Source organism: Ruditapes philippinarum, unplaced genomic scaffold, assembly GCF_026571515.1.
Source record: "Ruditapes philippinarum isolate M1 unplaced genomic scaffold, ASM2657151v2 ctg3918_1_1_1_1, whole genome shotgun sequence".
Classification (NCBI taxonomy): Eukaryota; Metazoa; Mollusca; class Bivalvia; order Venerida; family Veneridae; genus Ruditapes; species Ruditapes philippinarum.
The window spans coordinates 23,677-95,765 of NW_026856404.1; the positions used below are offsets into that span (position 1 = coordinate 23,677).

General features: G+C 31.2%; 2 long non-coding RNA genes across 2 annotated transcripts; both read left to right on the top strand.

Annotated features, from left to right (window-relative positions):
• The first annotated feature begins 2,041 nt into the window (after positions 1 to 2,041).
• Positions 2,042 to 18,113, top strand: LOC132746415 (uncharacterized). The gene is made up of 6 exons (XR_009627980.1): positions 2,042 to 2,170; positions 2,420 to 2,471; positions 5,036 to 5,218; positions 15,002 to 15,793; positions 16,115 to 16,250; positions 16,403 to 18,113. It is a non-coding gene; the product is annotated as an uncharacterized LOC132746415 (long non-coding RNA).
• A 9,268-nt stretch (positions 18,114 to 27,381) lies between these two features.
• On the top strand, positions 27,382 to 41,619 carry LOC132746416 (uncharacterized). The gene is made up of 3 exons (XR_009627981.1): positions 27,382 to 28,009; positions 28,253 to 28,326; positions 41,256 to 41,619. It is a non-coding gene; the product is annotated as an uncharacterized LOC132746416 (long non-coding RNA).
• The last annotated feature ends 30,470 nt before the right edge of the window (positions 41,620 to 72,089 follow it).

Genomic DNA, 72,089 nt, shown 5'->3' on the forward strand with positions numbered 1-72,089 from the left:
TTTTAAATATCTTTAACATATCTATTTTAGACAGCGAGGCTCGTCTGTCTGTATGTGATTTTATTAAAGTGTTTAAAAGCTGAAGTAACGTAAAATTAATATTCTAACGGGTAAAAGCTAAGAGACTAAATGTTCTTACTTCATTCATACAGCAATATGCAATTCTTATTTTTTGCGCTGAAACTAGTTAAGTCTAATAATAATATAACACTTTTCACTCTTTCATTTATAAAATTTAAAGATGTATGAGACTGCGTCCAGCAAATTAGAAAGGTATTTAAAATGACATGGTCAGATTATATACTGTAACTGTGCTCATGTAGAACATGCATTTCAATGAGAAAATAATCAACAATTTAAAAAAATGTATTTGATCAAGTCTCTGTGTTGTTTATACTTACTTTCGTAATGTTTGACGAAAGAAAATTGTTTTTTGTATCATCCTTTGAACTCCATCGTTTATTAACGTCACCAAAATCATTACGTTTCACTCACCTTTTATTTTATTTTAAAACAGTAATAGCAAAATATCTTACGCGTTGACCCTATATTGTTATTGCATAATTATTTTCCTTCACGATTGCAGTACATGTTAAAGAAATTATAGTAAAATTCAACGCGCTGAATTGTTGTTATTTCACAAATAATTATTGCGATATCGCGCGATATTTGCATCATATATGGACGTCAAATCGTGGGGAAAAATAACGTAGAAAGGCAGAGTATTAAGCAAATGTTAAAGATAGACATCCTTACAAAGACAATCATTTTCTGAACAATACGAAATAAAACGAAGGAAATCGGATGAAAATTGATAAGAACAGACCGGTTTACTGAAAAAAAGACGCAATTTCGCCGCCACTGACAGAAGGCGATTTGACGTCATAGTACCGCTATTAATTTTAAAAATAATGCTGTAGAAGTAAAGTTTACATATCTACATGTTTGTATACCAAAAATCATTAAGATCTGAGATGTTGTCAAATTTCGGTCGGAAAGAAGCGATCTACCTTAAATTATTTAAAACAATAACGTTTTGTGTCTCTGCAACTTAGTAGAACATCTGAGTTTTGAGTGGTTGCAAAGACTCTTAAGATAGATAAAACATAACTGTTTTTAAAATTACAATTGAAAACCCGAATGTATTGTGACATTTGCAAAAATGGTAAAAACATTATAAAAGAAAAGAAAATAGAAGCGATGTTCATTTAAGTGTGTAATCGCATGTACTACTTTGAAATGTAGAATAAGTAACAAAGATGCAAACTGCTTAATCAAATTTTCTAAACTGATAGTAAAGATTCATGCTATTAGGAAAATGAATAACACGAAGTATGTTGTGTCATTGTTGTATATTGTATGTTTTATGTGTATGGCACGTTAGGATTTTTTGTATTTGTTTATTTTTTTAATATTAGAATATGAAGCAACTACTTTAATAATTGAAAGTCTTTGTACAGAAAACACTTTTATGTTGAAGTTGATCATTCGTCAGTGTTTATTTTATTCAATGTATTATATCATAGTTATGTTTTAGACTTTTTTCTTATTTTGGTTAAAATGCTGTTTTTTATATTTGTTTCTTTTTTCAGACTTAAATGTGTTGTTCTTATGACATGTTTTTCAATTATTGTGATGTGTCTTACATATTTGAATATAACAAGCTTACAGCTCGATACAGCTCGGCTCAACAATAGTATCGCAAGGTAAACACTTACGAATCATACAAATTATAAAATCGTGATTAGCTGTAATTTTATCGTTTAATTATCGGAACTCGACATGAATTTCGTAATATTTTGTATTTAATATAGAACAAAAAATAGCATTTTCACATGTTAAGAAAAATACATTGATATGTTAGGTACACTCAAATTTACATTTAAGGTTATTGCATCTGTAGTCTGCATGCTAATTTGCCGTGTTTAATTAAATCAAATGAACCACTTTGGCTTCTATAATGTTTCAATATATATTCGGTATTCAATTAAAGATTATATAAAACATGCATGCTATTTTTAACTGTTAAAGGCTGCTGTTGCAATCCAAAGAAAACCAGCATAGTTTGTGTCATAATCAGAAAAAAGGAAACAAATATGATACTACAAGGGATATTATTGAACTTAAAAAGTTGAGAGACCTTGTACAACGCAGATTGTTTTACATCCAGGTAAGCTTATTTCGTTGAATGATTGTTCTCCTTTAAATTTCTATACTGTGTTGTTCTCGCTTGCTGGTTGACATATTTAAATATCATGTATACATTATACAACTTAAAATTGGAATTAGCTTGTGAAATAAACATTTGACTAGAATCAGATATCAATGTCATAGGATTAACATTCACGGTGCAATAGTATGTGTCTACGGAAGCAAATAATTAATCAATTATTAATTAGTCAACTGATGTCGATTTTAGAATCCGAAGAACTGTAAAGCAGCGAAAAAGATAATTTGTGAACCCAATAAAGGTAAGCCAACTATCTCCAATTTATAACAATTAAGTTTGTGTGCATGGTCTTGTTATGAATGAAGCTAATTACAATAAAATGGGATTTTTTTACCAGCAGAAAACTGTATTTAATTCCTTCAATCATAAATATTTCGCTATTTTATGTAAACAAGACATAGAACAGATACATCTTAGGTATATGCTAGAGAAATCGGAACTTTGAAACATTACAAATATTAAATAATGCAGATCCTATCATCGTTCCAATAATTTCAAAAATATGAATATAAAGCTGAAAGTGAAGATCAAGACAAAAATGATGGTAAGGATGTAATTTATAATTTCATAACACAAACACGAAACTGTAAAGCGTGCATTCAGAACGGAAGTTTCTGTTGTAATTTATTCCACAGGTCAGGTTGCAGAATATTTTTTTTTATTTTCGGAAAGACAGTGAAAAGAAATGAAGATACTTCCCATAACAAATGAGAAAAAATTAATGAGACATAATCACATTTGTTTAGGATAATTTCTACAAGACTATGAAAACTGAAACGCAGAAAACATGATTATATCGCCGCAACAAAAGATACAATAATACGCTGTTATCAAGATCATATAATTGGTTAAAAATTTTAAATGTTCTTAAAAAAATATTTCTAGACAAAGCAACAAGAAAACATAAAACTACATAAAAATACAATCTAAAATTTCTAACTCACATTTTATTTTAGGCAAAGGCAATTTAATGTCCAGCAAAAACCTTTATCAACAATATTCCCCCCATACTCACCGAAAAGTAACAGCATGGCGTAATCATAAACTAGACGCGTAAATATCTTGTACAAATTCATACTGTTCAAACATAATCAAAGAAAATGAAAACAAGGAGACGTTATAAGTATCATTTTAAATCAGATAACTATTTTTCGTTATTAGTCCAAAGATTATCTTGTTACAATATATTCATTAATAAACGAAGTAGACAAATGTTGCGTTCTGGTTTTGTAATGATATTTTAATAAAGAAAAAACTCAATGGGCATCCAGCAGTATTTCTTTTTTTTTTTTTCAAAATAATACAAATCGAAACTGTTTACAAGTCTTAACAGTAATTTTAATTTTCCAAAGAAGGAATTCGTAATATTATTTGATAACACAGCAAGCTCTTATTAGGCTTAGCCGCTATAACATTATTTAAAATGTATCGAAATTTTTAATCCAGCAGATATATACAACAGCGGCCTTTTGTTGCTAAAAATATGGAGTATTTTTAAAAATGAAAACAAAAATTGAATAACACACATATTACAGTGTAATCTACAGCTCCCTAATTTAAACATTTAATATAAACCATGAATGACCTATTTGATAGTTATAAAATTTTCGGTAACTCATTATTTAGAATTCAAAACAGAATATTCCATACTAAAGAAGACATTGATTGTACAATAAAACGTTTGTCTGTATTAAGATAAGAGGATACATATTAAACTGAGAGACCGGATAACAGCTCATAAACAAGCTAATAAAAAACATTCATCTAGAAGACAAATTCCTAAAAGTTCAAATTTAAATGTTTGATGTAACTATATTTTCAGCATTTTCGTTATTGATAAATTCTATAAAAGTGATGTATTAGCTAAGTTTTCAAAACAGTAGTTTCGTATTGATGCGTTTCAACATAAAATAAATACCAATTGATGACGTAAGATTTCGTTACGTTACATTCACATTCGCACGCAAATAACGTCAATGGACGTTATAAACATTTTATAATATTTATTTGCCCCGATGATTAAGAACCGGCTGAGAACAACAAACGCCAGCAAATGTCAATAAATATTTGAAATGTGTTATTATTTTTTGTTTTACGCAGTACAACTTAATTTAACTTGAACTTAATAGCCAAATAAAAAAACTGTATGCAACAATACAAGGCTTTATATATATGACATAATACTTTAGAAAATACCATTAAAGGGTAATTAATTATTAAATTAATTAAATTTCCAAAGAAGGAATTCGTAATATTATTTGATAACACAGCAAGCTCTTATTAGGCTTAGCCGCTATAACATTATTTAAAATGTATCGAAATTTTTAATCCAGCAGATATATACAACAGCGGCCTTTTGTTGCTAAAAATATGGAGTATTTTTAAAAATGAAAACAAAAATTGAATAACACACATATTACAGTGTAATCTACAGCTCCCTAATTTAAACATTTAATATAAACCATGAATGACCTATTTGATAGTTATAAAATTTTCGGTAAAATAAGGGTTATAAATGTGTTATTATTTTTTGTTTTACGCAGTACAACTTAATTTAACTTGAACTTAATAGCCAAATAAATCAGTCAATTTTCGGTAACTCATTATTTAGAATTCAAAACAGAATATTAAATGTTTTAATTAAGGTAATTTAATTAATTTGGCTATTTTTGTTTTGCGCAGTACAACTTAATTTAACTTGAACCCCTTTAATGGTATTTTCTAAAGTATTATGTCATATATATAAAGCCTTGTATTGTTGCATACAGTTTTTTTATTTGGCTATTAATTTGTTTCTGCTCCAAGCCGGTTTTGGAAGTACAATACACCAGCTGACATTTTGTTTGATTGCGGCATATGCTACTGAAAGAACACTCATAATCAGGTCAAAAGGGTGGATTTATGCAAGAAAGGGTTGGGAAACTGCATTCCTTCCAGTCAGCAGTAATTGCACATCTGTATTGAACAATACAGTAACAAAAACTAAAAGTACGTATACAACTGATTAACAGTAGTGGTATTTTGGTCGGTTTGGCATCACGCACTACGAACACGCGGCGGTCTTTATAGTTGCTACCTATAATTTTTTCATTAACATGTAATCAATCTTTGTTAAAAGCATATACTTACGATTATTTTTATGACCTTATCGTTCTTTGTTTAATATTACATAAGTATACAGAGCTGACCTCTTAACACGATCTAGAGTTTGAACCTCGCCCATTTAACCAGCTTAAAAATAAACACATCATAGACTAACCATGGAAAAATAGAATACGTAGTCGGAAATGTAGTTTTTAAATAAATAAAAGCGCTTACCCGACGTTTCATTTTTCACGTCTTTTCCTCCAATGATGAATACATGCTACGCTCAATTTTTTGTAAATGCGCCAGCTAGAACTAATATTTTGAATAAATGATCAAATAAAGGTCACCCCAGTGCCTGATATTTATTGATTAATGGCTAGCTACTATTATAAACAAATATAAATATTTCTATAGCTATCAGCCACCGGACAAAACAGTTTCAACATATTTTGTTTTTTTAATTTTGCCATCCAATCAGGTTGTGATAATCTAACCAATGAGAACTTTCCAGTGTGTATATTTACAACTTTTCTTACAAAAAGTATTCCCAATTTACCGTATGTAAAGTAATCACAGTTTACTCTGTAGGAAAAACACCTGATTAAAATAATACGAAATACTTAGTTACTTTTATTTATTTATTTGAGCACGTGCACACAAACACACACCCACACAACGCCCCAAAACGCACAAAAGCACGCACACACATGTTTGTACAGGTACTGATGCGAGGACTATGGTTTTTGAAATGCTTTTGAGGACCACTACTTAACAGTAGAGGAGAAGAATGGCATCAAAATGGAATAATATATATATTATATATATATATATATATACATGTATTCCTACTGGAATAAAAATTTAGTTTATAAATTAATGAGAAAACTAAATGAGGGCCTATCATATTTATATTTTTTTTAAGGACTACATTTGCATATTTATGCACAGTTTCTGAAAACATATTATACAACAACTGTGAGGACTGTAAAATATCTTACACATTTTTTAACAATTCACTGTGAGGACTTACACTCTCATTTTTTTTAGAATATGTCATTCCAAATCTGCAGAATACGGCTTCAATGTCTATACGTATAATATATATTAATCATATGTTGCATCATTTCACAATTCAATAATTGGTATATGCCATCAAAGGTATCTATTTTTTCTACCGGAGAAAATGTGTCAGTGGATCCTCTGTGTTAGTCCTAAATCATTAAATCTACAGGTTATTATGTTTGAAATGACATTTTGTAAAAACGCCCCAAGAGATAATAAATGTTGTTATTTCAGAATGAAAAATATCAATCGAATGCAAAATCCCTAAACTTCCCAAGGAACAACTGACATATTAATGTTTATAAAGCTATATATCTGATTCAAACAAATATTTATTGGAGTTTATAAAAGAATACTTCCAGAATGTTTGTATGAAATAAAATTGGCAATAAATTACCTTAAAGCCGGCACTACTAATGCATTTTTCTGTCCCAGCTTAAAGTGAGTGGCGCATGCTTTAAATCATTGCTAAACGGATTAAACACTAATTAAAAGAGCAAAATAATATTTTGTTCTCGTGTCGCGTGATAATCACACGGGCGTAATATTACCACGGTTTATACATGTAACTTTGTTAACTAACAAAGCGCTTTGAAAATTTATATAAATCTGCAGCATAAAACAATAATTTCGGTGCATATATTAAAATATTCAGACAGTGTTTATTTTCTTTCGAATGTATGCGTGAAATTGAGCTGAATCGACAAATTTTGCTTCTTTCATAGAGCATTTAAAAAAAAAAACGTGCAAGGTTCTAAAAGTATTAAATTCATAAAAACAAATGTTTAAAACTTGTCAGGGGTGTTAAAGTTTGTTTCCTGACCATTGTTTAATTTATAAATAGGCGAGAACTTATCTTAAGCTAAAGTTAAAAATGGTCAATTACTTCGACAACTAGGTCACAATACCTGAAATGTTTGCCCGAAAGGGTACTACAAATTTAAAACTTGTCATTCATAGAGCACTCAAACAGTGCAGAGGTATCAAAGATATCAGTTTCACAAGGAAAAGTCCGGACATTTCTATTTCACTGAACAATCGATAATTAATTAACATTAATGAGTAGTTGACGCTCTGTTATATAAGAAATATTAACGTCTATAAAAAGAGCAGCAGAAGATAAATATCTTGAAGTCTCGTAAGGTGACGAGGGCAATTAAAATAAAGCCTTAAGAATAAAGGTCTAATAATGTATCCTATATTTTAATATTCACAATTCAATGAATGTTGTTTAATCAACAAACGCCATAAATGTAAAGCGGCTTGTATACATCGGCCGTTTTTTTTTTCAAAATTGCGGACAAATTCTTTTAAATGTGATCTATGTACTTTCTCTAATTAAGTGCGTATGCGTCATTAGATTGCATTAACTTTGATATCAAAATGTTACAAAAACGTTTTCTCAACTCCACAAATCAATAAGACAAAAATATAATTCAAATTAACAATAGAACTTTACCATTTAACTGCATTTAAGTGAGCTGCCATTTTGCCAATTGAGGATCACAAAACTATGATGTCTTATTTGTGGCATTTCGTGATTTTGTTTGGTTGTGGTTGTTACAAGTAGCAAAACCTTGTGACAGCTTTAGAAACATACATCTTTTTCTATTTTGTCCCACACTTTTTTTACCTTTTTTCAGTATTTTGTGAATAGGCTTAGGACAGTGTAAATTGGGCTTTAGAAACATCATTTTTATTTTACCAAATAAACTTGTTTGAATATTGAATCTATAAACAAATATGTTAAATTATCGGAAGGTAGTGGTGATAAGTATGGGTCAACAATGTTTAAATTATATAATTTTCGATGGATTTTTTTAATATGATTTACTTCTAATTATGGGTCAATATCAATGAACATTTCTTTGATTTATATGCACATGCATTATATATACAATAGTTTAATGACATGCAAACTAGATAGCTCAGTCAGTACAACCCGCATACATGTATAATATTCCGAGGATCCCAATTTGATTCCAGACAAATGGCACATTTTTCTTACTCTGTGAAAGTTGGTGCAAAATGATATAATCTATAGCTTATAAGAAGTAGAGAAAATGTTGCTGGGTGTTTTTTTGTTTGGTTTTTTTTTTTTGGTAGTGCTGAGGTATGGTACCTGTATTATGTGGGTCTCTGGATTGACACTTAGTCAGGCTGCTTTTTTTCTCACCCTAGTTTTTATATTAATAAATATTTACTGCATATATTAATGATGTATTATGTTTCAAGTCAATATTGTTAAAAATTTAATTATGTGACTATTTTTGATGAGACATTGTAACTGTACAACTTCTCAATTTGACCTTTTCTGTATGAGGAGAAGCCCTTAATTAACTTCTAACCAGTGAGATATATTTTGCATGATGTCGATAGCTTGAAAGGATTTAAATTAAGATTATTAGAAATACAAACATGGTAACAAAACAGATATTTCCCCAATTGAATTGTAAAAACATTGAATTTCTTTGATTGTCAAACAACTCTATGGAGTCCTGCTAGGTGACATTAAATCGGTCATAGATGTAGGAACTCGTAGACCATGAGACAGGATGGTCTGTACAAAGAGCGGAGGTCAAGCTAGGAAAAAACGGAAGGCAATGTGATGTCCAGATCCCCAACTCAGTATGGAAGTGCTTTCAACGTACTCAACATACTGGTATTCAATTACTTCATTTGTTGTTTTTTTTTGTTTTTGTTTTTTTTTTTAGAAGAGGTGCCATATTACTGGCATAGTGTATGGTATCACAAAAGCACATACTTTCGGAACATCCACATGCTTCAAAAGTGATTCAATAATCTTTGGAATCCCACACTCCTCCCCACCTAGCTCCAATAAGGTCCACAAGGTTGCCAATACCATGTTTTTTACCTCATATTGTTTCTTTACGGCTTAGAATGAAAATTAAAGTTTATTTTAAATGTAAAAAAAGCTTTTATTAAATTTCATAAGGCTTGAGGGGACATGTCATCAATGTAATGTTATCTTATTGTCTTGGAAATGTGTTGGACTGCTGGTCTGATGAATGTAGATGCTACATATATATATATATATATATATATATATATATATATATATATATATATATATATATATATATATATATATATATATATATATATATATATATATATATGTACATTATTATGCCTATGAAATAATTTTCAAACATCGAAGAATATGTAAAATATATACTGCAAATATGTGTACATAGTATATGTAATCATTAAAATGTATGCATTCGAAATGACTTTAGAAACAAAATGACTTTGACTTGATAGAAAATGAGTTTTTATGTCTTCCCTTTATTTCCATGAAATGTTAAATTTGGTTAAATCTTTATAAATAATGCTCTTTGGAACTTACAAAATTGATAAATCTTAATTTTAGCATCATATTTATGAAATAGAACCATAAACAAATTGTGTTACAGCAACTCTGGCTAAGAGAAACAGAATGTTGAATTTTGAGTGTTAATTCTCGTGATTACCGATTATCCTTTATCCGTATCATGTGCAAGTAGTAGTAATAGATTAGATAAATAATCTGTCACCAACATACAGTTATATCTTACTGTAAAACAAATCGCGTAAATAAATAGTAAACCGAATGTATACGTTGGCTATTTTGTTAAAATTGTATGACTATTCTTCTAAATTCAATTACTTCTCGCTAATGTAAGAAAACATTAATCGGTCGTATCATTATGATATAATGGGTTGTGTAAGTTCTTCAATAATTACATGTGTATTGCAATATAGAAAAAATGAATGTTGATATAAATACGTAAATTCAAATAGTATAGTGGTTAGAAATCTCAAATTTTGAAGATATCGGGTAATGTGATAAAAAATTGCCTTTTCATGTATTCGAAGCGGGTCTCTACACTCACAGAGTTATTATGTTAAGAGATATCTCAGGAGGTTAAATATTTAGGCAATAATTAAATAATGTGCTTTTATATAAGAATTATCGATACCCATATTTGTCAATATTGATATAAACAGATAATGAATGGAATGGCAAACACTTCAAACGTATGTTTTCGTGCATAATGTTTTCTCTCAAGCCTAGGGATTTTAAGAGAATTGACACCTCCATGCATCAATACGTATTATGCATACGACTAACGTTATAAATTCCTCCGGATATGACACAATAACTTCGATCTAGTTAAAAAAAAATCATTATCATAAAATTATATTTTTCCAACAAGTATAATTTATCTACCAAAAATAAAACACAATTTTTGAATAAACGCTTGTTTTTTGTTGTTGTTTATTTTCCAGTCCCTGCATTTTTTTCAAAATGCTCATGCATGTTGGATCACAGACAATTATTTGACACTTTTTCACAATACCTTTTGGGAAAACAATATTATTAATTCAAGTAGGTTTGGTGAAATATAAAACCATACGTGTGATTATCACGGCTTTACTGTCGCAGGCGGTTTATACATTATTTTTTTGTCGAGATCTTGTTTAACATCAAAGCATTTAAACATTAAGCTGAAGACACATGTAGTCGGAGAAAGTAGTGCTTATTTATTTACATGATAAGTACATACGTGCACATAATATGTAAACACATCAAACAATCTTTTACATAGTTTGTATCATGTACAGACAACATTTATTTATTTATTTATCTGTTTGTTAATTTATTAATTTATTCATTTATTTATTTGGTTATTTAGTTATTTGTTTATTTTTATGGGACATCTGAAGACATTTCCCAATCTTCATTATTTTCGCACGGTCTCATTTATGGCATAACATTATGTACCAACATGCATGTATTATAATAAGGGAATCAAATAATGTTCTATTTCTTAGGTCAATGAAACCAATGTACTAGCACTTCTTTTATTTGTTTTTGATCCTTTTCTTTAATATTTTTTCAACGTACCCTGCAATTCTTGTTCGTAAACGTACCATCAATTTCCCCGTCGGTAAAACAGCTTTTTATTCTAAATATTCGCCATTCCACTTCTGAGAGTACTCTCTATTAAACACGTTGTTCACGTACAATATTCGTACGTACTGTTCGACCTACTTTAAACATATATCGTCTTATATTTGATTTGGTTGACCTGCCTTTAGTCCATAGTAAGTCCTGCTGAAGACTGCATTCTCCTTCTTGCTATTTTGTTTATCACCAATACTTCTATAAATAGTCGAGTTATATGAAAGTTAACAATTTTCGAGCACATCAACAAAACTTTTGTTTCTGTCTCATTATATATATCTTAACAGTTACGCTTATGCGTCTTTATCAATATCTCCGCAAAGTGCGCCTTTGTCTCCGTACATAAAGCGTTAAAATGCTGAATTTACAGGTACTGAATATACCTATTGACCTCTTTCCTTCTTAAATTCAAATCTCGGTTTGTTCTCATCGCACTTGCTTTTCTAGGACCGTGTAAGATACGAACTAATGCATAACCAACATCAACTCCTTTCTTGGTTTTGATAGGTTCACAATAGACAAAGATAGAATAAAGTATCCATTGTCACTAAAACGTTTTTATAACCGTCGTTATGTTTTGCCAAGTATATCCATTAAGTATATACATGCATCATATTATATATCGAACCCTTCTACAATGACGCTTGGTCGATGGAAATTCCTTCTGGCAGAAATTAAGCCTGTTGACTTTGAAGCAATTTTAGGAGTTTATACCTCCTAATTTTATATTTTCCTGTGACTAAACTAGATTTTATTTTTTTTCTACGCAAGATTAGCTTGCTGGTGTGGAAGTGTAAAAATACAAAGAAGTCATATTTGCTTCCAGTAAGACATGTTTATTGACAACAGATTTAAATACGCATTTTTAAAAGAGGGAACACAATATAATTTTTAGAATACAGTCGAGTACATGGCATGTGTTATGGTTTCTTCTATAGAACATTCCAAAATGCTGAGAATATGTTCTACGGCCTCTCTAGCTTCTCGTTTAAAGTGACAGTGTTTCGCCACGCATGAAAGCAGAATTCACACAATAACTTATTTCTTTTATTAGTTTGATATATTATAGGTGCATTGAAACTTATAATATAAAATAAGGCCTGATTGTTGATCCCAAACCAATACCTCCAAATCCGTCTAATGTTGTTGGTTCCTGTTGATGAACACCTACTAATTTGAAGCATTGTCTGATCATACTCAGGCGCTCAATTTGACATATGTAACACTCTCGCTGTAGCACAGTCCCGCACTAGCCAAATATTGTTTATCCGGTCAAATTAACGTAATATTCTATGGTTTGGTTAAAGGATCTGCAGTCAGTGGCGTTCATTTTGATTATCCCAACAGCTTCGTAATGTATCTACATACATACAGTTTCTAATTGACTTCTATTTACAGAACTATAGATATTTACTGTCACGTGAGTTTACCAGTTTCCACAATAGTTAAGGTAATATTCTCACCAAGGTAGTACTCCTAGCTTGTTCATAAGTGCGCTCTGTTGGTAACAATGCACACTACTACATCTAATTCCTTAAGCACTTTCCCGATCACTGGTACGAGTCTTTTTTTTATTAAAACTGGATACTCTTTTGGTCTTAAACATATTCCCTTTTGGTCGAAACAACGTTTTCTGGCTTGGCTTACAGTATTGTCGCGTGTCGACACAAATGACGTTTGCGGCCATATTACAATATACATTTCCAACATGGTGACTACCATAAAACTGATTGCTGTCTAAAGCTCAAACATTAAAAAAAATGTATCTTGTCTACATGTGTTTTCCATCTCGACAGCGTTAAGCTGATACCCATCGTTGTTGTTTTATTTTGTGTCGCACAGCCATTCCCATACATCGTCTATAAATTCGTCTTTCAATTCACTTACGTGCACGTATCTCTGGTTTACGAGACTACACTTGCATCTGTTGCTTGTTATGTGTGCTCTTCGAGTGTCAAAACTCTTATAACTAACATTTGTTTCTAACATACTTATAAACACCAAAGTCTCTTTCGATTTCTCTGTTAAAACACAACATCAAATTTCTCATTGGTTAGACTATCGCTCTGTGATTGGATGATAAGAATGAAGATATCGGTTAAAACTGAATTCGGACAGTTTTGGCTGGTAAATAAATCAATAATGGTCAGGCACTGAGGTTACATTTGTGTGTTCATTTAATCAAAACATTAGTTCGTGCAGGTGCATTTAAGAAAAACGCGCGTAACATGTAAACATCAGTTGATGGTTGGACGTGAAGTAAGAAAATTCGGGTATACGCATTTATTTATTTAAAAGTCAATTTTCAGTTTAGTGTGTGTTCTGTCGTTTAAAGATAAAGACGTTTTCTATCATATCTATTTTAACATAAGTTGGTTATGTAATCCCCGTCTACAGTTGAACAACTGAGCAAACCCGTCAAATGTGCTCCATTCAAATATTCAAGATCTTGTATACAAATTAGCCCTGTATACTTATTGGATAATTAACAAAGAACGATGACGTAATTAAAATAAATGTAACTATATGCTTATAACAGAAATTATATGTTAAATACAAATAACAACTAAAATGGTCGCCTCGCATTCGTATACCGTGATGCATAACCAACCTAAATACTACCTAAAGTGGCATAATTGCTGCTCGTAACATTTGAAATAAAGACAACAATACATTTTTATTACATGCTTTTCGGTGGTTTATAGAAATATATCAGTGAGTTAAAAACTGGTAATTTCACTGTTTGAAACAGTGAAATTATCGATTTGATAATTTCACTGTCTTGAATATTTGAGCCCAGTACGTTGTTTCAGTGAAATACAAGCGTTCACAGTACTGGAAACCAACTTAATGACGTGACGTCGTAAATGACGTCACGTGTTATTATTATTTGGCGCCCTTTTCATTTAGTACTTACTTAAAATGTCTTTTTAAACGTTTCTTTGCATGTAATAAAAAGAAAATTTGTTTAGTTTAATGTAAGATCGAAATATATTTCACCTCGTGAACACCAAAAGTTCATATTTCACTCGTGGCTGCGCCACTCGTGAAATATACCTTTTGGTACTCACTCGGTGAAATATATTCCGATCTTACACTGAACTAAACAAATATCCTCTATGTATTATTTATTATTATCTTAGGGAACATCTTGTTGCAAAATCGGGATAGAATTTGGTGCTAAAAATGTTGAAACGTTAATTATCGTATTAATTTATGATAATGGATGATCTAGGCATGTTCGTTAACATATTTGACTTCAAACCTGTTGATTTCCCACGGTGTAGGTTCGAACTATTCCAGTCTGTTTCAATTTTTACATGTTCGACATAAAGACACAATGAATACTATAAGCAGACAAGTTCGTCTTTTTTTTACTTTTGTATAGGCTAAAAACTATCATGATATCATATGGATAATAAATATGAATTCAAAACCATTAAAGGTAAACATTTAAGATTATTAAAGTGACATTAATAGACGCCTCGTATTCATAACAATTCTGCGTCCAGCAACGTAGCTAGTTTAAAATATAGGAAATAAACTTTCTTTAAATCAGTGTTTACTTAAAATATATGTCGTCATGCAAATCATTTGTTATTTTCTTAGCTTCATTTATAAAAAAAAATGTTTTTTTTTTCTTTTAACAGCATTAAGGAATGTATTTGACAAACAGGCAATTTCCTTACCCGGAATGGCAGGTTTCGAAATGCCGGACTACATGCCCTTCGCAATTCCAGCAGACTTAGCTGACAGACTAGAAGCAGTTCATATTAACCCGGAAGTATGGTGGATCGGACAGTTTGTGGAGTATCTGATTAGACCGAATAACGATTTAAAGTTGCATTTACGCGAACAACAGAACAAGCTAGTTTTTAGACGGCCTTTAATAGGGTTTGTTTATTTGGTTTAAACCGTAACACATTCATGCTTCTAGGTTTTAATTAATGAATGCAAATGCAAAGGAATGTCACACTCAAATATATAACATGATACTGATATTGTTTTCTTTGAAAACAATCATATCGGTAGGATATGACAAAAAAAGCAAGCGAAAATATTATAATGTTTGTTACACTGCCTGTCCATCTGTCGACCGTTTGATGTCATCAGGTATTGCTTAATCGTTATTTCATTTGTATCTCGGCATTTATTTCTTGCAATTGATTGAGAAATGATAATGTAATTGTTTTGCCACTTGCAGCACAATACTATCATTGAAATTTTGACGATTATTTGCTCTACCATTCAAACCACTATCTTATTTTAAGGTTGCATATTAGACGAACAGACAAGTTAATGGATACAAGATATTTCAATCTGAGTGAATACATGGATGTTGTAGATCAATGGTTTAAAAAGCACTTGCACAACAATACGCAAACACGATACATCTTTATTGCTACTGATAGTCCGAGTGTTTTACAAGAAGCAATGCGCACGTTTGTATTATTCAGTAACATTAAAGTAAAAAAACATATGTTTTTATTATTTTTATTAAATGTATATATTCATTATTTTCCTATTGTTAAAACAAATTCCCATCTTAAATAACGTTACAATAGTTGATGGTTTTTTTCATAACAAAATGAAACCTTAGAAAGATAATATACTCAATATAAACAATATCCAATATTTTAAATGTAATCAATATAAACAATATCCAATATTTTAAGTGTTTAATAAAAAATACATTTTTTAGAACATTTTACTATTAATCGCTTAGTTTAATGTTATTGATTTGATTATTTTATCATCAACAGGTACCAAAACTATACTTTTGTTTATCACAAAAAGGCGACTACTGACAAATACTCATTATCAGCACTGAAAGACATTATTTCGGACATACACACACTAAGAATGTGCGATTTTGTAGCATGCACAATGTCTTCTAACGTAAGTTATAAATATGCTTTATTGTCAATCAAATTATGATTGTTTTATCGCATATAACATTTTTATATACTGCATAAAAAAACGTCTCTGATTGCTTTGTAATTCGAATTAATTATAATACTTTACTCCCAATTATAACATTCACACTATAGATTTGCCGACTCGTAAATGAACTTAAAGGATCAATTGACGGATGTGCAGCTTATAGACTTGTCTCCTTAGACATGGACTATTTCTTTCACGCTATTGAGATGAGAAGGAAAAAGAGGACTCCCCTACAGAACATAATAGCTTCACATCATGGATTAAAACCTATCAAAGATAAAACAGATTATCCGAAAAGAATTTTACTTACAACTGACAGAAATAAATCGCGAGTTGTTATGCCGATTTATCCCGAACTTACAGACACACCAGGACAGTGATAAATAAACATATTGCTATTTCTCTCAGTTTTATTGTATTTAAATTGTGTTTTATATTAGAAAAACACACACAATTACACTCGTACATTTCTTTAAGATAGGGAACAACAAATACAACAAAATTGCGTTAGATCTCTATTTAAAAATGAGAAAAACGTATTAAAAAGAATTTCTAAGGAAACATACAAGGCTAATAAATTTGGTATTGGTTCAAAGATATGCAATGACGACAGATGAAATTGTAAAAACTAACAAAATTCATTAGGATACACACAAATAAGAAAAAAAAAACATAATCATAAAAATATAATCAGAAGTTGTAACCTTTCATCAGAGTAAAATGATTAAGTTTCATTGGGAGAACTAAAAACTCTATTGAAGGTATATAATTTTACATTATTAGCCTAATATATTTTATCTTGACAACCAAAATATCAATCTCAATAAAATTCAGAGTACATTATTTCAAACATTCCCATTGACATTTCAATCTATTTTAATAGTTTTGGAACAAATTTGAGACATATTTAAGATTCAATTATGAATACACATGCTGATGAAAAAAAAAACGGTAGTAGTTTTTATTCGTTTCCGTCAAACTTAAACCAAGAAATAAAAAGCAAGTTCCTGTACAAACTTAATAAATCAAGTACTGGCACAAGTTAGGATTCGTAGAAACTAAACATTTGGACAAAGTGTAATCACTCAGAAGCATTTATCACAAGAACATTACATGTTCATGGGAATTGCAGGCTCGGATTGATTGAGTATGTGCATGCGGAGTAATGAACAAGTAACCTTGAGTGTGAAACACAATGAATTTTAATTCTTTGCATATAAGAGCTGTCTGTACTTGAATTAAAATAAATAATTATGTAAGAATAAAACAATAACAGAATAAGAATAAAATAGAAATGTAACCATAGGACACAGATGTTCTAATTAACTTTTTGACTCTAGCTCGCAAGGTAAAAATTGTAAATTCCGAATAAATCTTTACGGAAACCCCAAGGTGCACAACACTTACATGCTGATCAACATTGACGAAAGTTTCTTGTTTCTAGCTTCAGAACTTGTTGATCTACAAGCCACACTAGTTGAAATTACAAATTTTGACTAAGTAAGAGGTCATACCTTAAGCAATCCCTAATAGCTTTACGTGCATAATTTCACATAATGATGCTGATCAAAATTTCTGTATAGTTTTTGTACTATGATAGTACGAGAAGAAAACGATATAAAGTGATTTAAGATGTCCGATAAAAAAGTAATTTAGAAACTAGTTGTGTTTTTTCTTCTCCGAAACACGATCGGGAATGCATCGATTGCAAAGGTAAAAGTAATTAGTTACCCGGTAATGATCAAGTTTGAAACAATTTACCTTATTCAATAATTGAATAAGTTATATTAATTGTACTTTAATTATTAATTTTATTTTCACTTTAATGAGAAAGACAGTGTTAAAGACAGTTGCGATGATAACTATGTGTTTGATATTTTTTCCAATGATGTAATAGAAAGTCATTGATTTTGTAATTTATAATATTTTTTTTTCTAACCAAGTCAAAGTGTTTGAAGGTAGGTTACAACATTAAATAATGGTTATCAATTAAAAATGCAATCAGGTAGAGCTAGTTAGATTTATTTTGTATTAGCACAGTTCACGTGTGTGATGATGTAAGTTATAACGGAAGTACGGTCTTATATTTAAGCAAACATACTTGAATTATATTGTTATACTATTTTCTCCGAAATCAATGTTGTGTCCTGACGTGTCTTTCCATCTAAAGGTTTAAACATTTGAATTGCTTTGATACGAAAACAAAATCTCGGAAATTGTACATCAGTGTATAATTCGCTTATGTAATAACACAAGGCAGTAGTGAGGTTTTAAATATAACAAAACAAACATGAAATAAACATATTGTTTTAAAAAATGAAATGTGTCAAATTGTTTTCTTTTTTATATACTTTTATTTTCCAACACAAAAGGGAATCTAGAAAGTAAAAAAAAAACAACATATTTTAAACGGAGATAAAAATGAAACATAAAAAGCGTTTAATCATTAGTGTGCTTATTTTTTCTGAGATAAACATATTCCTGACATTCATGTTAAACTATAGTCTAATATCTCCAGGAGTCTTCTCTTCAGGTTCGTATACCGGTACATCCTGTAAACCATCATTCTACAGTTCTACATTGTACATTCACATAATCATGTAAGCATGCAAGCAAAGTAGGCACTGAACTAATAGATAGTAAGAACCTTTACCCCAAATGATGGAGATTCTTATAAGTCATATAAAGAGTAATCTCTCTTTTATATCATTCATAATAAATATATATTTTACCTGGAGGAGACAAAATACCCTAACGAACTCATGGTTCAATCCACAGCTCTTTATACATCTCCAATTATATCAATAGCATAGTTCATAGCTCAGTTCATAGTTCTTAATCATAGCAGTCAATTACTCAATGATACAGTGGTCCCTGTGCTTTCATTTATTTATAACAATGCAACAGTTTTTAGAATTCAATAATTCATCAAAGTACCTAATATATATAAAAAATATTTTCATAGATAATAAAATATCAACTTACAAATTTGTAGGATCTTTAGCCCTTTTACACAATAAAGATATACGCCATCATCCACACAAATGAATCTCACCGAGTGCTGCTGTGAAGAACAATGCATCAATTATTATATACATGCACATTAGTCGAGATAAGTAAAAGATAGAATAATAAGAAAAAAACGTTAAATGTGGTAGCAATCTTTATCTTCGTAATGATACATGTACATTGCTTAGACAAAATAACAAAAATAAGAAAAAATGCTTTAATAAATTACTTCAGCCATTGCAATAGTTACCTTATAGAATGATGAACTGTTTAAACTAAAAATAGAAAAAAAAATGTTAAAGTGTAAGAACCATCATAAAACTTGTTAACAGAGAGGCCTTCCTCTCAAATGACTACCAGCCAACGCACAGAAGGAAATGAAAACGAAATTCACGTGACATGTACAAATTCCCGCCAAAGTCAAGGAGAAACAACTCTTACAGAAACAATATGGATAAAAACATAGGAAAGCTGAAGAACATCTCAAAACACAGATTACCCGAACAAATACACCTTGTTACAATATTTTTTGATAATTAAGAAATAATTATTAACTAGATCAAAATAATTCGTGTCATATCGGGAAGAATCTAATAAAATAAACATGGTTGTATACATAATACGCATTGTTGCATTGAGTTGTCAATTATTTTACAATCGCTAGGCGTGAAGGTATATGAATGCACGAAAACACAAAATATACAGTTTGAAGTGTTTATACATTTGGACACATGTCCGTATGAATATTTTAGAAAAGTAAATTCTTGTTTTACTTATAGGAAAAAATATATTCACACTTTAACTGTTAATATAACGAAAACACAAATTAAAGTATTCAAAAAAGGTGATGAGCGAGTGAGAGACAACACGGAACGGAATATATAATACGTACTTCGCAGTAATGGTTCGGCAAAACGCGGCACTGATGGTCTTGCATTAAAAGCTATACAATCCATTAACTATCAATTATCAAAAACAATAGACATAGAAATGCCTGTTAAAATAAAATTCAACCAATTCGACGCATATGTTACTTCTACTTCTTGTAATAGTGCTGAAATATTGGGATTTTGTCTGCAAATGTAATAGAACGTGTACAACGAAAGTTCATAAAGCGAGTCCTAAATGTCAAAATATCGATATGCAGCTTTGGCATATATGGTGAAACGGGAAGGCATAATTTATGTTAGTTCTAAACAGAAAATATCGAATTGTTAAATTTAATGTAGGAAAGGCTATAAATAAATTAACATAATTATATAAAATTCAGTTCTGGACCAATATAAATTCAATAAATAGTCAGTAGCATTTCTATTTCTATTTTAATCATAATAAAAGTTATGATAATGTTTAAGATTTTTCATACACGTTCGCCAAATAACCAGACCAGACGTTTATTTGTAAGCCAGAATATTGCTTATGCATCTTATTTTACTGTAACATATTCAGAAGCCACTTATTTTGAAATCCCAAGCACTGGTTCCTGCAGATACTTTTTTCACCTTTTATTGATAGCGTAACGTTTTGATCCAAACACAAGTTATATTTCTTCAGGTTTCAGGGACGAACATTACTAATTTGGTCACAAAGCTATCCGAGATGCTACCAAATTTACTTAAGGAAACATGCGTTATATGTTCAAGGATCATAATTATGGGGGTTGCGTTCATTGAACGCCGCCTTTCCTTGTTGATCCTGTTTATCATATTTTATACATGCATATTAGTTAGTTGTCAAGGTCAACCGCGACTGCGAGTGATGCATGTGTTTAAGAGATATATGACCTTTATGACGACGGAGTTATAAAGTTGAACACAATACCAATGCTGTTGTGTGTACACAATGGCCATTTACTGTTGATATAAGGATTTTCTTTTTGATTTTACTATAACCAACTTTCGAACGTTATCCGGTTTTATGAATTATTTTTAAACATAGATTGTGGGGTAAGATTTTATTTATTTTATTCTTATTTCAACAGAACATTTGTCTGATTGCAGCATTTGATCATGCCAGATGTTCTGGATAAAGTAATCGTTCAGAAACTTTTTACCTAAAAGTACATAAATTTAAGTACATTTTCATTCAGTCAGCTATTTGTGATTGCATTCATAATGCAGATGATGAGAAGAAGTATTTTGATTGTGAGGATTATGATTAAGTTTGCTATGGCAACAAATAGTCTCAAAATATGGCAAATTTAACACATAAATTGGATCCAGTGATATCTCAAAAAGTACTTAAATTATTTTTATGAAACGTGATATATTGAAATTGAGAAATTACTTTTCTTCTTATCTTAAATAGTGAGGATATGTTGATATTTTCTAGCCATAAAACTTATAATGAGCTGTTTTTTACTATAAATCAAAACACCAACCCATGTATACGGGTTATGAGCCAGATTTTATCTATCCTATTTTATCCAACATGTTTGCCTTGTTTATCCTCCATTTTCACGATGTGCAGCTCAATCTAACTTCTGAGGGGAATTGTCACTTTCACTCGTTACCTGTGATTATAAATCTTATTGTTATTGTTTATAAATTATTTACGTCACTGTTTTGCCAAGTTACAATTTAAATTCCATGTATTTTTATAGTTATGATCCGTTTTCTTAGAAAAACGTGCTTCCACTTTCGTTTCAAGATGCCATTTTGAACTGTTTCCGGTACGTTACTAGGGACGACCGGCTACAGCTAATTTATTGACGAAATTCTGGGATCGGATTTTTGTGTATTTTCTTCATTGAAAAGGTATAACTTGTTTGAGATAATGCCATAATATTTGTAACAAAATGTTCTATGTCCATTTTTATTATTTCATAGGTCTAAGAGTCTATGTTTAAATTTCTAACCGTTTTGGTAAATCAACCAATATTTCTTGGTCGGACCAACCACTTTTTGGCTCCACCACTTTGGTAAACCAACCACTTCAATCACTTTATTTTGGTTGGGATTTGTCTGGGTATAAAAGGGCCCGGTTTTTTGGATGAACAGCTCAGGCTTGACCAGAACTTCAGAGGCAAAACCCCGTTTTGTTGAGTTACAAATTTAAGCGGAAAAAATTATAAGTGCCGTCTGCAACTTTACGTACTAAAGTAATTAAACTATTCTTTATAAATAACGATTTATTTATTCAGAGTAAACAGTTCTGAGCTATTTTCTAGATATTTCATCTTTATTACACGTTTTTTATGAACACTTTACTGCTTGAAATAGATTATTTAACTGTTTGTTGAATGTAGTCACGGTTCACTGGTACGCTATTTTTTCGTGTTGACTATTAAAGAAGGTACACGCGTTAGACATTAAGATACATTACATTAAAGGAGATATAATTTAGAAAACGGTTTTAACATAAATTAGACTTGAAACTCTGATGATTTCTACTACAAACTTTTACTTATTTACATTATCGTATAGAATATGTTGCTGAATGATTAAAATACAATTGTGCTCATTTGTTGACAATTTAGTATTTTGTTATTGTAACTTGTCAAAATAAACTTGCAATTGACTACTGGTATAAAAAGTGTTGAAATGTTACAGAGAACTTATTTATCTATGTAGAGATAGTGTTCCGTTAAAATTATAAGTAAAAGGTTTAAATCAGCAAAGTGGATATAGAACAGCAATCACTATAGAAGTAAACTGTGTGGAAACAACCAACTCCCTTTACAGACTACATAAATAAACCCCTACTGAGAGACCACACTACCAAAGGTTTTTACCACACAGCCTAGACCGTGACAGTATTACCTCCCTTGAACATAGAATTTTTATGAAATAAAAAAAGTTTTTTAAATAACTTCTTTATTTCCTAATGTATCTTCCTCAAACTTCATATTTATGTTTCTTGTTATCACTCAACATTTTTGAGAAGGTTAAATACTCTAGCAAGACTATTTTCAGAATTATGCCCCCCTTGAACTTAGATTTTTTAGAGAAATTGGTAATTTTTACTCCAACTTCTTCATTCCTTATAGGATTTACTTTAAAATCTCACATCGTAATAACATGACAAGGTTGTATAAACATAATTTCCTTACAAGGCAGGGAAACTTTACACAATACTATGATATAGACAAACTTAGAACTCAAAAGATTTAAATTCATTCATGTCATTCATTCACTTGTAAAATTGAATGGCCAATGGCCCATCAGAATGTTGCTGGGGTTCTAACCGGTATGGGAATTATGGATTGCTTGCAATACTATGATATTTGCTTGTTATCTATATTTTGGAATAAAGAGACAAACATTTGAAACTATTTAAATGTAATACCGACTGTCTTACATGGTTGCAAGTAGACACATGTGTGTTTAATTTCGAAAACAGATTTTATTTTGTGTTTAGCATATAACCTTCAGGAAATAATATTAATATTAGAATAGCATTTCATCAAGAATTAAATATTTGAAACTGTTTCGGTATTATTTGCTTGCAAATATATTAAATAATTCAAATATTGAATGAATGAATGAATGAATGAATGAATACAGTCCTAGGCAGGTGTTAGACTCCTTATTATGCCTTTTATCTTATACATAGGACTTATTGTTTTTATTGTTATTTGAATGGTTGTGTATTATATTGCATTATGAATAATAAATATACAAATATCCCTCATTGAGTGTTTGATTGTCTTAATCCGTCACTATATAAACAAGTAAATAAATAAATACAAATAAATAAATTTCATAAATATGACGCCGGTATAAGTAATGATGGAATTTTTATTCCGAAGAAATTGATTTTTGCTCGACAAACGGACAAGTTCCGATATTTTCCGTCCATGAATCTCTACAATTGTATCACATTGGAAGTAACTAGTGGTACAAAAATAATTTTGCCTTAAATTGTACTATAACAAGGAAAACACAGATATACATCTTCCTTACGGAGAAATAAGGAAACGAACGGCACATGTTCAACAAAATTTCGAGGATGTGGCCAGGAAAACGATTTGTTTCCTCCGTTGCGTCACACTGCAAGACAACGCTAAACGAAATAAATATGTCAAAGAGCTTAGAAAACTTATCGACTTAACCATATTATGTCTTTGTGGTGGAAATTAATGTAATTGTGGTAAACATTTCCGTTATGACGATTTTTGTTTTCAAATTTTAAACAAAATATTTTTATTTTATTTAGCATTGAGAACGCTTTCTGTCACGACTCTTTTACAGATTTTTTTTTTCAAAAAATTTAATTACAACACAATCAGGTGGTGGTCTTCCTGGAGATACAAAACGACTTTTCCAGAAGGTTCCTATATTTCAACGGAATACATTATTAACTTGCTATGTACTTAAAAAAGCCTAACAGTTGCCGACATCGGGAAACTGTTGAATATTAAAGACCAGTCATATTCCACTGGATATAAACCATTAACCAAAGAGCGTTATGTGACATCGGCTACATAATGAATTCATAAAAGAAATATTAAAAAAAAAAATAACATTCAACATATAGAAAATGGGCATTTGATTAGAAACCATGTCTTAACCCTAGAGAGATGAAAGATATTAGGTAGTTATATTTAAAATGAAACTCAATCTGAAATAAAAGCATAATATAATAGATGTCCATTTATTGACTTGTACTTTAATTGTGGGTCCGGAAAGCAATTGGCTGAAGATAAATTGAGCTTAAAAAAATGTTTTTTAAAAAAAAACTATTTTTTTTTTGTTGTTTATATATCGGCGGCCGATCCAACTAGCAGGTTTTCCATAAAAAGAAATAAGTGATATACTTCTTAAACATCTGAATCAGTGGACAGTTAAAAATCCAATTAAATGTCATAGTTCAATTGTCCTGGCTGTATGGTTCTAAAATCAAACCAGAGTTCCATGGATTAAATCCATTTCGCTTCTTTTCAGACAACCAGGTGAAGTTTTGAAAGATTATAAGATACGACAGAAAATTTTGAGGTAATGATACAATATCAAGATAGAGAATAAACTTTATAAGAAAGAACAAATAAACATTTCAACTCATGCTTGCCTAGTGTTTGGATGGTGAAACGTTTCAAAGGCAAAACATGCCTCATTAACAAATATTTTTTGACTTTTTTTAAAAAGGGAGCACTGAATATATAGTGTCTAACGAATTAAGAGAGTATTTGTGGCGTGTAACTTGATGGAAGTAACGATAGATATAAAATATATATTATAATATATTATAATAAATGTTGCAAAATGTAAACGCAGTAGTACTTTGACTTCTATTTAAGTACTTGTTGACTATAATTGTACTGATTGCCCAAACATCAACATATGAAAACAATTATTCCGATTTTGTGTAATGAGTTACGTTTTGAGTACGATCAGAAGTAAAAATAATCCTTTGAGAAAGGAAATGAGAACATCTCTGTGGCATAATGGGCACAGTAATGGAAATAATTGTTATAAAATGTTTTATTTGAACTTTAACAGCAAATACAACTACACTGGATGTCAATGTGTATTGGATTATAACATGTTAAAGTTAATAAAAACATATAGAAATAAGCATAAAACATTAAGTTAATATGTAGGAATAGCGCTCAGGTTTTAAAATATCGTCTACAGCGAAATAGAAAACAAAAACAATCAATAAAGATGATAAAAAAGAACCTTTAGTTCAATCTCTAAAGAAAGCCTAACACGGCAAAGTTGAAAAATGGGGCAAGCTCGGTTGCATTGAGCCTGTTCTTGGTAGGTACTTGAAAATGCAATTAACTGTCCACACCCAAAAGCACCGGCTTAAGCAGAATTCAACATTAAAACACGAAAATGGTGAAATTTGAATTAAGAAACGTTCAAAGATGCGTTCATACTGCGGTACTCATGGAACCGTTAAGCCAAACACGGCAAAGTTGAAAATGTTAAAGGCTCGGTCTGATTAATCCTGTTCTTGGACGGTGCTGGTATTTCACTTTTACACGACTTGATAAACATTTGAAAAATAAAAATAACATATAAGGTATAAAAACATACATATTAGACATTAACACTTGCACTTTTTACGACCTTATCACACGTAATCTCGAAAACACGATTGATCACGCCGTTTCGTAATGTAACATAGTGTCATGGACATCTCTGCATCGGGCGTAGCTTGTGTCGCTTTTGTACTTGTCGTAACGTAAATTCTTAATAGTAAAAAAAATCCGGAAACATGTTTGTTATTCAAAGATCAGTAGATGTGATAGCAATTCCATCCAATTATGAAATCTTCACCATACAGGATGCAATATGCTATGTTGTCCGTTGTGACACAACTTCTTTTTGAATACAAATAGAATCGTAACTCATATCGTCATTTCGCACGTGCGCTGATACATATCATATCGCATTTGGTTTACTAAAAAGCATTTTTCAGAATAAAATTATGACAGCCGTGTTATGAGTCTTACCACATGTTGATCAAGTGAACAAAAGTGGTTAATAAAAGGTATCGTCTTGTTTCAGCACTTATGCAAAAATATTGTCAATCACTGCAAATGTTCTATTCTAGATAAAACAAGGTCCAGCAGGTAGGTTCAAACCCAAATCTCTTTGTTACAATAGCTGTAATATATCACAACACAAAATGTTTAATTTAATAAACACGTCATGCTCAAAAGAATCCCACTTCAAGCCGAATTTATTCAACAATTAGTAAATACAGGTCAAACGCATTTTGATAAATCAAAGACATACAAAAAAGTTGCTACCTATGACGGAGTTTTTGTTTAACCGGTGTGTTATAAAATATTGTTTAATGATGCAAGGCTGATAAGTTAAATTTGAATACATTATCCTAATTCTTAATTTCAAATAAAGAAACTAAGCATGCTATCATTGTTATTACTCTCCATTTTATCCAGTATAAGTGCATGCCTTAAGAAAAGTCGAAAAAGCTAGGATATTGTTTCGTGTTATGGAATTTTTATACCTTTTATTTCAATATAGGCTTATATCTTTGATGGATTTATTCGAAACTATTGAAAGTTTAAGATTTTTGAGTAGTTCTCATGGATATTTTACAATTTATGCATTTGTTGTATATAACATGATATGCACGGATACTCATATCCTGCCTTATAAGGAATACTAACTACACAAGATATAGTTCTTACGAGCTGTCTTATAAACGTCCTCTGTACAACTAATTGGACGTTTTTTTCATTGACAGTCTAATTTGCTAAAATTAAAAGGATAATACTTATATGGATTAAAAGACATTCATTAATATCAAAAGGACTATGAGTACGCACCAATATTGTCTTGGATTGGAGCGAAGAAGAAACGTTGTTTTCTTCGTTCTTCTAATGGTTTCCGTGTATGTTTACATCAAGTTTCCATTTCGGCAGTTAATGAAAATTACTGAACCAGGAAAAATAGATACAGGAAAAAACAACACAGAAAAAACAGCAATAGAAAATAATTTATATGTAAATAAAAAGATACAAAAAGAAACAGAGAACTGCTCTGAATTTATTCAGAGTAATTTAGATCTACAAGTGACACATAATTTTTTACAATCATTAAAGTTGTTTATCGTCTGTAAACGAAAGGTAAATACAACTTTTAATGAGATAATTTTTGACATAGTTGGTGGGTTAAAGTGCGATCCACATGCAACCCTCTCTAAGATAAGGAAACCACTTATAGCTCTTGCTAGTTTTCCGGGTTCAGGAAATACAATGACAAGACGGATCATAGAAATACTTACAGGTAACTTTTTTGTCTATGGTGCATACGGGTTTTTTTAAATATAATAAATATCAATTTAAAAAAACCCGTATGCACCCTAGACATATTTATTCATGCAATGTTTTATAATATATATGTTTTACATATAGTGTTTTATATATATATATATATATATATATATATATAATATTTTATAATATAATGTTTTCCAAATCAATTTAATATACTACCTAAAACAATCAACAGTTCTGTTTTTGTTTTTAGAAAAAATGTAAGACGGACACTTTTCACACATCTAAGAAATTCTTAATACCTACTGGAGTCATAATGCAATGTCGGTAAGTATGTCAAATATGTTTTGAAAAAGTATACCGTTCTCAAATGTTGCAATACAATTATTTTCATTAACTACTTATCAATTGACATACCAATAGCTCGGAAAATCGTCGGAATAATTTGTTTAATAATTTGTATGATTTCTTTTCCATTTATTATGTTTACAATTCAAAAAGTAAAGATAAGTTCATTTGAATTTATTTAATGAATATTTTGACCGTGAAAATATAAGATTCCGAAAAATTTATACAAAATACAAATATCAAAATTAGGTGTCTCGGTATATCATGTATTCAAACGCATTAATTTTACAAGCAATATAATCCCATTTTGCGACCAACCCGTTTTTGAGACCAACCCGCTAATAAGAACGATTTTTTTCAGACCCAACGTTTTTTTTTTTTTTTTTTTTTTTTAATATAATGGTCACCAACTCCGATATCCAGACCACTCCGTTATTCCGTAATATGTCCAGTTAATTCCTCCCGTCTTGTACACCATGCACATTTATTAACCCTTAAATACGACTGCAGACACTTTCCCACCTTGATTTTGATTTGCAAGTATATTTTTGAAATCCTTTTGAGACGTGATGTAAACAAAAGTTGGTCTAGTTTTACGACATTTTACGACATTCTTTTACGGTAGAGGTGAATCTTAGTTTGTGTAAAACCCAAGAATGATCGATAATTGCTAATTACTTCTAAGTTTCACACTTTCATTTTCATAACCGTCGTATTATAATGTAAAAACACTGAGAAAAATATACTGTTATACGGGAATATACGTTTCGGTATTTAAACATATACAGGCGTGTACGGGACGTATTTGTCGAATATGAGGACCAAGTATACGAGTCCGTATAGGGAACACCGGGTATATGGGCAGTCCGTTTGTGGATCAGGCATATACGGAATTCCATATTTGCCCCATATACATGTACGTATATTTGTCCGTACTTTTTAGTATACGGAAAATAAAATCCCGTATACGAACTTTATCAAGGTTATTTTCTCTAGTATACTATTAATTTACCTATGATATACGGAAACGTATTTTCTACATATACAGACGACATACGGAACCGTATTTTATACATATACAGAGGATATTCGGAATCGTATTTTCTTCATGTACATATGATATACGGAATCGTATTTTCTACATATACAGAATATATACGGAATCGTATTTTCTACATATACAGAAGATATACGGAATCGTATTTTCTACATATACAAAGGATATGCGGAATCGTACATTTGATATATACGGAATTGTATTTGTTAGTTGTATGCAAGGTATACAGAGCTGTAATTTCGAGATAAAAGAGGGTACGGATAGTATCAAAAGTATGCATGATCATATAGTTGATACGCATACATGACCGAAATACAGGCTTGTTCATCAGTACATGTTTGATTAGAGAACTGTATATTCACATGCTTTTTAGAACTTTATCTTCTCACCTGGAGTATTTTGAAAAATAAAATAAAAACCAAATCGAGTCACTCTTACATATTTATTAATTCATAAACAGATATAAAATATATTTACATATATAAAACAAAATAAACATGACTACGCTACAACAGTCAATGACTCATGTGCTCTTTGAGATAAATATAATAAACAAGATCAACAAGGAAAGGCGGCGTTCAATGAAGGTAACCCCCACCCAACCCAATAACAAGAGCCAGTGGCAAGGAGCTCAGGACCCTAAACAAAAACAGGACAGGGCACAAGACAGAGCACGGGCAGGCAAACCATTACATAAGAATAAATGCATAGCAACTGACAAGGAATAAAAGAAAAAAAACAAATAAAAGATTAAATATTAGGCCCACAAAGTCAATAGGCACAGGAGAAGGGGACATGAGACCCGGGAAAGGGGGGTAAATAAAATAGATAAAAACTAGGGACAAAGGGGAAGATACTTACCGTAGACGAGAAAACAACAAGAGACACAAAAGTGTCACCAAAACAGTATAAAACACACAGACATACATCTGAGGAATCAGAGGTGCGCCGCCTTGGAACAGTCAGCAGCATAAATACTACTGGGGACTTTAAACCGGTTAATGATGCACCAAACCTCACTCTAAGCCCCACCATGTTCCTATAAACGAGACAGTGTAAATATAATGAATCCCCGCCAAGTGAAATTCTAACAGTTGTCATGGTTACAAAAGGTCAAATAAGTAAAACATCGAAATGCTCATGTATAAACATACAAAAGAAAACCCAATGACCACAACAAGAGTACTCAATGTCTTAAAGGAAGACATAGCAACAAGAAGATCACCTACAAGGGCCCGACGAAGCAAGACAGAAGACGAACATAAAGGCAATTCAGTCTTTTTTAGGGGGTTTTAAGGGGTTTAAGAACTGTCCATCCTAGAGTCTCCCACTTGGTCCGTCAGATGTTTATCAATAGAAGAAAGCGTATGGTCCAACTGTAAATGGGTTAAACACTAAGCATGTGGTATATCGTACAATAATAGGGCCATAACCCCTTTTAATAAAACGATTAATAATTTTAATAAAGACAACAGAAAAATTACAATGACCCAAAATCTTACAAAAATTGTAAACAACATCCCGTACAAATCAGGCTGGCTAATCCCTTGTCGCAGAAGACATTTTAGATCACTATTGAATTTTGAAATTAAATCAAAGTTACGATTGTAAAATTTTGTAAAGTACTTACGTTATTTATAAAAGCGGTAGCCCTGTTTGAGTACCTTACCGTTAGTGAAAATATTTCGCTCGTCAAAATCCTTTACGTTGCTACAAGCTCTAGCGAATCTAATTACCTGATATATATAAACCCTGTAAGATGTTTCATGCGGTACGCCTCTATCCAAATAAGGATAATTTACTATACCATAATCCAAGTCATTGCTTTTGTCATAGATTTTCGTGTGAATATAATTGTTCTTGATAGTGATATAAAGATCCAAAACTGATGTAGTTAAATTTCAAAAATTTGTTTTATTAAGTTGTAGCGCAGTAGGATAAATATTAGACACCATTTGATCAAAATAAGAATTATCTAAGCCTGATACTAGAGCAGAACACCCGTACTTCGATATTTCCTTCAAGGGTCGAATTATACAGTCATGTACATTTTCGATATTTTCAAGCCTTAACTTTTATGAATTGCGTGTTGTTGAAATCTAAAACAAACTTTATCTACTTTAAATTATTTTCTTTTCTCTTTATCTTAACAATAGTTTTTATGAGCAACGACTGTTACAATCATATATTTTTAAAGATTAAAATCAATTGGTCGTGTTAAAACTCAAATATTATTTCAGAAAATGAAGGAGTCATTTGCACTAATTTATATTTAGGAAAGTTTAATAATAATTATTAAAACCAAAAATCCGTATCCACAGGAACTCGTCATTCAAACTCAATCAAATATATAAATCCTATATAGAATAGGGTTCATCAGAATGTTACGTATCTCCAGTTTGACGGTGTATATTTCGTGACGTAAAAATACTTTCTCCAGATATTACCAGGTGGCAGGTGTATCTGAAAGAAAAATGTTTAAAACCGTGTTTAAATAGTGTCATGAGATAATTCTTATCATTTCAAAAGTCCATACACAAGCATTTTATTTAGGCCTTTGTCTTCTTATTATGTTTCTAACGCAAAACTTTAAAATCATTTTAAATTATTAGGATGAAAATGTCATTTATAAGCAACCTTTAGCCCAGGATTTAAATGAAATAATCAATCTATTACGCATGATCTATAAACATGTACATTTCTTTTTTCATACAACCTTTTCGAATACATTTATTTCTCACGTCTAATATGACGGTATCTTTGTGCTTTGTTTTATTTAAAAGGGTATTGTATTGATGAAAACAATTCAAAATAACATTGTATCGGGGGAAAAAAGCTGACATAATATATTTGATCGTAAGAAGGACATGCTTTTCAATGTAAATTAGTATCGTTAGTCAATTCGTTCCGAAAAAAAATGTTTAAAATGTACAAATATGCGAAAGGCAAATTTTCTTTATTTGCTACTCAGATCTGTGTTTGTGCAATGATATCCGGTTTATTAATAGGCGGAATATCCAACTATACTTCTCATTAATATAATAACTTAAATCTTAATAAATTTTGAATTATTGTTTCAACTTCTATTATTTCAAATTCAATTATGCACATGAACATCAGGTTCAACAGTATGTCCCAAAGTTTATTGAAATGTGTGTTTCTCCAATTAAATTCAAATCTAATTAAACAAAAAGAAAAAATGAAAAAAAATACAATTTTTAACAAAATTCAATAAATAAATTGAGCATACAAACTCATCTTTGTTAAACAATTGTAATATTTCTTTAGGCCTATTTTTTGATCTTACAATGATGCAATATGATGTCCGAATTCTAGAGCTAAAAGCTATTTACACATCATAAACAGATCATGACATTAAGACTTTCTCAAAGCCATTGGATCTCTTTTGGAAAAATTCCATAACATGCATGCATGTACACATTCCAACATGAGATGTTTCCCTTTCATTACGATAAGATATCCTATGTCCATCTTTGAGTCATAGAAATTTATTGAAATTCTTACTGAATATGTCTAATTTGGATAAAAGACTGAATAAACTATGTATGGGAAGCTGCATATCCTAGTATAGGCCATGTAAAGTTAGTCTTTTTTTATAAAAAGAACAGTTTGTTAATGACACTATCATTATATTTATACTGTGACCACTTAAAGTGTGAATAGTTTAAAACATATCTACTTTAAGTCAAAACACGTTTATTTTATACTAATAAAGATACTTGTATCCATTATCAATATTTTCAAATATAAAATTTGAGCATAGAATATCTTTAAACTATAATTTGAAGAAATGTCATGACCTGGGTCATTTAAGCTTGAGCAATCAAATTAATATGAGCAAACTTGATAAAAAAACTACCTACGAACGATACAAAGTTTGGTGATCATCCATAACTTAGTCTGTAGAAGAAGATGTCTTAAGTGTTTTTTTTTTGTTTTTTTTTTTGTTTTTAGCTCTAGAGACCCCTAAAAGGGGCCAATGAAATTAATATGAGCAAACTTGATAAAAGACTACCAAAGAATGCTACAGACAAAGTTTTGTAATCATCCATCAATTAGTTCTTTAGAAGTAGACTTATAAAGGTATTTATATTTTTAGCTATAGTGGCCCCTAAAAGGGGCCAACCGAATTAATATGAGCAAACTTGATTAAAGACTATCTAATAATTCTACAGACAAAGTTTTATGATCACACATCGATTAGTTATTTAGAAGAAGATGTCTTAAGGTTGTCTTTTTTTCTATGTTTAGCCCTTGTAATCTCTAAAAGAGGGCAATCAAATTAATATAAGCAAAATTGATAGTTCTTTTGTTGTGATTAATGCTTCCGAGGGATCACTTTGTTTCCATTTTGTTTCTACTTTTAGCTCTTTTGACCCCTAAAACGGGCCAATTGAAATGACATGAGCAAATTTAAGTGTGGATGTCACAAGGATGCTACAGACCAAATTTTAGATAAATCTGCCATGCAATTTCAGAGAAGACGATTGTTGACGCATGACGACGGACGACGGACGCCGGTGTATCCCTCTTTGATACTAATAGCTAATTCTGAGCCTTCGGCTCTGGTGAGCTAAAAAAATGAGTCTGTGTCCTCTCCATGCCACCTTAAAATTAGCATAAAATTTAATTTTAAAAATTCAGTATATTGGTACTCACTCTCGACGGTCGTTTGGTCTTAGTCCTCGCAACCCAATTTTATTGTTTGTCGATTTCATTAATATCTTGTCACCAAAATGCTGGCAATTTCCTATTTATTAAAATAAGGGGAATCAATTAAAAGACGGAAATGCTATTATTAACATATAATGAAGTGACTAAACTGTTAAAAATACATATCTTTTTAATACAGTAAAATGGTTTAGAAAGGAAAACTCATTTTATAAAATAAGGTTACATACACTATACATCTATATCAAACTATTGCGTGTGTTCGAGTTGTTTCTAATATTTCTTATATTTAATGTTTGGATATTACAAAGTCTGTTCTTGCTTTTCAAATGCGCTGCAAAATGCTAATGCCTTAATTGACGTCATTTCATGAAGTATGACATCATTTCGCCTAAGCATTGATTATAATAAGATATAAAATAGAAATAGTGTATTTATTACTAACCATTTATTCACATCAAAATGAAATGCGTGTAACAAAGAAAACTTGACTTTGCCTTTGCCTTGTTGATCTTTATTCTTGTTATTTTTTGGCTTGAGAAAGAATAAAACACATGTTTTAAAAACGGACGGGAATATCTGAGTCTGTGTAACTCTTTAGCTGTAACTCTATAGAGAATTCATATCTTTACAGACAGTCTGTCCATGTAATTGTCTTATTGTATTTAAAGAATGCAGCAAAGTGAACTTACATGTATTTAACTTGCTTCTTAAAAATCTGTTAAGATGACACAGCTGCATTTCTGGCACACAAAATATCCACGATGTCAAACACACTAAACACTGCCCTAAAAATTCATAATATAACTTCAGCATTACAAAGACATTGAAAATATTTCATAACTTATCACGTGTGCGAAAGTGTTATTAATGTGGGAACGTGTTCACTTTTACGTGCAAGTATAGTGACATATGTGTTAATCACTACGCTGCATATATGTTTGTATCAGGTGCGTATGTTTGTATGTTCGTGCGTGCGTGTGTGTCATCATTTCGCTCTATGTGAAATATAAGCCAGAATATGAAATGTCGAATAATTTGTGAAGTACAAAGGCCTGTCGGACAATACATATTTAGATTTATGTATAAAGAATTAAATCACTGTTTCCTTAAACAGGCGCGTGATTGTGATCCATGCGAAATCACCTTATGCGTAAGTTCAATCTTTGAAATTAAACAAAGAGTTTCATAATTGAAAAAAAAAAAAAAAAAAAAAAAAAAAATATATATATATATATATATATATATATATATATATATATATATATATATATATATATATATGTATATGTATATGTATATATATATATATCTTAAATATTAATTTGTCCAATAAAAAAATCGGATGTAAATTTTGTAAACTCAGTATATGTATAAACAATTTAAAATCTGGAAACTCCTGAACCACCTAACTAAATGACCTAGACTATCGAATGAAAACCATGAGTTGTCTGCATTGAATTGCGAGTAAATCGATTTTGCTAATGCTAAAACAATATGTCGTATGGTCCTTTTTCAAATGTAGGAAATGGTCTGTTTATGCCTGTAAGGACATAAACATACGCCTTGATAAATAGATAAATAAATAAGATGACAATTTCTGGCGCAAACCAATAGAAATGTTTATATCAAAGTGCGTAAATACAGATCCGAAATACATAAACGATCAATGGAAATATGCATGATAATGAAACATAATGCATAACAACAATTACCTGTAAGGACATTAACATACGCCTTGATAAATAAATAAATACGATGACAATTTCTGGCGCAAACCAATATAAATGTTTATATCAAAGTGCGCATGCGTGAGATGGTTTTTCCGGGAAGTTTGTAAAAACGGAGGCCCGGCAGGCAAATTATGTCAAAATGAAATATGAGAAATTAGTTGTTATAATAAGATGATGAAATGGAATGCTATAGGAATGATATGGGGTAATGGATTGTATATCGGACTGTAAACAGACAAATACAAGAGATATATATACAAATACAAGGACAAAATGATACATAAAAACGATATTCAAAAACACGAATATCGACCACATGACAAATACAAACAACACCGTTTTAAAACTCCTAGTTCATTGCGATATTTTATTTTCACGAACCTTAAAATTCGTACACCAACAAAAGGCTCGTGATCTTACCTTCGTATCAATACAAAAAAAAACAAACATATCTTTTGACACCAAGGGCACGTGAATTAACTGTTAAACTTACACCCTCCCTGTTGGCCATTTTACATGCAATTATACACCGGACATCACAACTGAAAAGAATATGTGTCTTTATGTGAAGTCTGACAATATTGTCAAGTTTATGATTCATCTGATTGTATAATGATTTAAATGGAAAAAAAAATATGTGTTTGCTATTTTTGTTTCAGATATTAATGAATTTAAGAGTAGGTTGATTTAAATGATAAAATATAACATGTGCACAGAATTTACAGAAATGGAACAAAATTGAAGTATTTAAATTGCTTTATGTTTGCATCAAATATAGAGACAAAACATCAAAACACTTGGCAATCTGATTAATACTCGGGGGCTCCCCCTTGTACAAATCAGATGGCCTGACGGATATAAATGACAGACTAGTCAAGAATGGTGATTTATAGTCATAACAATCTTAATACTTAGCAAATATAATTAACATATTCACACATATATTCAGTATCGGTTATCTTAATACTTACAAGACAATATTTACATATATTTACATGTAATCCTGTACCGGTTATCTCAGTCGGTAGAGCCCCGGAACGGTACTTCGAGGGTCTGGAGTTCGAGTGCCAGTCAAGCTCCACCTTTTTTCTTACCATGTGACATTGTGCGCCTAACGGGGCACCGCGAATGCACATAACATATAACAGTTACTCTGTGAGTTTCAAACAAGCAGGGGAGTATGTCACGGTTCAGAACTTTTCAATATTTAGGGGAGAAGATGTGTAAGCGGTCAAATAGCTCATTCGAAACAGTATTCTGAGGGTCCCGGGTTCGAGTTCGGCCAGGTTGCACATTTTCTTCACCCTATGACATATGTTGATACACAAATTTAAAACTTGAACGTCCCTTCACATCATCTGCAGATTTCGTAATTTAGAAAACTTTATCAGAATAAGAATATTTGGACTTTCTGTGGAAATTCAGTCCAATGTCACAAGTCATTTTACAATAAATATATAATTTATCATGTTCTTGACTCGATTAAAAAAAAGAAACGTTCCACAATTTTCAATTTTTGAGACTGAAAATTACTGAAACAAAAACTGTTTCGAATACATGTATATTTGGGAAAACATATTGATTTCAACCAGGTTACACATGTTGAATTTACATAGTATTTCCCTGTCCAACAAACTGTTCAAATCATCGAATTATGCAGAAACACGACTGATGGGAAATGATATTTTCCACGAAATACTTTTTCGAATAATAAGACATATATCGACAATAAATGTACATACAATGCAGTAACATCAACTTACCTTTCAAGTTTTGAGAGACAGAATTGGACCTGGTGACAGGGTACTTAAGACAGAACTGACTTGCGTCTTGTTTTAAATGACGAATTCAACCAGAAAAAAAATAACAACAAAACGCCGCTGCAAATAGAGAAAATAACAATCCATAAAGAAAGCCCAACACGGCATAATTGAAAATGTTGCAGGCTCGGTTTGATTGAGCCTGTTAATCGACGGTACTGTTAAGTACAAACTACCGTCCACGCCCCCAGCACCGGTTTAAGCAGAATTAAACATTTACTATGAACTGGTAAAATTTTGAATTCTGAAACATCCACAGATGTATTCATATGGCGGTTATCATAGCACCTTCAATATGGCAAGTAAGTGCAATTCCATGAAAAGCGGCATATGGTCCCTAAGTAAAAAATGCGTGTGTCCTAAACAAGAAAACAATTGACGGAACTAAATAAATGGAATTTTGAAAGCGGATTAGAGGTTTTGAAGCCTGCATATCACAGATAAGACATCAAGAGACAAATTTAACAAGAGGGTAATGATGGCCCCGAGTTGCTTACCAGAAATAACTGCTTTTCAGTGTTGGAATGTCAATGTAGTCTAATATCAAATTTGAGCATGGAATATGTTTAAACAATGATTTGAAGAAATGCCAGGATCTGGGGCATTTAAGCTTTAGCTTAAACGGGGCTAATCAATTAATATGGGAAAACTTAATAAATTACAACCTAAGAATGCTACAAAGTTTGGTGATCATCTATCAATTATTTCAGTAGGAAATGATGTTTGAAGGTGTTTTTTTTTTTCTATTTTTAGCTTTAGTGGCCCCCAGAAGAGGCTAATCTAATTAATATAAGCAAACTTAACAAAAGAGTACTCAAGAATGCTACAGACAAAAGTTTGGTGATCATCCATCAATTAGTTCTGTAGACATAGAGTGACGTTTTAAGGTTTTTTTTCTTCTATTTTTAGCCCCAGAGACCCCTAAAAGGGTCAAATCAAATTAATATGAGCAAACTTGATAAAGAAACTACTCATGAATGCTACAGACAAAGTTTGATGATCATTCATCTTTTAGTTCTGTAATAGAAGATGTTTAAAGATTTTTTTTCTATTTTTAGCTCTGCTGACCCCTAAAAGGGGCCAATTGGAATGACATGAGCAAATTCTAGTGTGACTGTCACAAGGATGCTACAGATCAAATTTGGTAAATCTGCTTAATAGTTTCAGGGAAAAAGACGACTGTTGACGCATGACGACGGACGACGGACGCCGGAGCATGCCCCTTTGATACTAATAGCTTACCCTGAGCCTTCGGCTCTAGTGAGCTAAAAAGCAGGCCACATATCCTTAGGGTGATTCAACAGTATTAAAGTTAGGAATACTGGAACCACCCAACAAGAGAATAGCCGAATAGAAAGAACTAAATCACCACAAGCACAACAATAATGTCGTGTTGAACGACCTTTAAGGATGAAAATTACAAAACATGGGAAATAATACGACGGTTTTATTTTTCATATTTATGTTTAGAGTCTGAGATGAAAAGAAGCAAGTTAACCATACAGTTCTTGACGTCCGGATTTCAATTTGTAAAGTCTTTAATAACATAAAACGTTTCACATAGAGATCCAGTTATGAGCATGGATTATAATTATAAGAAATCAACTAAAAATTCCGCAAACTTATGTAATCGTAAACAAACCAACACTCGTTATACGCTGCTGCGTTTATGATCAATATCAGGCCTTAAAGACGTTGTCCGCAGTTTTCATATACATGTAGACATATAGGCAAAATTAAAACTGTTCAATAGACTTTCTTTAGTTAAAGTCCTGAATCAGTATTGGTATCTATCATCGCAATACCGCACGTGGCTGTTACATAATAGTATGTCATACATGAGACAGCTCGACAAGAAACAAGATTTGGGAATTCGGAACATCATAAGATCTTTGTTCCAAACTGAGGCAATTAATGTGTACAAAAAACAAACCTTTATGTGTCCTGAAACAAATGATAAAAATAATAATTGAATAAATATATATAAAAAAGTAAATAACATTTTGTAAATAAATAAATACTTGAATGCATGAATGAATGAATAAATAAATACATAAATAAATAAATAAATACATAAATAAATAAAAATAAGTAAGTGAATGAATGAGTGAATGAATGAATGAATAAATAAATGCATGAATGAATGAACGAACGAACGAACAAACGAATGATCGAATGAATGAATGATTGAATGAATGAATGATCGAATGAATGAATGAATGAATGAAATATCCTTTTGTTTTGCATATGCAGGTATTATTTTTTTATAAAAAAAAATATATAAACATGACATTTAAATATTGTGTGGACATTTTGATATCTATAACATAATTTCTTTAATCCACGGATCACGAAATATACAATAAATAATAAATATACCAGTACGGACATTTTTGAAAGAAATTTCAAATTCACTATTTCTATCTAATCGTCAATTTGCTGTACAAGCAAATTTATTATGGATTCACTCTGAACAATAGAATGACTACTAGAGACACGAAGTATGCTAATCTGCGGGTGTAAAACAGATCGAATACGGTTAAAAAGCAAACAAAGTGCTATGTGCCACAATACCGCTTTGCGTTGTATACATAAACTTTTTTTTTCTTTTTGTGTGCATGCTACAGACATTGTGGATGTATGGATGGTTTGCTTGTTCTGTGCACTGACCATATTATCAGTATGCAATTGACGTGAACTATTACATTGAGTTAAAGCTTTCTCATTTTAAGTTATGATTTTATATGTATGACAGATGTTACATCAGACTACTTTTCCCTCTTTTAGGAAATATGCAATTCGGAAGTAAATCTTCAATTGCTATTTCTATATACATAACCTGTATTTGCAAGAAAACGGAATTTCGTATTTTAGTAATATACAGACTTCGTATATAAAAGTCGCCGCATATTACGAGTGTACAGATTTCCGTATACTAGTCATATACGGACCGATATAATATACGGTCCCGTACATCTCCGTATTTCAAAATACCCGTATAATTACCCGTATATTAATGATATACGGAAATCCGTACACTTCCGTATATCTATGTATTTTTCGCAGTGTTAAAATAGTAAACAGAAACTTTTTTTCAGAGGTGTTGCCGCAATCATAATCTCTTTTCTTCCTTATTTTTTTCAACAAACACAAATCTGATATGATAAAGTTTGTTAAGTTGTAATCGATGATGAAAACCAAAAAAAAATATATAGGTTAAATCGGTCATTGTGTTATGTTGTTAAACGGCGCTTTTCAAAATTATTTGGTTAAGTTGTGTGATTATCTTACCTTTTAAAATAAGGATTTGTAATGTCAGAATAAAAAGATAAAGATGTATGCATTGTATTTTACCTTAAAAGGGAATTTAAAAATTCAGTCTGGACAGAATAATGAGTTTACAATGAACAATAAATATAAAATCCTGTAAACGTTTTCCCTAGTATTATGTCTGATCAAACTCATTAATGAGATCTACCCGCTATTATGATCAGATTTACATAGTAATTTCAGTGGTCTCATTAGCTAGTTTTTACTTTGTATATCCTTTTGTCGCATTATAAGCGCATACATATTCGCATAAGTGTACATTTATTCAATTTTCAGCTTGGAAGAAGTTCGTGCAAATTCAAGCGCCTCGTTGGAAAGATATGACTGTTTTTTGGCTGAAAAAGTTTAAATATCCAGTACATATTTTAGTATATGAAGAAATGACAAGAAATCGTATGGACGAAGCTTTGAAACTTAGTTCATTTTTACATGTGAATTCTACATTAAACATGTTGACTTGTACTTACAGTCAGTATGTGGAAGAAAAAAAGAGAAGCTATCCTCATTCTTTAACAAGGAAAACATTATATGACATATATGACATGAACCAGATAGCAGATATAAACAAAGCTATTTTACAAACACTTGAAATAACACAGCTTAATGTCTTACATGACTACATCTTACCATAAAATAATAAAAGTTTAGACTTACATGTGAATATAAGTGTTATGTCCTGAAATGTATTATTTTCAATGATGAATGCACTTGTGCCAACAATCTTATAGTTTGAACCAATAGCCCAATTATTAAACGTTCTCACAATAAATCAGTGCTAACCTTATGTTATAATTATTATGTACAAGAAAAAAAAAACGAAAAAAAAAACAACATTTTATAATCGAAACTTTATGTAACTGTTAACCACCATGAGAAGCCGTCTCACGCGCATGAACAAGGCCTCTAGGTCAAAGGTCAATGTCACACTTAGAGGACAAAGTAACACTCTTGTCCGGAGCAAAACATTTTTATGTATAACGATAATTCAGTTTTACTTGACACAAATGTCAACTATTGTGAGGAGGAGTTTCACGTACGTACACAATTTAGGTCCCTGCGGCCAAGGTCAATGTCGCACATAGGAGTCAAAATTCAGATAAAAAATCACAAGAAATGATAATATATAGAGAGTATTTGTTTGTTTGTGTGTAAGATGAAATTTGATGTCATCAAGTGGGCTTTAAAAACGGTAGTCTCACATAAGGGCCTTTATTAGTCCAATTTCATGTAAAAAACAAGAAGTATTTGGCTGATAAATAAGTTCGACAATCAACGTTAAATGGCGGTAATATTATTCATTTTATTAAGATAAAAATAGTAATTATCTCTTGTTTTAATAATGAAAACAAACCATTTTAGTAGATGAAAAAGGCACACCATCCGACCTAATTTTCGTTACTTACTGCGAACTTATATTCGACCTGGCCTTAATAAATGTAATCGGACGCCATTTTTAAAAGTTGTGTGTTTCACGGGAGGAAAATAATTGTGTTTGATTCAGGGGAATATCATTGTGATGTGTAAGTCATATATCTTTTAAGAAGAAAGAAAACTTATTTGAGGATTGTTGCAGGCAACAAAAAAGTGTTTACAGATGTGGTAACATTCAAAAAGCGGGTAGGAAATTGGAAAACTGAAAATTGTTGAAAAGCTGACTTACGAACGCTGGTTTGTTTAAATAGCTGCCGGTTTCTTTTTGCCGCGCCAGTTTTTTTGGCAAATTCAACCCCTATTTTTACGCGCTTTAAAAAAATGAAAACTATCTAAAATTGTCATATTTACTAAAAAGTTGAAAAGTTAATATGTTTTGTTTTTTCTATCTTTAATACTTTTTTTGTAAAAATGCATTTAAAGTTTGCATTTGCCATGACAAAGTGTTTTGCCATGGCATTTCGGCAATTTGCCATGGCAAATTAAAATTGCCATGGCAAGATTTTTTCTACATTTGCCATGGCAATTATTTTTTTTAAACATCACAAAAAAATCTTAAACTTATCCTATGACATTTTCTTGGTGCTATTGTTATGTTTTTATTGCAATCTCTAATTTGTTTTTATTTTGTCATGTCTTTTTTTCTTTGAAATGTTTTTATTAGTTTATTCATGGCAGAAGACATATTAAGGAATATAACTTTTTTAAATTTTAAAGTTTACGCAATGAATATCTTTTCAACCACGGGTCGTATTAATTCAAATATATGACATCCTAAAATGACAATAATTAAGGATCAAATATAAGAGCCAATATCAGATTTCGCCTGTAATCTTGTCCTTTTCAATTTTTCACAAAATGCATGATCATTTTATAAAAAATAAATTTGCATGCTTGTAAGTACATAAAATATTGTTAACTAAGACATTTACAGGATAAGATATTCAACATATTTTTTTCAGGTAGTGTCATAAACCTAAATTAAAACTGATTATCCTCGTCCTTAAGTCAAAATCCCAATTTCAGCTGTTTATCCTGTAAATTTGTATTACTAAATACATATTTTTTGTTAACTTACGCAAAATATAACCTTTTATATAATGTATTTATACAGTAAAGCCTCAGTTAAGTATTTCAATTTGCAAAAAATGCAAGTTATAATTTTGTCCCCAACTTTTTTGACAAAAATGTCCTTCAAGTAACAGTACTATAAGTAGAATTATTTTAGTTTAAGTAAATTGTTGCAGCGTGTTTCTTCAAAAGAAGGTGATAGGTATAATACATGGCTACAGCAACAAACATAGGACATTTTAAGTAGGATTTAGAAAATTGAAAGACATTGATTAAATGTTGGAACCATGATTCAAACAGTGTCCTTTAAGTAACGAGATTCTTATTATGTTACTTATGAGAAAGATTCCTTTTGTATTGCTGCTTATTACGCACAATATGTTCAGATGAAATTAAATGATCAATAAAATTGTCCCCTTAATCCTAATTTTTGTGTTAAACAGGCCCTGTAAAATAACCTGAATAAGTTCCTTGCAGTAAACTGTCCTTACAATAAATGTTACTGCAAGTATACAAAATCTGTTACTGAAAGTACAAAATTACAACACAATTCTTTCTTTTAACATATAATTAAATGGATAAAGATTTACGAATAAACATTTTTCATGTTGGCATAATTACGATTTGTTATTAATATATTATTGCTATAATTAGACATTTATTGCCATTTAAAAACTTCCTGCTTTATTTATTTTGTTATTCGAAGGACAAACCTGTGATTATTGAAAGGATTTTTTAATTCAAATCAATGTACTGTAACTAACATATCACATTCAAACTTGGAGAAAGTTTCTTTTTTGTTTCAGTATTATTTATATTCAACTTTTGGGTTATTTTTTGCTTTTAACAGTAATCTTTTGTAAAAAAATGGGAAAATCTGATAATTTGCACCCCTTTAGAATCCTCAAATTAAGTTAATGTTTAAGGACAAATATACATTCTTGTTTAAAATTGAAATGCATGTCATTTCACAAAAATATTGAAGCGATTTTAGAAAAAAAAGTAATAAGGCAGTTACCATAGTATATTGAAGGAAAGTTTCAAGTACTTTCTTCTACCAGAGACTTTTTTTTTGCATGAATTACAGTTTACTTTGAAAATAGAAATCAAAACTAATTATATCATCAAAAGCAAGCCTTTAAAGGGCATTTTTAACACTTCAAAAAAATTTCTAAAATTTGTCATTAAAAAGTAGTCCTGTAAAACTTAGAAACGACTCGTTTGTTTACTTTCCGAGTCATATTTTGGGCCTCATGTAAAATTCCTGGGCTATTATCGTAACTTTGTGAACAACAGTTAGTTTTTATTTGTTTTGTTTGGCTTGCATAAAAATGCTGCAACCAAAACATTAAGGTCAGTTGGCAAATTTCAAAGCTTGAATGGTTTTTGAATAAAGACACCAGGTTATTTCAACGGCCACAGAAAGGGCAACTGCAATTTGTAAGCCCTTTAATGAATGACTTTTTCACAAGAAAGAAATCTCTGGAAAATTTATTAACAGTCCATTAAGTGAGGATTTAAAATTATGCTAATTCTAAAAAGGCAAAAATTTTTGCATTTAATTTTTTTAATTATTAACTTAGAAATCCTGATTGTTAAAAATATAGCATGTAATAAAATCTTCAAAACTTCTAATGGTTATTCTCTGTGAACTGTGTTTATAAAAATTGAATTTGGATGAGTTTTAGACTGAATTATGCGAAACTCACAAATTTTTGGGCTTTGGTTACATTAAGACTTTAAACCCTTTTCCACCCATTTAAATTTTTTGGTCATTTCAGTAACAAATTTGTCCGTCCTGTAACTTTTAAAAGAGAGCTTTCGCCTTACTTTTTGCTATTCAATTCCAAAAAGCATTCTATTTTTTTTTTTTTAACAGAGAAAAAATAAAATTTTTTCCAAAAAAGCCCCTTTTTAATTTTTTCATTTTCCTTTAGTTGTAAACATTTAATTGTTAGTTCAATGATTACAAAATAAACTGTAAATTTTACATTATAAGTCCTTTCAGTTCATTAATTTAGTCCTTGACAGTAAAAGCATGTCCTTGGGTGTAACAAATATTGCTTTTAAGTTCTGCAAATTGGCAAATAGTAAAAGTTATTTTTTTTGGCAATTCAAGATTGAAAATACTTACTCTGTTCATAAAAATAGAACAAGAAAAAAAAGATATCTTTTGTGGTGCGAAACATACTGACATTGTTTTTAGCTCAAATTTCCTGTTTTTGTTTTTTAAGTTGGAAGGATCGAAAAAAATTTTTTGTAAGAGGAAAAAAAATAATCTATAAAAAATACCCATTTCAAGACTTAAACTGAAATTTATATAAAGTTTGGGTTGTTTGTTTTTCTTTGTTGTTTAGGAATATTATTATTTTTATTAAAAAATTTAGAAAACGTTAAAAATCGTTCTAGCAAAGACAAACAATTGGTCAAATGAATTGCCTTTTGACAAATCATAAACATATAAAATGGACCGAGTTTATTGTTGCTCTTTGTAAAATAAGCTTTCAATTCATTATTATTACTAAATGAGATAAACTTTTGCATAAATAAGGTTTTTAATTTGAAAAAAATTTAAAAACCCTAATTTTTGGCGAAAAATTTTATATTAGCTAAAAATCTTTTTTAAAAAATAATAAATCTTGGAAATGGTAGTTTATTTTAACAAAGAAATAAAAAGAATTCCCCGAGAAAGCTCAGCACGGCAAATTTAAAAAGTTGCAAAGGTCGGTTTGAAATTTACCTGTTTCATTGGGGCGGGGATTGGGAAGTGCAAGTTAAAGTCCACGTCGCCTTTGGACCGGTTTAAACAGTAATTTTAAAATTTTAACATGAACTGGTAAAATTTTAGAATTTTTAAACATCCCCATTTTTGGTTTTATATTGGGTAAATTTTTGAAAAATTAATTTTGACACGTTAGTACGATTTTTGAAAAAGGGGGCATATTACAATAAAACTTTTAATAACATAAATAAATACTTTACCATGTTAACTATATCTATCTTTTAAACAGCGATAATTATGTATAAATATGTGCAAATTAACATTTTTAGTTTCCGGTTTTTTAGTATAAATGCAGTCTGCGTGATAAAGGACTGCTAAGGAAAGAAACTTACAAATCCTCACAAGGAAATGATGGGAGATGCATTGGTACAAAAGTTATGGATGGCACCCTTAACAACTTGCTATTTTGTAAATATTCCGTTAAACGCAGCACCAGATCAAACAGGACATTTCAACCCCTAACCAAATCGACCCTTAAAAACTGCTAGTCCCAAAAAATGGCGTAAAAAACTTAGTAATAATGAGAAATGGGTGTTAATTTTGCTATCCAAGGAAAATATAGTCCATTTTTTGTAAAATGTTTAGTATCATTAACAAATGTTTTAATTTTCAATTTATTTGATGGTATTTTATTTTAAAGGGGGCAGGACGTAAGATTAAGAGGCCCTCTACAATTTATTACGGAATAATCCCGGGGCGAAAGTATTCATATGTTTTGGGTACTAAAACCCCAATTTAAAAAGGGGAAAAGTTCTAAATTGAATTTAAAAAAGGGAAAAATTTTCCCCCCCTTTTAAAAAGTACTCATCATTCGCTTTAAATCAAAACACATATTTCCCGTCGATAACTTCTATAAACTTTTTCTATAAAATATGATTAACAAGACCAACAAGGAAAGGAAGTATGTTTGCGGTGGTTCCCTCGTCATGTAATTTCGTTTATTCGTTATGCATATTGAAAATGTAAGCAACGATTGATTCGAGAAATAATATAGGGCCGGGAAATATATTTGAATATTCGAAACATTACAGAATATTCTAACATTGAAACACGAATACGAACATTCGAAAAAACAGAAGAAATGTTGTATTTTTTGTATTTTCAAATTTCAATCAAGATCGTAAATTAAACCCTTGACTTTTACTTGACCCGGTGTTCATGTTTGTATAACGCGTGACATCGACTATCGCCAATTATCTGTGAAAAGTATGTAATGTAAAATTTTCTTATTTTAATTATCTTATTTTATTGTTTTCTGTGCTATAATATCTAGGGGCGTGAGGGATGTTGCACTTATTCATTATCCCTCATGTATAGACTCAATCAAACCGAGTCTGCAATTTTCATGTTTTTTTGTTGTGATTCATGCTTCCGACGGATCACTTTGTTTCCAGATTTGTTTTCGATAAATCAATTACTGTATTCAATTGTAAAAAAAGAAAAAAATGAATTTGCACGTATTAATCGGGCGCGTTATGAAAGCACGGAAAGTGTCATCCCTATAGGCCAAACACTTCAAACTTGAAAATGTTGCAGGCTCGGTTTGATTAACCCTGTTTATGGACGGTACTGTCAAGTGCAAACTACTGTCTACGCCCCCTAGCACCGTCTTAAGCATAATACAACATTTTAACATGAAATGGTAATAATTTGAATTTAGAAACATTTACAGATGTATTCAAACGGTGGGTATCATGGAACCTTCAATGTGACACAGAAGTGCCATTCCATGAAAGGCGGTGTATTGTCCCCAAGTAATAATCAAAGGGCTGCACGCTCTGTGGTTTCTGATCTTTGCAATCTCAATCGTACTGTATATCTGTATGTATTTTCCTGTATATCCTGACATCGATAAAAATAGCATTTTCATTGATTAAAAAAAAACATTTATTCGGGAGCATGTATTGACAATTCTATAAGCCAACGCTACTTTTAAATTTTGAATGCGTTGTAATTTGTTTGATACTTGTAACAAAATAAAAATATTTCTTTCTTTAACATCGCTAGTTTTAAGCTGTGATGAGAACTATATTGTATAATATATAAAACATGTGGACACAGAATCAAGTAAAGCAATATCTTTTTTATAGCATCATACTTATTTGCTGTCTTTTGAAATATAAAGGCGCTCGGTTTACCAAGTACCAAAAATGCCCCATCTTACGAAAGTTAAGACGATAATTATCGAGGCGAAATTGTTAAAATTCTCTAGTATAAGTGCCTCTAGTCTATGGAAAGGGCGATAAATATCGTGTTAGAGACTAGCGAAATTTAAGACATGCGAAATTTAGTACTAAATTTCGCCCTTTAGAGGCGATAATTATCGCGTGTTACTAGCGAAATATTGTGGACGAAATAGGATTCCGCGATTTCCTATTGGTATGACATTAATAAATAGTCCAAAATCAAATATTGTTCTGTTTTTGTTGACAATTTTGTACATACAAATAATTGTAAAGTAAAGTCTGTGTTCAACTTACACATATGTGATGAAACAAGTGCGTGCGTAGAAAAATAATACAAGAGCCATGTCAACATGGCCATCCCCCGCCGAATGTGTTTGCTCATTGGAAGAATGTATATGTAGTAGAGCGGAATAATTCCATTTTAAGAGGTCTTTTGGTAATGAAAACTGATGGCTATAGTTATTACAGATTTGAAACCTATGTGAATACTGATGGCTGAAAATAACAAAGGGCAATTACTAAAAAATAATGCAGGGTAGGTTATCATTCTTGTGTGCTGCATCCCTCCTCAGTAAAATCTAGCCACCTATGAAGTTTCAAGTTGATACCTCAAATACTTTTTGAGAAAAAAATTGAATTGAAAAATTAAGTATGAAAAAGAACAAAGGACAATAACACAACAATTATAAAAGGTAGAGTTATCATTCTTGTGCAGTGCACACCTCCTGAGTGAGATCTATGCACCTATGAAGTTTCATGTTAATATCTCATAGGCTTTTGGAGTTATGCTCTGGACAAAAATCAATTTTGAAAAATAACAAAGGGCAATAACTCAAAATTATGCAAGGTAGAGTTATCATTCTTGTGCACTGCACTCCTCCTCAATGAGGTCTATCCACCTATGAAGTTTCAAGTTGATAACTCAAATACTTTTAGAGATATGCTCCGGACAAAAATGTCGGACGGAAGGACGGACGGACGGACGGACGGACGGAAGGTCGGACGGACGGAGACTATTTCTATATCTTCCGCCGAAATTTTTCGGCGGGGGATAATAAAGGCTTAATGTATGGAACAGAATTAGTGCATTTATTCCATGTTGCTTTATGATATCGGGACTTACATTATGCTTGCTTCTATACTTCTTTATGACAATGAAAACCTGCGTTTTGCTGAATTCAATCATGCCTTATGATTACTGGATGCACTTGAATCATGTAATTGCAACCTTATGTGTTCCTCACTAAACCATCAAACTCACATATTTTAATATTTCTGTCAGTAACTTTAATTTGCTATAAATCTGCCACTTATATTGATATTGTCGACATTATGTCACACTAAATTATTAATTTTGATCAATAATTGGCGAATTTGATGTGTCCTAGCATTCATATGCTTCAATATATTCACTGATTACAAATATAATGCAATACATGATCACTGCGCATCGACAACGAAGATGACAACGATAGCGATATTATAGTCGCATGTGACAGTACGCACTAAGCAGTTGGCAGTAAGCATAATGCGAATCGCAGTAATTTGTGTTCATATCATGACAGCAGGTGTCGCTTTGTCAGTACATCCCGTTATTTTCCGGATGATCCCGTATTTTGGCACGTGGAGTAAACAAAGTTACGTCCCCTTTATACAGTGTTAGTTGGGGACTGACATGTAGAGGGAAAATTTACTGAAAAACAAGAGAACACGATGCGACAGACGAAAAGTGCGTGTTTTTGAAGATTCCACCAGCATGCGGAAAAAAATGTTATAGATGTCTCTAATAACTAATCCTGCAAGTGGCAACTCACCTCTTATACAATTGTTTACACTTCTTTTTGAGCGTGTGTGATAGTCGTATGAGCAAAAGTGAAATTTTAAGATATACTTTGCTCAAACTTACGGTGCCACAATAGTGACATGTGTGTGTTTTTATTTATCTCGTGCGCACGAGATATTGTGTCGTGGCCACAATTTACTAAGTCGTGGCCACGAGATAGTAAAGTCGTGGGAACGGGATACTATGTTGTGGCCACGAGTTACTAAGTCTTGGCCGCGAGATAATTAAGTCGTGGGAACGAGATAACTAAGTCGTGGCCACGAGTTACATAGTCGTGACCACGGGATAAATAAGTCGTTGGAACAAGTTACTATGTCGTGGCCACGAGAAAGTTTATCGTGGCCCACCGAGAAGATTAAGTTGTGCGAACGAGATTAAAAACCAATCAAATTACACTATTTCTATAATTTTCCTAAACAAGGATGCCCCTACTTCACCTGCCCGTAAAAGTGCCATTTATACAAGTTATTGATTGGTCAAAGATTTAGCGTCATTGTGACCCTAATTTCTGACCAAATTGCCTAAAAATTATTTGGTGTCATCTACTGATCTTTTTAAGTTATTGTTAAGTCTCGATAGCGCAATTGGATAGACCGCTGTGAATTTTGCACTCGTGAGCGCACACTACCCAGTTCGAATCCAGCTAGAGTCATATTTTTTTCCTATTTTTTTCTCTTTCATTTGTACACACAACACATACATATGTAATATCATTTTCATAAAACAAATAAATAAAAGTAAATATATCAAATAAAATAATATATTCAATTTATATCATATATAAGAATAACAACAAATAAATTCATTTGTACATTACATATACATTTGAATACTCATAAAAATAAAAGAACATACAAATAAATAAATAAATAAATAAATAAAATAATACTAAACAACAACAACAAAACATATCAACTCAATATGAAAAGTGAAGGGAATTGCACAAATCAGTGAAAAAGAGAAACTTTGAAAATTTATAGAGAAATGAAATGGTGAAAGTTTGAAGTGAACATTCATGAATGAAAAAGAAGAGCAAATGAATCACATATAAAGAAATATTACATCATTAAAGTGAAGATCCTGATATTGTGGGATGAAATGAAAGCTGTATGATTTATTGGAAATATAAATGCAAACTTGGGAAAAAAGAGAGTATAAATGTTGAAATTTGAAAATATTGATACACATGTTGTGAAAAGAATGATATACATATTGTGAAGTTGATAATGTGAACAGATTGATATACAGTTTGTGAAGTTAAAATTGTGAACAAATTTGAATTGTAAAATGATGAAAATATTGATACAAAATGTGAAGTTGAATAGATGAAAGTTTTGTGAAGCTGAATTGTTGAAAATATTGATATACAAATTGTGAAGTTGAATTGGTGAAACTATTGATAAACAAAATTGTGAAGTTGAATTGCTATTATGGAAACACTGATATTAAAATTGTGTAGTTGAATTTGGGAATACATTACATTGTGACTAAAATATACATAGTGAAGTTGGATTGTGAAGTTGGATTTTGAATAAAACTACAATCAACATTGTGAAGTTGTGAAGTGGATCGGTTTATATTTAAGTATAATTGTGTTGTGAAGATGAAATTGTGAAAACTTGAAAGCAGGATTTATATAGAAAAAATATGAATTAATCTTGTCAAATATATTGAAATATACTTCAAAGGTATATAGAAGGAATATATATACAAGAGCTTTGTAGAGAAGATGGATATAATGTAATAAAGATAAAGATTGGAAGAAAATAGTGAAAGCATTGTAAATAATAGACTTGAATGAATATTGTTACAACCTTAGAATATGAAAATTGAAGTTGAATTGTGAGAATAATGAAAGTTGTTGATTGACAATTGAACATAAGATTTTGTGAATGTGTGAGTACTGAAAGGAAAAATGTGAAAACTGTATGAATTGTTGATGTGGAATGTTATGAAACATGTGTATAGCTGATATGGAGTAACATTGTGAATAAATGTGAATATAAAAGTTCTGTTGAGATTGTGTTATGGATGGATTGATGTACATGTTTTGGAATGAAATAAATATACTAGCAGATACTATATTGTTGTGATGAAAATTGAAAATTGGTTTACAAAAGATTTAACCATTTAATACTTAAAATAGTCAAAACACATACATTGGATAGCTGTATATGAAATATTACATAACTGATATATGGAATTTGATTGCAATTATTCATGTGATAGAGAAATACTTCAAGAACATGTGTTGAATTTGGAGAAAGACTATTGACTAGAAGTGTTTAAGAGGATTATCTGAATTAATTGAGTTTCACTTATGATATTACAATAAACTGAAAGTGAATATATTGAATGTTTAATACATTGAATAGGAAAGCAAACATATACAATAAAGTGATTGATTGTTACTGAAATAAGAATTTCATGTAACTGTTTGAATTTAGATTGACATAATTGTGAATGCCGAGAGAAATTCATACTATAATTTGAAGAGTAGAAGTGTAATTGTAGCTGGAGTGTTGTGAATATCTTAATTTTCTACTCGAGTGTTGCAAGATAAAAAAAGTGTTTCATATAAAAATGGATGCTCAAATATCCGATAGAGAATATAGAAAACTTAGAAGAAATTTGCTTCAAGAGAAAACGAAATTCAGGAAAGAAGAGATGGAGAAATGGCGGAAATGAGAGATAGAGAAATGGCAGAAATGAGAGATAGAGAAATGGACGAAAGGAGAGATAGAGAAATTGAGGAAAGTAGAGATAGAGAGATCGAAGAAAGGAGACATATAGAAAGAGCGGAGAAATAGATATAGTAAATGAACACGATTATAAACAAGAAACATTTGACAGATTAAAGGTACAGTCGCCTGATTATAAATACACTTTTGGCAAAAGTTATACATCAAGAGATAATTCTAAAAGAGGATATGGATTAAGGTCATATAGAGACAGTGCAGGACAGTTGCCAACAGATGAGATTCATAATGCGGAATTGGAAATGTTTCAGGATGTACCAGCAAGGAGTAGACAAAATGCATTGAACATTGATGATAAATTGGAAAACTTAAGTAAACAACAAAGTGACGTAGTGAATAGACAAGTAGAGGCAAATATTAGAAACAGATTTGGAGAAGAAAATAGAAATATTCAAAATTGTGAACATAGACAAAAATATACACCAGGAATTAACAGAAAAAGTTTTTCATCTGAAGTAGATCAACAGAAAATTGAAAGCAAAGAAGGAGTTATTGAATGTGTTCGGTTAAAATCTACAGATGATTCAGTGTTTGATCTGACTAAAGAAATGACAAAGCTGGATAGAAAATTAAATTTGTTGAGACAAAGTAATGCTGATATACTAAAACAGGACAGTATTCTTTCTAGTACAAGACTAGTTCAAACACAAGAAGATGAACATGTCGGAAAACAAGAAGAAGGTTTTCAATTACAAAAAGATCAACAAAGAATAAATAATAAAGTTACTCAGAAAAATAAGTATGGAGTTTCTGAACCAAATGAAGCAGTCAAGATAGATTCGGATAGAAAAAGAAATAGAGATTATGTAACATCTGAAAACATAGATACTTACCTGACAAGACGTGATCCAAGAGATAATGGTAAAGCATGTGGATATTTTAGAGGTACCGAAACGAAAACGTGTATATGATTATTATGACACTGAAGATGATATACAAAATGAATATCTTACGAATATGGACAGAAAACACCAAACGCAACTAAAAGGTAGAATAGAAAATGAAAGAGTTTTCAGAAACGAAGATCATGAGTATCAGCCAAATTATTATCGGAAAATAAAGGAAGAAGATAGAAAAGAAGAACATGATGAATTCCCGAGAAATAGAAACGAGATATATAGCACGGAAAAAGATTGAAAAAAGAAGAAGCCATTCAGTATGAAATCAACAGAGAGAGACAGATGTTACAGAGACTTTATGAGGAGGATAAACGAATTGAGTTAGAAAGACAATCGGCATAAGAAGAGGAAGAAAGAATTATGCGAAGGATACATGGATTAAGGATAGCAGAAGACGAGTTGGAGAAGCAAAGAAAAGAGAGATAATACATGCAAAGAGAAATTAAAAAAAGTTGGGGGAAATCTTAGAACGAAAAGTTCATTGGCTATGAACCCCAGGAAGAAGAAAATTTCGGTTTTGCTAAGGGGACAAAAGATAAAAACAAAAAGATGATTATGAAAAGCAATTAGCAGTGACGTAAATAGATTATAAGATATACCAGCCTTGTTTACAAAGTAGACAAACCGAACCTGGAAAAGCATATAACAGAAAGAAGAAAATAAAATTCTCACGGATTTGGAAACCAAAAAACTCTTTTGGCGGAAGAGACTTTAAAGTATGGAAAGATCGAAGGTTGAGTGTATTATCAAAGGGAGTAAGATGTATTCCTTTGAATCCATAAAAGCACAAACAAGGAGGAATTTTTAAAATGCCAAAACAGGAGAGTATTACTCACAATTAACCTAGTTGCAAGTTCATCAGACATTTTGAAAAATTAAGAAGATATATATGGAACTACTCAAACGGAGACCTCAATAATGCAAGATTTCTTTAATGCAAAACAAGATGAAAAGGAAACAACATCTATTTGGGCTCTTAGATTAGAAACTATCATGCAGTTAGCAAAAGAGACAGGAGAAATATCTAAAGTTAATAAGAACAGTTTATTAAAGCAAAGGTTTTGGAAGGGTCTCAAAAGTGAAAAATTGAGAAACAATACTAGAGTGACTTACGAATCATCAGCAAATTTTGAGGTCTTAAGGAAGAAAGCTAGGATAGAAGAAGAAGAGTTAAAAAGAAATACAGATGAAGTCAGAACACAAACGCCAATGACAAATACAGCAAGTTATAGAAGAGAGATAGAGGGGCCTTCTCAAAAAGATATAACATTGCAACAACAAAATCTGAAACCATCACAAAGTAACGAAAACGAACAAATGAAGATGATGCAAAAACTTATGGATAAGATGGGTCAGCTAGAGAAAGAAATTGCTAAAATTCAAACTGAGCACAAACAATACGAAAATACACCGACAAATTATCGAGCTCAGCAATTCGAATATCCACCATCACAGGGATTCAGAAGTAGCTTTGATTCGTACAGAGGCAACTTTACAAGAGGTAGTAGAACGCCATATTATAGACCATATAGACGTCCCTTTTACAGAAATGCCTTTGATCAGCAAAGTCATAGATATAAAGGACCATTACAATCAAGTAACTCAGACAAGGAAACAAGTAATGCATCTGATAGAAAAAACAGAAAGTAAGTCGAAAAAACACAAAGACATCGATACTTTAAACCAATAATGCTTCCATCGAGGGGCATGAATGTTAGCAACACAATGAGTAATTTGCCCTAAACAAGAGAATTATTTAGTAGATTGTAGATCATCAAACAAAACACATATACAAATAGATGGTGTAACAGACTAAAGTTTTGATTGAAAGTGGTGCTATGTAAGCTCAATATTCAGAAGACTTCTACAATAACATGTCAACCAAACCAAAAAATAACAGTTAAAGATGATTTCGATTTAGAAATAAAATCAGCAAATGGATCGTTAGAACTTTACCTAGGATATGTTGAAGTAACAGTAGAATGTAAAACCTTTCAAATGGGTCCTGTTCATACATTATTTTTGGTAGTACCTACTACTAAATATCACCATACTATTCCAGTATTGATCGGAACAAATATTATACGTGCAGTCAAGGAAACTCTTAGAAAAGACAATGACGTACTTGATGAATGGAAAGCTGCGTTTATATCCCTTGAATCAGCTTCAGTTGGTACAGTAACTACTACAAATACAATTACTCTTCAGCCTATGGAAACAAGAACTATAAGTGGTTTTGTACGCAAAAATAGAAATGTAACAGCGGCAGTAACGGGACCAATTGAAGATACTTACCAACAGAAACCACTGATATGTCCTCGAGTGGTTGAGTTAACAAAAACAGGAAAAACTGGCGAAAACCTGTCAAAATATGAACCCTTGGGCAGCCAAAAATTAAAAAGCAAAAAAAACCAAAAAAATCAGAAATTTTCCCAAATTAACGAATTTAAAAATTTCTTCGGAAAAATAGATATGAAAATAATTAAAAAATTCCCAGAGAGTTAAAGGAAAAAAATATCTGCACATAAAATTTTAAAATTTGCCCCTTTTAATTGGGCTGTGAAGAAAAAATTTCCCCGATTTTCCTTTATGACACGTCATTCCCAAGTAGTTTTGAGACAACCCCTTTAATTGTTTTAAAAAATGCAAACTGGGTCTTTCGGGGCAAAAGATGGGATGGGGCTTAAAACCCAAAATTTTAACTTTAAACAAATACAAAGGGTAAAAAAAACGGGAGAATTCCCACGGATTTTTCCGGTTAAACCCTTAAAAAAAAAATATAACAATATAAACAATTGGATAATACATGCATTGCTGCTATGGCTTTAGCAACCTGTTCAACTCCATCTCAAGCACCTTTAGCTCTAACTGTAGTTTCGCCAGAATCATTGGATACAGTTAATCCTATGGTTGCACACGAAGTTCCTGTTGACATCATCCAGTCACATTCTTTAAGTTCCAAAGATTGGAGGAAAGCACAACTTGACGATGTCGTTATCAGCCAGATATCGAACATATGGAAAAAGGCACTCGACCGACAGCTAAGCGGGTCAGTGGCAATATATCACCAGTGTTGAGATATTTGCAGGACTTGAACAATCTTGAACTTTAAGAAGGTGTGCTGTTTAGATCCAGTCATTACAGAGATCAGAAATATAAGCAGTTGGTTCTTCCAGAAGCTCTCAGAGATGAAGTGTTCCGCGCTTTAAATGATGATCTAGGACATCAAGGCCGAGATAGAACCATCTCTCTATTTAAGCAGCGCTTCTTTTGGATCGGCATGGATACATATATTGGCGACAAGGTTAGGGAATGCTCTCGGTATATAGCAAGAAAAAATAAACAATCTGTAGCTCCACTTGTTAATATCTCCTCGACAGCTCCAATGGAAATTATCTGCATAGACTTCCTTAGTCTTGAACGATCGAAAGGTGGGTTTGAGCATATACTTGTTGTTACTGACCATTTTACAAGATATGCTCAAGCCTATCCAACCAAGAACCAGACCGCCAAGACAACAGCTAAAGTGTTATTTGAGCAATTCATTGTCCACTATGGTTTTCCTGCTAGAATACATAGTGATCAAGGAGCCAACTTCGAATCAAGTCTCATAAAGGAACTATGTATTCTAGGAGGTACTAATAAATCCCATACTACTACTTACCACGCCATGGGAAATGGGATGGTGGAGCGAATAAATCAAACACTCTTAAAGATGTTAGGAACCTTAGAAGAAAGCAAAAAGTCAGATTGGAAATCTTTTGTTGCACCCTTGGTCCACGCATATAACGTAACTTTACACAACAGCACTGGTTATTCTCCATATTACATCGTTTGGACGACAACCAAGATTAGCCATAGACGCATTATTAGGTATTAATTTTGATGATGAAAACTCCAAGTCAAGGAATGAATACGTGAGGAAATTAAGAGACGGATTAACTTTCGCCTACGAAAAAGCAAAAACAATTTCAACAGAGATGGCTAAAAATAATAAAGAAACTTACGACCAAAAAGCCAGAGCAGTACAATTAAACACCGGAGACATTATATTAGTCAGAAACGTACCTATTAGAGAATAACAAAAGATTGCTGACAAATGGGAGTCGAATCCATATGAAATTATTTCCAAACCAGATGAGAATACACCAGTATATGTTGTAAAACAATGTGGCAACAGATCTCGGAAAACAAGAACTCTCCATAGAAATCTTCTTCTACCAGTAAAAACAATGAAATAGATAAAAGCATATCAGATAGCATAAGTAAAAATACAAACAAATACACAGAAAAGAGGACACTTATATGATTTAGTCAATAACAAAGAACCTGAACAAAAAGAGAGAAGTAGAAGACAAAGTTGTTCTTCAAAATGGTTATCATCTGGAGATTGGACAGTGTAATACAAAACAATACGTTTCATGATAAAATTAGAAGTACTTACCTGCATCGAATTGAAATTTATTTTACTTACCTGTATCGAGGTAGTTTTGACAAGTTTACATATATTGTAGTGATATCCGAAATACTTACCTGCATTGAATGACATGTCAACTGTTTACCTATAGAAAGTGACATTCCGAATACTTACCTGTATGGAAGTGATGTTTAGATATTTACCAGCGTTGAAGATGTTAACCTACCAAATAGAGGTTATTTAACTAAAAGTTTACATGCGTATATATGTGTGTAAGAGTGATATGCGATATTCTTCAATTATATATTCCACAACAGTTCCTGTTGGAAATTATCTAATTCGACTAGTAGTGATTCCTGTTAATTTCACAGGATGTAATACTTACCTACTGGAGTGAAAGATGAGTTAACGTTCACCGGAAGTGGATTAAATTAGTCGACTTGTTTGACAACAATCTTGTATGTGATAAATTCTCATCTTATACTTGTACATAAATAGAAGTGCAAGCCATTTGGTTGTTGGCCAGAACACAAGGCTCAGTTGATTGTGAAACATCATCAGATAAAAGGAAAACAATGCTTGAATATCATTTCCTGGTATCGAGTGATTGCTGATATTCTGATATATTTATCAATGATTGGAATACATTAACTACCATTATGTAGTGATCAACTACTATGAAGAAGTGATGTATCATAACGGAATATATATGGAGATACTTACCTCTGGAAAACTCCATTGAATTCAGAAAGTTCTGTTTCAACAATGAAATATACATATTACTGATGTATTAAAAATAAGATTGTTTTTATATTGTTGGGCTTTCTTTAGGGATTCTGTATTAATCTTTTTTATATTTGACTTTGTAATATGAATTTATTTCAGGTTCCTGAAGACCAATTGAAATTATTTATTATGTTAATGCTATTTTTTTTTTGTTTCAGATTGTTTGAGCATTTCTTATATGATAAGCCGATACGTAAATGTCGGGACGACATTTTTTCAGCCAGGGGGAATGTGTCATAGGGTTGAATTATTTGATAAACGCATTATACACGTAATTAAATGATATATACACACTTACACTAACTAAACATACACTATTTATAAAAGTACCTTATCTACATGATTATATACACGTATCTATATTAACATCAATCATACACTAATAACAATAATATAAAACATTCATAATTACATAATAATAAAGTATAATTTGAACACCAAACTAAAGTAGATAGTTTATAATGTAGTGGTAGCTTATAGTAAGTGTAGTCAGACCACCTTGAACGCCGCCTTTCCTTGTTGATCTTGTTTATCATATTTTATACTTTCGTTCTTTACTGTATTTATTTCGATTAAACTCCTCTCTATCAATAACAAATCAATAACCAATCACTATCGAGTAATCGATATCCGCCATATTTTGAAAACAAATGTAAACAGCCATTTATGCTTTAAAAACTATTATCATCCTTTTTGTAGTTATTTATTGATATATCTACAGGTAAACGTTTGTCTTTAATGCCTTATATGTATTTGTTTATTGTATTTCAATTGCTCTGAAAATGTATTGTTAATTGTTTGTATTTTCCGTGTCTTATTATTGTCATGTATGTCATTACAGGAGCGTATTTACCATGTAAATATAATAAAATCTGTCGAACCATCCCAGTGCTTTCGTTATCATTACCCATTGAGTAGGCCGGCGACACAGTGGATTCAATTGCAACGCAGTGCGATGGTCCCGATACCATTAATGTCTATTGTGAGGGTTTAACTTAGCATAACGCATTTTTAATTAAGAACAAACCCTTTTTTAAGTTGACATCAATGAAACGCTTTCTTTGAGTGTTTAAAACAATATGATTATATCTTACACTGGCTACCGGTACAGACCGGAATGTCCAGGTCGAGGTTTATGGCGGTAACAAGGCTCTGAAGATATTTACATATACACATGATGAGCACGAATTATGACAATAGCATTGTTGTTATTTGTCTTAAAAAGCTATTTTGTATCATAGGCAAAAATAAAAACACGTTACCTGTTTGGTATCATAGCTTTTGAGTGCGGATAATTAAATATATAATATATAATAAATATATTCAAATAACTTTGAAAATGAAGATATGTCACCGTGTAATAAAGAGATGTTGAACTATAAAGAAATGCAAGACCTCGCTGGAGTATATGAGACGTTAAACAAAGATAAAGCATTGTGTGAAACGTTGAATGAATGTGAAAGCTTGAATCATCTTCAAACTGTAATGGAAACAGAAAAACAAGAGATGTGCGAAAGTCGTACTGCTAGGCTGTGTTTTTTGAACATGACTATGGTATCGATTTTACAACAGTTCATAAGAGCCGAAAGAACAGGCAATTGGGATATGCATTTGGTGACCCTTCGTAAGATGCTTCCTTTTTTTTGCCGCATCCGGTCATAATTTATATTTGAAGAGTGCATACATTTATTTACAATCAATGCTTCGTTTGAGGGATACCAGTCCAGATGTATATGAAGCATTTATGTCAGGATTTCATACCATTCGAAGATCCGAACGCTATTGGGAAGGGTTATCGACAGATTTGGTGATCGAACAAGTATTAATGAGGTCACTTAAATCAACAGGTGGGCTAACCAGAGGACGAGGAATCACAGAAAATCAAAGGTCAATGTGGTTATTTCCAATGCCGATTTGTGTACAAATGAACAATGCCATGCAGGAATTTACTGGAACATCTTTTCAAACAAGTGATCAGCACAAAGAAACAGGCAATTCGAGATCGGTTCGAGATTCTAAAGATATGAATACATTGTTGACTTTTCTGAGAGAAAGAATACCATTCAATAAAGCCGACAGAAATTTAAGAAATATTGAAACATGTGTAGAAGCAGATCCATCTGTAAATGTTTACAATCCTGAGGAACTTGGCGAATCGATAGTGAAAAATATGAATGGGCAAACTGCAGCAAGATTTAGTTTGAAGAGGTCAATGCAATTTGTTACAATGAGTGAGAAAAATGACATAAAGATACAGGGTGAGGCAGTTCATTTTGACACACAATTACTATTCCAACGTCTCACTGCTGTTGAGGACAGCTATATTGAAAATGTTCCTGAAGTTTTTCAGTATGAACTAGCAAGTATACCGTCATCACTTTCTGACACAACAGGTTTGCCAAGAGAGCCACACAAGGCTACATTGGCCGATGCACTTTGGAGACTTGGTGACCACTCTTGCTTATCTACAAAAAAGAAGCATGGTAAATGTACACATTTTGTTATTGATGGTGGGTCACTTTTACAACGCATAACTTGGAATAAAGGGAAAACTTACGGTGAAATTTGCAAATGCTATTCTGATTACTTGTGCAGGAATTTTATTTCTGAAGATGATGCAGCAGCATCAAATGTCACTATAGTATTTGATGGCTACTCACAAAGACCAAACACGAAAGATGTGACGCACTACAGAAGATTAAAAGGCCGTGCATGCGCACAAGTGAGGTTTTCGATTGAAACACCATGCAGAATGAGCAATGAAATAAATAAACAGAACTTTATATATATGCTTGGTGAGTGCTTAATGAGAGATGGCTTTTCTGTTTGCCATGCTATTGATGATGCTGATGTTTTGATCGTCCAAACAGCCATCACACTAGCAGAAACACATAACGTCAATGTGATTGGAGAATATACTGATCTGTTGGTATTACTTTGCCACTACTTCAGAAATGATTTAAATGATGTAGTATTCCGATCCGCTTCCAAAAAGATTTCCGAGAATGGGAAAGTATGGGACATTCGGAAGGCCAAGTTAGTGTTTGGATCTGACATCTGTGTTTTTCCTCCTCTGCTACATGCATTCACAGGCTGCGACACTACGTCTCGTATTTTCGGAATAGGAAAGTCAGCAAATTTAAAACTTTCCAACAAAAGCCCAGTGTTTAGAACGAATTGCAATGATTTCCTTAGATTGACATATAATCGCGTGTTGGTGAACAACTTTGCATTTAATTAGACTATATTTTATTGATATGAAATAAAGAGTGTGTCTAGATTATTTTCACGCTGTGCACTTACCGTATTTTCAAAATATGATTATGTCACTTTCTATCTTTTTGTTAGGGTTAAAAATGTCTTCGACATATACAAATGAGTCCCCGTTCATCGTTAGTCACTGAAAATTGAGAGTACATCAGTGTTGATTTAAATAGATAGGATGAAAGATAAAATCATGGAAAATAACACAAATATTTTCTCTAACTCAGTCATCCGAAATTAAGGTACTCGAAAATTGATTAAAAGGCGATAGTACCGGTGATAGAGGCAATTATCGAGCATTGGTCATTTTAATTATGCTCAAATTTTAAGAAGCTTAGTCAAGTAGTCAAAGATTATGGTCAGACTGTCTTAAATTTGACGTTGTTACCACAGTCCAATATAATTCAAAATGTATTCCTGTGTTCATATTAATGGTTTATCTGCGTACACGTATTATACAAATACATAAATAATAATAAAAATCACACAAGTAAATAGTATTTATTTTACTTTGAACTTGTAACAAGAGGCTTTTCAAAGAAAACGGAAATTTTGCACAATATGCTTATGCGGTAAAAGGTTAACTTTGAACTGTTAGAAGCAATAATGACTTGCCTTTACCACTAGAGTAAAACAAGTTAAGCCAGTACGTGAATTCAGTCCGACTAGATAATATATAAATCACTGTTCAATTATATTTTTTTGATTACACTCATTAGTATACTTCTTGACTTCCTTATATTTTAAGTTCAAAGCAAGTTTATTCTACATAATGCCAACGTACCCTTTTGCAAATAGAAGAATTGCGGCTGATGATGTAAGAGCTTATTTTTGGCACTTGCAAGGTGATGCTTGTGGCTGTAGTGGTGCTCGGACCACTGTCTTGTATGGGTATGATACCACTACCAGCTAGGGTGGTAATATTAGCTGTAGAGGTCGCAGATGGGGGGGGGGCTTTCTGTATTTCTGTAAAAATATAAAAATGAACAATAACAAAATGATAATGGACTGCTTTACATATACCTTTATTATTTTAACTTAAATAATAATATTAAATATATATTTCCTTGATATTTTCTGTCAAATAAACTTGTTTTTAAAGTCCTATTAAATGCTAAATATGTTTCAATATTAGGCGCATACAAAATGTTGGACTTAAATATTGAATAAATAGAATCGTGTCACCTATTGCATAATTACGTTCTGTGTAATAAAAATGTTATTGATATATTTTTCATTTTCGGTGTGTTATTAATGTTTAAGGCTCATTTTAGTTTTTCCTTTGCGGGTAGAAATCAATCATTAATAGTGATGTTCAACAAAATCAATCAACATACAAGGATTAGGTTATATAAGATAAATTTTATTCGATAATACAGTGAATGGGAATGTATTTCCTATTCAACGATTCTAGTTACAGCATTTACCTATACGATAACGTCGTCATCGAAGCGTCCAGAAATCGGCGCTATGAGGGGTCATCAAAAAAGTATTAAGTTAGTAAAACATAAGTTTGCGATATTTGTCAGAACTGGACAAACTTTGAAAAAAATGACACATTTGGATGGCGGATAGAAAATCACTACGTTCACATTCTTCGTCGCCAAGGCGCTTAAAAAAAGGAAAACGACAAATGTGCTACCATAAACTGCATGGATTTATCTTCACAAACTGAACAAATAAAATAAATAAAAAAATCATTTAATGTTTGAAATCTGGTAATGACATTTTATTTCTATAATAAAAAAGATATTTGATATATATTTTAATAAACAAGTTTCGACTAAATGGCCATGGTTTTCTTCGACATATTGTTTCTGTAGATATACTTCGACTTCAATGAAAACTTTAAATGAATTAGACGAAAAGTATAATCGTGAGGAAAATACATTTAGTTACATCACGTGATGAATGCACATTTTCAAATTCCTTTTTAAAACTACATAAAATTGATTTAATTGCCTAATGATTAAATGGGAATTTGTTACGTTTTTTGACAATTGTTAAAAAAATATGAATTGATATACTTTTTAAGAACACGCCTTAAAATACATCAATATGGGCACATATACACAATCTGTCTATGTGACAATAATTTCGACTGTCGGTAAATCTTCATAACGCTTTCCTCATACTCGTATATTTACCCACTAACCTAAAACATGCGTTATGCCCAAAATATATACAAAGTATCGTTAGATAACGTTTAATCTAGAGTACTCGTTAGAACTTCATTACAGGAAAAAATAGCAAATAAATATTTGATAATTTATCCTTAATTATTCTCACTGAAATAGGTTGGAAACCGTTCTGAAGTTTATAAAATTTAATCCCAAAAATAAAATAAATCAATGTTTTTCTTCAATATTTTGATCTGCAGGTTGTGACCATGTATTTATAGATAGAAAAAAATCCATGCACCATTCTATCATATACTCGTGCCCTTTTGCGACCCAGTAAACGGAATCGCACGGTCATGCGTATAGTTTGACATTGCATCATTTGCCTTATACGAATGTAGCGCGAGAACCAGCGGAATGATAACGTATACTTTAAGACAAGGATGAAGACCTAAATACATGTACATTAAAAAAATAGCATTGCACATAATCTGAGCATAACGTATCAGTGTAATGAATATAACAGTGAAGATTTTAAAGAGCGGCCCTGTGTTAAGTTTACCACTTAACAACAGCATTATCATTGTGTTGTTCCCACAGTAAGGCGTCATAATGAATTTACTTGAGGAACACAATTCGGCAAAATAAGTCGAACATTTCTACTAACCTATCAATATCTTTAATAAAACGTAAATCAATTTCCTTCATTTGATGAATCAATATTAATTCTGGAAAAGTACTCTGATTCAAATCGACTTTTTGGTTGTATACGATATACTTAAGGCAATTGATCTTATTACTAACATGTTATTATATATTACATCGACTGATATTATGCACAAAACCTATTTCGCCAAGACTATAATAACTGTTAGTCAAACATTTAGTCCAAAATATGTTGTCTTTACACAAATGTCTTACTATTCTCAGTGGACGATCCTAGAATAGTAATAATTGCAATATGATTCTACAAAAGTTGTGGATGAATTCGTTCTGGACTGTAACAGTCAAAGTATTGCACAAACCATACTAAAAATTTATTTCTTAGCGTAAATTATATATTACATCGCTATGATGCACACATTTTATTTCAACACGTTTCAACGACACAAATTCTTCAAAAAAACAAAAGTATTTTTGTTTCAAGTATTGCTTCATCGATACTAATATAACATAAGGTTGAATACAGAAAACGAGTTATTTAATATCAACTAAGAATGAAGATGAGTACCATTTTTCAATATAGTAATATAATACTCATCAACAAATACATCTTTTAAATCATACTATAGTACAGAAATCGCCTTATGAAGTTTATTTGATTATAGATGTTGTTTTGTTTGTCATAAGACCAAATATTTTATACAAATGCATTACTACGTAATTCTGTAATTGGGATATAACTTATGTCACGTACGAAATTAGTGTTGCCTTAAATATAGTATCAGATATTCGTGATATCAGTCATTGAACTTTTTCGAATATATGTACTATATCTTGCCTAAATCAATCAAATATTACTTTTATATTTTCCTTAAATTTTGTGGTAAGTAAAACGTTCATGACTTACTTATATATGCCAGAATTGCAACAAATGTAGTATACATGTCTATGAAACAGGAATGACCATATATAAAATACCATGCTTTAAAAGTAAAGTGGGGAGTGAAAGTATAATAAAAGTTTGTTACATACAAGTAATAATGTTTCTTACAGACTACGCACTTTTACTGCACACAGTATACTCAGTCGAGTTATTTTCAACGACTTACAATCACCAAAACAAGCTAAAATGTTATGTTTAATTTTCTTCTTACGTGATGATGCTAATAAAATTATCGTTTGAATTCGAAAACAATTTGACGTTTGCAATTACTTTTCATGCGTATGAAATAAAAGATAACACAATTGTAATGATTTGATAACAAGCTAAACGGGCAAATTGTTCCATTCAGAAATTTAATAAAATTAACAAAAAATATAAATTCATTTGGTGTGTCACTAAGACTAAAAAGAGTATTCAATGTAAAATAGAGAAAAACAGAATCTCTTGAGAAAGCCAAACACGGCAAAAATGAAAAGTGTTGCTGGCTCGGTTTAGTGTTGCTGGCTCGGTACTTTTAGTTTATTATATTTGGCCATTTTCAACTTGGGTGGTTCCAGTATTTCTACTTGAATACTGTATAATCACCTTTGGGATATGTTGCTTGCTTTTTAATTTTGTCTTTTGACGTCTTATCTGTGATATGCATGCTTCATAACCTCAGACCCCCTTTCAAAATTCCATTTATTTAGTTTCGCTCATTGTTTTCTCGTTTAGGACATTCATTCTTTTACTTGGGGGACCATACGCCGCTTTTCATGGAATGGCACTACTGTGTCACTTTGAAGGATCCATGATAACCGCCGTATGAACACATCTGCGTTTCTTAGTTCAAAATGTCACCATTGTCGTGTTAAATGTTGAATTCTGCTAAAGCCGGTGCTAGGGGGCGTGGACGGTAACTTGCACATTCCAGTACCGTCCATGAACAGGCTCAATCAAACCGAGCCTGCAACATTTTCAATTTTGTTGTGATGGACTTTCTTTAGGGATTCTGTTTTTCTCTATTTGATTGAGCCTGGTCATCAATGATACTGGAAAATGCAAGTTACCGTCCACGACCCTTAGCACCGTATTAAGCAAAATTCAACATTTAAACAAGAAACTTGTAAAATTTTGAAATGAAAATTATTCGCAGATGTGTCCCAGCACAGACATTCTCAAAACTTATGACAATGTGTATTCCGTATTGTATTGGTTAAACACGTGTTGAATTCATTTAAGAAAGTGATACAACGACTTTATGCGTAGTTCTAATGCTGCTTGTCTTATTCAATCAACCGAAAATTAGATAGATTGTTTTCTTGTTTTCACTTTTATTGAATTATGTGCAGTATGATAAAATGCAGTACAGAATAACAAAATAAACCCTAGTATATATACTATGTTAGATAATACACGTGTCATTCAGAAATGATTTATTCTGATATGTTTTTGTTTTGTTTTTTGAATGCTGCAGTTGACGTTCATACAAAATAGAAAAATAACGTCATTTATCAGTCTTATATAATTGTGTTTATTGTTTAGTAATTCGACATGCCTTATTCTGACCCCATAACTATGTTTATAGAACGTTTGATAACTTTGATTTACATATAATCAGAAGAAAGAAATTGTTATCATGTTTTATATTTGGTTCTTAAAATATGCATGTTCTTAATGTTCTTAGCCAAATATAAGTGTATTTGTTACAACAAACGATATGATGGTAAAATCCGTTTCAAAGTCTAGCATCATATATATATATTTGTAGAATAATAAATGAGCGCATGTATTAGTGAACTGCTCTCCAGACACTGCGATGTCTGTCTAGGATAAAATAGGGCATGTTTTTGCGGTGTTCTAGTTTCTACCACAGGGAAAATGCTTTTACTTTTTCCTGTGATACAAAAGAGAAAAAGACTGCAAAACACAATTCAGACATTCCATGTGTTTTGATACTCTTTCTATTACATAATTACAGTATTATAAGGTAACACAATTAATTTTTCATCAACGTTTCTGTTTATAAAGGTAGCGGTAAATATTAAAATAAGTTGTTCCCCTGAAAGAAGCAAATTATAAACAAAGCAGTATTTTGACTTCCATACAAAATACTTAATCACTATATATAACTGTACTCATCGCTAAAAAGCAACACAAGCGAAATATGGTTAAGGTACTTTGCCGATAACTCTTTTTTGAAACTATAGCAATACATCTAAAGAAAAAAAGAATTGGCAAAATGTAAACAAAAGAACTTTTAAGACATAATGCCCCTTTATGGTACGTATCTATTTTTCCAGAATACTTATTCTTATTGTTAAAAGCATCAAAAGCAAAATATGGTTAAGGTAGATTGGCGATAACTCCTTTTTGAAATTATGCATCTTAAGTAACTAGGTTTAAAGAAATAAAAAATATATTTTAGGAAATAATGTACCTTGGGATCTTGTGCTAATTCCGATACACTCTTGATACAGCTTACAATGTGTAAATAGGATAATTAAACACTTTCATTTAACTTACCCATTTCGCTTAAACAAAGATATCACGGTAGCATTCAAGTAAACATACTTGTTGTAATATAATGGAAAATAAGTATCATTTGCACTTTTTTGTTTAAAATATATCATTTTTGTGTGCTTGGTTAAGGCAATGTACAATTATGGATGTTTGTACTCAAAGCATCAAATTTTAATATTATAGATAATAAGTAATACGGCATATAACTACTAAACCGTAACCATTAACGTTGAAAGAAAGAAAATATAAACACTAAACATCATAAAGACAGTCTGCAAGCAAGCAAGACAGACAGGCAAGCAAGCAAGACAGACAGACGGTCAACCAGACCGTCGGTCTATGGAAATGATATAATTACTTCATTTTAATTGAACAATATGATATTGAAATGAAGTATAAGGTGTACCTCTCACATTATTTTAATGCGATAATTAATTTTCACTATAAGCACATACCTTTTTTCATTATTTTAGGATATTGAGTCCTTGTATCATTTCGTTTTGTTAAAATGATTTCGAAACATAAAAAAGTTCCCCCGTTCGCCTTTAGTCACCGAAAATAGATACTACATTAATGTTGATTTAAATAGATCGTATGTTAGATAAATCATTGCAAGTAACAAAAATAGTTTCACTTACACAGTGATTCGAAATATAGGGTACTCGAAAATTGATTAAAAAGCGATATTACCGGTGACGGGGACACTCGAGTATGTCACCGTCATTCACAGGCAATAGTAAGATTTAATTGAAACTCTATCATCCATTCTTCATCTTAAAATTTAATCATAGATAAAATCTTGTTGGCCTGATCAATTGTTATAATATAAAAAGCTGGGTCAAGTAGTCAATGATTATGGGAAGACCGTCACAATTTCAACGATGTTACCTTAATCCAATATATTCCTATATTCCTATTACTTGTTTATCTGTTTACAAGTATTATACACATGAACAAACGATCATATAGTCATTTATAAAATAGTATTTATAAAATGATATCGTTAACGAGAAATGTATAGAGTAGTTCAACTATTAAAGACATATTAAATGTATTATGTCGTTAGTCACTGAAATGTCAGACCAGCGTTAAGAGACAAATTGTGTGTAAAAGATTGAACCAAATGTTAAAATACAGAACAGGAAAGTACTAATTAATCAAGCTTTAATCAGTTTGTTTTCAATAATCTTATATTTTGATCATGTCTAAACAGACTGATACTTCAAGCATACAGTTAAATTTGTTTTTCATACACATACTAAGATCTACTTGGTTATAATAATGACATCATGTAAAATTTACCACTACCTTCATAGTCACTTATATGAGAAGGTAAACACTTACATGTTTCTCTCTCCGCAGAGGGCAGATATTATATAAACACAATGGTGACGGTTATCACTCAATTAGTTTGCAATAACCGAACCTGTTTGATAATAGTACACTAGTTCAAATACATGTTAAAGTTATATGCGTGTTGATATACAAACAAAAATCAAAATGAGTGATTTTTTCTGATAATCATACGCATATTGTTCTGTTCTTTTTTTCATAACAACTGAACGTATATGAAACAGGAGAAGTTTTTTATATTTTATTCACACAATTATTGTTGCAAATATAGCATTTCGGAAGAAAAGTTAAGTGTATTACCTTTTAATTTGTGAAATGAATTTATATTGTATAGAGGGAATTGTTGATAAGTGATGTATTACTGTGTAATTTTCACTTTGTGTAATTCATAATATAATAATGATAAAAAAGCTTTGATTAAAGTAACTTACTTAAAAACAAACTCAATAATAATAATAATAATAATAATAATAATAATAATAATAATAATAATAATAATAATAATAATAATAATAATAATAATAATAATAATAATAATAATAATAATAATAATAATAATAATAATAAATCAATAAATTAAACATGAGACAAGTATTTACAATAGTTTTAGATAACCTTGGTTTTCTACACTATTCTTTTTACTATTTTATTTAATTCAACTGCAAATTAGTATCACAAGGTAGGGATGTTTTCAGAAGTTCTAAACTTTCAACTTGTTAAAAGATTACACATACATATGAAATTGGTTGACTTTTGATGGAAAATTGAAAACATTTTACGCATATAATAAGAATAACATAGTGTGGCTCAATGACGAGTTTCTAGCTGAGCGATTGCCTAGATTTCAACATAGATTTCATTGCTATTACGTCTCTCTGCATGTTATACATATATTTGTTTTCAATGTTCACACGTTTCATTAAATGCTTTGTTTCATTTATATTAAACCAATTCAATAACATGTATAGATAGTAAACAATTAACTTAGTATCCTGTGTTATTATTATCATAATGAATAGACAATATAATAGCAACGTGTTATCTTGACCACATTGATACAAATGTAAAGGCTAAACCTAGTTGATTGATATGTTAACAATTTTTTGAAGGTTAAATTGAAGATATAATGATTGTATTTATAAACATTACAAGTGCTAAAATTGTAATACTTTTATCAATACCAACTAAATAATTGGAAAAAAATAAGGTTTAAGCAATATTCCACGCACATGTTTATGTATATTTTTCTCTTCTCTTTTCAGTCAAACAATAATAGTCTTTCTATATTGCAGTGTTGACAGTTTCAGGTTTTGGTAAACAATTTAATAACGACATTCTTAAACCTTCGACACTTTCCAAAGTCAACAGCCATAATGAATATAAAACTGATAACGGTTATCCATTAATTTGCCGTTCATTAAATGAAGGAAATTGTATCAGCTAAATGTATGTAACAAGTTGAATGAAATATTATTATGCGAACATCTGCTTCAATTGTTATCAGTGATATCTCGTGTGTTTATATATAAAAAGCATTTATTACACACCTGCATTTGAGCTTATGTGGTATATGAAATTAAAATCGCAGCAATATATTGAATTTAATTAGTTTAATCACATCTCTCAATACAATTTTGTTTTATCTAATAAATTGCATTACAAATAAGAAATGTGAAGCAACTTTCTTTATATTTTCAACTGATTTGAAAACAACCTTTAAACTTGTATGTCAATTAAACGTCATTTGTTATAACAATTCCTATGATTAAGAACAGTAAATAACAAGGCTCGGCGAAGTTAACATATATTATTTCGGCTATGCAACAGTGTAATATACGGTTCACGGTATATTTCTCTTTGCCGACGATCAATGAAAGGATCGTCTACATTAACGGCGAAAGATATAATTATAGATAGCATAATTGAAATAGTTAAGATATTCAGTAAAATTAGTCATGTGCAATAAAGGATACTTGAACATTAATTTAAGTGCGGTTAGGTCGATGGTACAATAATTGAGGAGGTAACTGATTGTAGATTATAAAATTAAATTTCACTACAGCTTGTCATTCTTTCCAAACATGATATAAT